This window comes from Schistocerca nitens, chromosome 2 (genome assembly GCF_023898315.1).
Source record: "Schistocerca nitens isolate TAMUIC-IGC-003100 chromosome 2, iqSchNite1.1, whole genome shotgun sequence".
NCBI lineage: Eukaryota > Metazoa > Arthropoda > Insecta > Orthoptera > Acrididae > Schistocerca > Schistocerca nitens.
In genome coordinates, this window is record NC_064615.1 from 822,067,062 (window position 1) to 822,139,150 (window position 72,089).

Below are 72,089 nucleotides of genomic sequence, written 5' to 3' on the forward strand. Positions count from 1 at the left end.
ATTTCTTCAGTTTCCTGAGGGTAGCACAATACACTTGCGCCACCAGGGTGGACATCAAACAGAATAACCCTCAGAGTCCCGTGAGTTTACCGGTTGAGGAGGCAGCTTTGAACTTTATCTTTTTTGTTTCCAGTGGAAGTGATGACCCATACATCATAGCTTGTGACAACGCTCGACAAAAAATTTTAGCGACCATCCTCGTAACGCGCAAGCAATTCCGTACAAATGGTTCTCCGTTGCTCTTTCAGGCCTTCTGTTACGTGACAGGCTCACACTTTTCAGTACTCCAACTGGTAGCCCACCAAGTTAGCCGTGCGGTCTAACGCACTGCTTTCCGAGCGGGAAGGCGTGCCGGTCCCCGGCACGAATCCGCCCGGCTGATTAGTGTCGAGGTCCAGTGTGCCATCCAGTCAGTGAATGGTTTTTAAGGCGATTTTCCATCTGCCTCGGCGAATGCGGGTTGGTTCATCTTATTCCGCCTCAGTTTCACTATGTCGGCGATTGCTGCGCAAACCCTGTCTCCACGTACGCGTACACCATAATTACTCTACCACGCAAACATTTGGGCCTACACTCGCCTGGTGTGAGACTTTGTCGGGAGGTCCACTGGAGACCGAACCGCACTATAACCCTGGGTTCGCTGTGGGGTGGGTGGACTGCTGTAGCCTGTTGTGGTGTTGTGTACCACTGAGGGCTACGGCGGGGACAAAGCATCTCCATCGTTTCTAGATCCTCAGATCCATACAATACAATACCCTAACTGGTGGACGGGTGGGTCAGTATTACCAACAGACACGTCCTGCCAAGCAGCGAAGTCTTTTATTATGATCCGCCGATCTGTCGAATGAGAGTGTCCGCACGTTCCATCATGGAGGGAGTCGTATCTGCGTGCGGCCGGCAGGCACGCGGAAGATCGGAGGGGTTTCCGCGTTGCGCGACGCTGTTGCGATGGTGGCCAACCCACCGTGTTTTTTTCGTTGTGAGGTCTCCATAGACATTCTGCAGGCGCTTATGAATATCTACATTGCTCTGCTGTCCCACCGAAAGAAATGTATTCATAGCTGTTTGCTGGGAACGCATCTCCGTCACAAACGCTATTTTGAAAGCTACATATCGGAACTTGATGAAACTATATCAGCTGAAGTGTCAATATTCCACGATGTGTCACAACATATTTCGCATTTTTTTTTCAATAGAAATTAACCGAGAAAAAAGTAGGTTGCATTACTTACTGGACGCCCCTTGTATTTAATATGGTGGTGCCGGGTTGAGACGTGCATAGTTACATTCAGGAAATATCTTTATTATCAGTTAAGACAGCATTAATTCAGATCAGATCCACACCAAGAGGCGAGCCCTTAATGAAATAGCTCTGAGCACTATGGGACTTAACAGCTATGGTCATCAGTCCCCTAGAACTTAGAACTACTTAAACCTAACTAACCTAAGGACATCACACAACACCCAGTCATCACGAGGCGAACCCTTACTGAACATTTATAAATATTTTGCACAGGGCTGACTGAAAAGTAATGCCTCCAACTTCGTAACTCTACAACAGTTGGCAGCATTGGTATGCGGCAGGTACTGGCTTGTTCTGTTGCCTCTTCTCTACGGCTCCAGTTGGCGGGAAGCCTTAGCTTTGAACGGTTGTGTTGTTGCAGTGTTTGTGATCACCATGGACGCTATATTTGCTCTGCAACGCGCTCCCATGCTGGCCACAAGACCGGTAAGGACTTCTTGTGCTAAGGCGTGTCATTCCTCCAACAGCGCCGTTGACAACTGCTGTATGGTCATTAGCACATTTATGCATGCTGTAATGTGTCTTCCCAATGCGTCCCACACGCTCTTCATACGATTCGGGTGGAGGGGGAGGAGGAACGGGCAGGCTTGTCCATTCTCCGAATGTCCTCTCGTCCCAACTAGAGCCCCTCCACCTGCCCTGTCCCACGTTATCGCCACTGTGTCGTCCACAAAAATGAAATTAGGGCCAAATACACCTCCGAAAAGACGCTCATAGGAAAAGTGTACAGTGTCACAATAACGCGACCGCTGAACCGGTGAGTGAGTACGATCATTCTTGGAGGACCGCATCAAATCACTCAGAAGTCTGATGACTCAAAAAAACTCCCACGCATCATTATGCCTCTCCACACCATAATGTTCCTCGGTGAATTACGTTTCACACCTCTCGCCGTATGGTGGCATATACAGCATCGTCGAACATGATCGTGTTGGTAATTCAGATGCAATGCTGTGGTGTGGTAAGGGATAATATTGCACAGACGTACTTGCTCCATATGTGTGAACACGGTACACTGACCAGTCAACATTGTGACACTGCACTCCTTCCCCACATGCGTGCATTTGCCCTGATTTTGTTTTTATGGACAACAATGCGCGATCGCATCAAACAGCGCAGGTGAAGGGCACAATGACAGGTCATTCAGCAACTGGATTACTCCGCTCGTTACCCCCCTCCCCTAGTTAAATCCCATTGATAACGTATAGAATTCGTTGAGAAAACATCCACATGCTCAAACGACCATCCAGGACTGGTGAAGGAAAGGAACACCGTACAACAATAGCTCCATAGTAACCTTGGAATTGGAGCACATTATAGAGCATTCACTGCCGTCCATAGTGATCGCACTCTATGAAAAACCATGTCCTGCCTTTTGTAGTCCCCAGAGGACCATACTGAATCGCAGTGACTTCAGTGTAATTATTGTCTTTGAATAAAAGTGTAATTTCTGTTCGTCTCACTGGAAATATCTATCAGTTACTTTCCGCACCACATTGCTAATTTTTTTCTCTGTACGGTCCAAGTTTCATCGCGCTGCGTTACATTTCAGTGACGTACTATGAGATAGCTACCTTTGCCCTTCATTTTTACACAGTAGTATATTGCAAAAATGTCTCTGAGAACTATGGGACTTAACATCTGAGGTCATCAGTCGCCTAGAACTTGGAACTACTTAAATCTAACTAACCTAAGGACATCGCATACATCCGTGCCCGAGGCAGGATTCGAACCTGCGACCGTAGCTGTCGCGGGGTTCCAGATTGAAGCGCCTAGAACCGCTCGGCCACACCGGCCGGCGGTAGTGTACTGCGATAATGGCTGGAAATACGACCGCTACCAGATCACACAATGATTCATGTTGTCGCTTAAGTAACGCTAAGCGTTATGTTACTGCTGACCATGTTTTTTAGCAGATTTTCGTTTTCTATAGCTTTGATTTACATCGCGTAAAATCAATAAATATTGCGTGTTACTTTTCTCCCATTTACCGAGTAGTGACTACTGTTCCAATAACCTGTTAAGGTTGAACAGTTTAAGCAGAGTTTGTCACTCGTTCCAACGCTGTCATATTGATTCAGTGTGCTTCTTGTTTTCCTTAATATGTCTCTTTCTTTGGGTCTGTGTACCCTCGTACTTGTGTAGGTTTGTAATCTTCCTTCCTGTCCTTAATTTGATCATTATCACAGATATTTAGCAAGAGGTCAAGGTCAAATTACTATCCCTGCTAGTACGACATGAATGTAGTGCTTAGGTCACGGTCAAGACAGAAAGTAAAAAGGGAAGCGCTCATTATAGCGAACATAGTGAGACATTTACATACTTAGCGAGTTCGAGTACCGGTCAAACAACCTCTATCATTCGGACTCTGTAGTGCGGTTAAAGCCATTGCCCGAAAAATATCCCTGAATAAACCTGCATCTGGATAGAACAGTTGCGTGCACCGAGTCGCCATTCGTACGCCTGCTGACGGCCTGTGGCTCGTCGAGAGAGCAACCTATCGCCACCGACCCGTGAACTTGGCCCCTTTCGCAGTGGGTTAAACTGGAGTGAGCTGTGTATTTTTAGCAGGCGCGTGGTATACGGGGCCTGCCGACGGTCTGACCTTTGGCAACCGAGGGGCGACATGTGAACCGTCTCCACTGTCTAAACCACACAAAACAAGCGACAGCCGCGGCGAAAATAAACACAGGTCGAGATTCATCTCGAGGCGAACAGCGTCTCTTACACAACTCCCAACAAACCTCTGAAAAACGTTTTGCGCCATCTGCACATCTAAGTACGTGTGGCGTCTCCGATTTAACTGGAAAAGCCGGCCAGGGTGGCCGAGCGGTTCTAGGCGCTACAGTCTGGAACGGCGCGACCGCTACGGTCGCAGGTTCGAATCCTGCCTCGGGCATGGATGTGTTTGATGTCCTTAGGTTAGTTGGGTTTAAGTAGTTCTAAGTTCTAGGGGACTGATGACCTCAGACGTTAAGTCCCATAGTACTCAGAGCCATTTTTAACTGGAAAAGGTAACGTCAGAATGAATGTTATGCAATAAAAAATAACTTTGAACTAAAACACAACAATAACGAAAATAGAGGCTGCCAGTGAAATTAAAATCTTCTAATGGTTTATAAAAACTACTCAGCCGTATCGTTACAGATTTATTGTGTTACACATGGCTTCATTCTTTATACATCTTCATGTTGCCGAGCTCTGCTAAAGCCATGACACAAATAGTCTGGTTGTCGTAAGTTATGTTACGGATCCAATCCAAAAACACTGACCATGAACAGCGTGCCTTGTCTGCTTGCCGTACTTACTCTATGTGGTCAGCAGAATGTTTATCATCAGTGGTTTTGGATTTCATCTTCACAATTACCTACGACAACCAGACCATTTATGTCATGACATTAGCACAACTCGGCAACTTGAAGATGTTCTACGAACGAAATCGGTCGAAACACAACAGATTTGTAATAATACAGCTGAAGTGGTTTTTACTAATAACTAGGTGTTAGTGGACACACGTTGCTGTGGCTCTGTCTGGTTAAATGGAGAAGAAAGCAAAGAGAAAGAAGACATTTTTAATATGTATGGGAATTGAATATAAGTCCTAATCTTCTTCTCTCCCCCTTTCTCTCTCCAGCTTCTCCTTTTCGGTTTCCATTCCCGTTTCCTCCTACCGCTTTGTCCGGCTCCTCCACCCTCCCCCCTTCTCTGACGCTGAGCCTTGTTCATTGTTATTGCAAATACGGATTCTGTAGTATTCTCATCAGAACCCAGTAAGCCATAAATACAACTTTCCTGCTTACTATAAATGTCTGACAATCCTATATTACCCATAAGGCCAAAACTGAGCCAATGAAATGAATTGCTGCGATTAAGGAGGATCTTAAAGCAGCCGGTATAACTCAGGCAGACCTTACAGATAGGAAAACATTCAGACAAAAGATAATTGATGGGAAAGTTGGTTAGAGGGGAAATTAGGAAACAGACTGGAACACCGTGGTCTGATGAAACAAGGAGACTTCATTCTGAAAAGATGAAAGAAATTTAGGCACAAAGGCAGGCCAACCACCAGTGACATTGATGGATTGTACCTCGCGTAGTCCTACTCGACCCATACATGAATAATAATAAATAGCATACATAAACTAAACTCCATTCGAACATGCCTCGGAGGGCCCACAGATATCGCCCGACCGCCTGGTTATCCTCGGCCGATAGGTGTCATTGCATGCGTATATTGAGGGTCATGTGGTCAGCACACAGCTCTCCCTGTCGTTGTCAGCTTTCTCGACCGGAGCCGCCACTTCTCAGTCAAGTAGCTCCTCAAGTGGCCAACAGCGCTCGGCAGACCCGGATGGTCACCCATACAAGTGCTAGCCAAGCCCGGCAGCACTTAACTTCGGTGAGCTGACGGGAACCGGTATTGCCACTGCGGCAAGGCAATTGGTGTTTTACATACATATTTATATATTATATGTATTAAAAATATATTGCTTATGTCTGTCCGAAAGTTGTGAAAAATTTGAAGTAAATCAGTCAAGAACTATTCGAGATTTTCGGTAATAACGTTACCCGATTATGTACTACATATGTTAAAAATATGTATATAAAAACAAGTGCGTAGTCGAATGCAACGCTGTGCCAAAATTTCGAAGCAATCGGTGAAGAACTTTTGGAGGTTTAAGAGTCTGACCAAAGGAATATTTACATTTTTGTGTAAGTGTCAACTGTGGTTCTCAACATGATCAAGCTTAATTACGTACTGTTTGGCACAAACCCAACATTCTATTCACGTCCTAGTCGAGTTGTCGGTCGACGCCTCTTCTCCTGAGGCCATTCAGTGTGTGAGAAGGTTTTCTGCGACGAGGCTCTGTGGGTCTGAACTGGTTTTAAACATGCTCAGTCGAATTTATGTCAGCAGATACCGAAGGCTATTCCATTCGCGTGTTTCTTGCCTTCAGTCAGAGTCGCCCAGTATCCAGTTGGGGCAGCCACTCAAAAGAGAACATGATCCAACTGTTTCAGCGTCCGTTGTAAGCGTTCTTTTGCCAACCTTTCTTGAGAACGAAGCTTGTTCGTAATGGTTGTTAAGAGGCCGTTTGGTCGTGTGGTGATGGCTGCGTACTGTCATGGTAAACTCAGATTTCACAGTTCAGTTCTATTGCGTGGTGCTGGCAGTACCTAACTGACAGAATTTGGTCATGTATTTATTACAGTTACAGGTAACCGAAGTTTATATACCAGGTTACCAATTTAGATCCGTAAGGATCATCTCCAGACCTCAATACATACAATTTTGCTTCTGATTCCTCAATGAGGTGCCACTAACAAGCAGCCTGGAATTTATTTCCTCCCTAATACACAGCACCCACAGTGATTCCAGAATCGTTGAATCCATTGTGATGAACGGACACGGCCAATTTAGTAGAATCAAGATGGAAGAGAGACCATTCGCGGAATACAATGAAAGCGACTAAAATGGTGGTTTGAGCTTCAGCGACAACTAATTACGCTTGGGCATCATAAGAAAATGTAACTATACAGTCACCACTGGCAGCGAATACTATAGTCACACGCATGGAAAACGGCGTCATGGAGGAAGGGTAAGAAGGGTTTGTTTGCAAATGTAGGGTGGCTTGTTTCGTCAGGTTATTAAAGTGATAAGGAAGAAACGCTTCGGGGTGCCCAAAAACACTGATTTCAGAGACACCGTCCCAATGATCTTGACTTCTTATTTGCACGCTTTTGCTTGTTCGAATTCGGCGTTACAGAAGCTTCGATGTAGTCGCAAATAGCAACGGTGGAAATGTGGTGAAAAATGCTTCAAATTGTTGAGAAGGGGTGAGATGCTAAAAATATTTTATTCTAGCAGAACAGCTATATGTCCTGAAACGATAGTTTGGAAAATGAGGGGAACTTGGGATACCAAATACGTGTCTTCGGCAGAATTAGTAAGAATTTAGCTTAGCTGGCCCACAGCTTCAGACTTCACACAAAACCACCCAAAACTGATGCAGGGGGTACTATCCGAAATTCACGACCTTTAGTCGATTGAAAAAGTAGAAACGTTAATTCAACATTGGCTTTCGAAAAGGTGCGGACGGCATAACAGAACCGTGTAGAAGAGAGAATTGCGAGAAAATTATCCTGACCCTGAAACGGAGGTTGCAGCGTCAGACGAATCAAATCAACAGATTCCTCAGCTGAAGCAGGCTCAACCTGGAAGCTCTCGCCACGATGAACTCTGGCAGTTTTTGGTTAGACGGGAAGAAGAAGAAGAACTTGTTCCGGTTGCGACTATATCTCAAGTTAAGGAGCCAGAAAATCTGGTCACACCCGCAACGCAAAAGTGTCCACCAAACTTAATCTAACCGGTCAGAACTGACAACGTGGAAAAATGTGCAATATTTATGGAGCTAGTTGATTCTTTTCATCGACAAGACATATTTTTACTAGCAACTTTTACAGCAGTCAGCAGCTGGTGTTCTTGACCGCAGGTGACCACTACGAGGTAGATCGACCTTGTTTTGGGTCTCTGGATAGCGGCGGGGTACGTCATTCGGTCGGCAACATTATCCCCTACTGAGAGCCCTTCATGCCAAAGGGTGACAATGTACACACTTAAGACGCCTTCGAGGCATGTTGGCTGACTTCTCAAGTGTACTGAAAGTGTTAGTTTGCTTTTTACCTGCATTACACAGGTAGCTGTACGCAGGGATTTATTGCTGTAAAAAAAATATAAAAACGAGGTTTTCGACAAAAAAGCAAAGACAAAAGTAAGAATCCGAGGGTTCCGTACAAACTTAATCATGTATATAGACAGTTCATCCACCCGAGAATAGTGTGTCTCGACGATTTTTGCCTGTTATCGATATCGACACTGGCAAGATATCGATTCCAGGAACTTCAAGACTTTCGAGAATGTTTTAATTTTCAGTTTTTTTTTCACATTAGCTGTTGTCATTTTTCGTTTATTAATTCTGGGTATATTAACATGTTACGCTAACTGGCAATTTCAGATGCGTATACTTCGTCTGCTATCGCCCCTGTTGCGATTACTTGTAAGTTTAACGGAATTCTCCAGAAAAGAAAATGGTACAGCCGGCCATAGGAGTACTGTCGTTACGTAAATGTCTAATTATTCTGTGGAATGATTCAGCGGATATTTTATGGGATATCGGAACATTGTCACGAACAATGGAAGTGCAATCTTGCATGAGTTGCCAATATTACTTTCCTTTGAAACATTAAGGAAGCTGTACATGTCGTAGGCATAGACTGTATGTAGAATGAGCAATTCGTAAATGACCTCTGATGCTAGTGCCGCGTGGTGCGGTACTTGGGAGGCCTGGTGGCTGTCACCGCTTGATGACAACATGGAAAAGGCATTGTTTTCATTGTATCAGTGGAATTCAGTTCATCGTAGCACAGCCAATTAGCACGAAATATTTATAAACTATACACACAAACCTACCTATTGCCGAAAATCAAATCAAAATCCCTACAGTACTTCCCGAGAGTTTTGAAGGATTCAGAATTCAGTCTAAGTTTGTAATGGAAAATTTTTTGTAGAAATAATTTAAAACCCAAGATCGCTTAAATACTGTTTACTGGATAACCGGTTTCAATACACAGAAGGTGCCATCATCGGATCTGAACGTAGATTTAAAAAAAAATGGTTCAAAGGGCTCTGAGCACTATGGGACTCAACTGCTGAGGTCATTAGTCCCCTAGAACTTAGAACTAGTTAAACCTAACTAACCTAAGGACATCACAAACATCCATGCCCGAGGCAGGATTCGAACCTGCGACCGTAGCGGTCTTGCGGTTCCAGACTGCAGCGCCTTTAACCGCACGGCCACTTCGGCCGGCCGTAGATTAACATTTATAAACCATTTGGATACAACGATACACGAGGCAGACCAGCTGATGTAAAACCATTGCCCAAAAAAAAAAATAATAATAATAATAACTGCTCTCATGGTCATTCTTTTTCCCATAATATATATAAAACCGAAGTCACAAGATAAAACTATTTGGTACATGACCGCTGCTCGACTGACAACGGTCGGCATCACACTGCATAGGGCACCCGAACTTAGAAAATGGCTTGGACTTGCTACCCTTATGGGAACTGTAAAAAAAGCAAGGATCGATGATTGTTGGTCAAAGCATCCATTGATAGACACACCGATATTTCGCAAAACGATGTCCCGCAACCGATTCAGACAAAAATTGTCATTTTTACGTTTTTCCAACAACAGCAATAAACCAGATAATGCCGACCGGCTTTTCAAAGTGCAATTCGTAATTGATTATTTTTCCGAAAAGCTTAAAGAAACTTTTAATCTAAGTCAAAATATCTGAGTTGATGAAGTAATGCTACCGTGGAGTGGACGGTTAAATTTTTAAGTTTACAATCCATCGAAAGTTACTAAATATGACATACTCATTCAGTTGCTGTGTGATTCGAGTACGGGATATATTTCCTCATTCAAGATACATTCCGACGCTGGACAGCCTTTAGCAAAAACAGTGATGAAACTATTGATACCTTCTTATGGAAAGTTGATTCACCTCTACATGGAAAATTATTATACCAGTGTAGAACTTGCAGAGAAGTTACTTGAAAAGAAAATTCGAGTTTGTGGAACGATATGGCAAAATAGAGGATTTCCGGAAAAGTTAAAGTGCACAAAAGTCAAAGTGTTTGAAGCTTGTCGTCAACAGAAAGGTGAAGTACTCGCACAAGTATGGAGAGCATCGAAAACTAAAGCAACACAAATGATCTCTACAATACATAATGCCACTTTGACTGACACTCAAAGAAAAGTTGAAAAATCAATTACACAATTTAAAAAACCTCAAAGGTGGATTAGACTACAACAAAAAAAATGGTTAAAATGGCTCTGAGCACTATGGGACTCAACTTCTGAGGTCATTAGTCACCTAGAACTTAGAACTAGTTAAACCTAACTAACCTAAGGACCTCACATACATCCACGGCCGAGGCAGGATTCGAACCTGCGACCGCAGCGGTCTCGCGGTTCCAGACTGCAGCGCCCAGAACCGCAGGCCACTTCGGCCGGCAGACTACAACAGATACATGAGAGGAGTTGTTCGGGCAGACAAATATTTGAGTTATTACCCTATATACAGAAAAACTATAAAATGGTCAAAAGAGGGTTGCGTGTACCTCTTTCATTGCGCATTATTATTATTTAATGCATTCCGTACTCGTCAGTATTTCAATACAGAATACAAGAGTCTCCCATTTCACGATTTTTATATTCCGAGTGTGTTTTATTGATAAAAGAGCATGTACTTGCTTCTGAACAAAACTTGGAGGTTGCCACTACATCGCGTACGTCTCATCATGACAGACTTTCCGCTCACATAAAGCAACACCAACTAGTACTTATTTCCAAAACGAATAAACGAAAATGAAGAAACTGCCATTTATGTTCCATAAACAAACTTAATGTGAAAGTCTTGTAGTGTTGCGTTACATCTTGGAGACTGTTTTGCTGCATGTCATATGAAAGAGAAACACTAAGTACCAAAGACAATGCAAATAAACAAATATATGAAACACACAAATTTTGTATTTATTTACGTAAGTATATCTTCGAAATTTCATGAAAGTGGGGGAACAGGGTTGAGAGCTTATAAGAACTAACGATGAAATTAGTAAAACTTAACAATTTATTATCTCCTGATAATGTCAAGAACGGCCGGCGACAAGCCAAGTAATCCGAATTAGCGCTGCCGGCCTCAAGCGGATAAATTTGTACGATACGGCAAAGTGTTAACATTGATATGGAGCTTAATCTTGTTTGATTTACATGAAAATTAATGAGTCTTTACTAGGCGCTGTATTTGTAATTCAGTGTTACGAAATATAGTGAAGAATTGTTTCCAAGCGTGCTACCGAGGACGTCGCACTATTATACACGTTTGTATAGAGAGGCAATTGAAATCCACAAACATCAATACAATTTTAATCGTAAAGAAGAAGGATTAAAATTGGATAAGATATGGCGGTCGACGTTTCATCAATCACGTGACAATCGATTGCCTGCAATCGAGAGAACAGGCGATAGCCAGAGATAGCTGCACATCGACGCCACGTGACGTGTGGTGGCGCCTCCTACGATATCCATATAAGTGGCGGCCCCAGCTCCTAGCAGCCTCCAAATCCTTGAATGCCATGCTCTCCGCCTCGCCTATCGCATCCGTCTCCCCTCCCCCACGCGGATCCTGTATGCTCTCATCCCCTTCCCCCACCTCCTCCTTTTCCTTGAAAGGATACGTATCCTGTACACCTCCCGTAAACTCGACCCCCCTCACCCGCTCGTCACCTAGATCCTCTCCCACCCCCGCCCGCTGCCGCGCCTGTATTCCCACGTCCCGCCCGGTCTCCATCTGTCCACCCTCCTTACCCTCTCCCAAGGTGGCTTCCGCCAGCTCCCCCTCCCTGATGATGCCCTCCTCCCCTCCATCTACCCCTCCTACCAACTTTGATTCTCCCGCCCTCCTCCTGTGCCTGCTCCTCTGGGCACCCTCCCTCCCTTCTCTCCCTTTTTCCCTCCCTCCTCCTTTTCTCTCCCCTCCTCCCCCGGGCCTCCCCTCCCCTGTCCCTCTCCTCCTGCCCCCGTCTCCTCCGCCCTTGGCATCCTTTTTCTCCCCTCTCCCCCACCTCACCCCTGTTCCCCTCTTGGCAGGTCCCCGGACTCGCACACGCTAAGTGGACGTTCGCGCGCCGGAGATCACCGCCATCAGTGTTTCGTGTGTGCCGTCATGTTTAGTGTTCTGTGTTCACCGTCGCACTCCCTCGTTCACCAGTGCCATCGTCATCTTCAGTGTTTGTGCGTCGTCTCATCTGTTAGCAGTGTGGATTCTCGACGAGTGTGAACGGCTCCGTGTGTGTCTCTCTGTGTCTCCTGTTTTATTGCCCACCTTTTGTAACTTTTATGTTTTCTCCTGTTTCTACTGCTTGTATATTCTATGGCTGAAGAGCAGCATAGTGTGCTGCTGACAGCCTGCCTGTTGTACAGGCTTTAAAATAACAATAAAGTAAAAAAAAGTAAAAAAACTCCTAGCAGCCAGTCGTTGACTCACCTCGGAAGATGTTCTCAGTAGTTGAGAACGAAACGTCAGGGAGAAGAAGTTCTACAGATCGACCACGGCAACTTAGCCCGGAAGTGTTTACTGATGAAGACGCCGGCCGTGAAAGCCTACATGGAATGAAGAATTGTTTGTTCAGAAATTTCTTTACGTGAGAAGAACATTTGAGTGACTGGATGATGATTTAATTTTGAATTATTTACATTAAAGTTAAATTTGAAACATGAGGTGTTACAGAGAGTACAGTCAAATACAGTTCAGGGTCCCAAGAAGACTGTAAATAACTATCTCGGACCCAAGCAAGAACTGTTTACTGAGCTTTAGAGCCCTGATGTGCGAGGCTGGGACAGCTAATAGTTAAACCCAACCCACTCAGACCTTAAATAAAACGGCCACAAGGTGCGCTACCAAACGAGACTTCCCAGTACGCCCCAAATACCGGATCAAAACACATAGCCATATTTTTTTCTTTCGAAGGTGTTGGTTTCTCCCTACTGTAAGAAAGCCTCTCCTTAATTTAACATAAAAGAGTTGAATTCGTGATAAAATGAAGCTCTGAGCACGACCAGATGGCGTAGCGCCTCCGAAAAACAGCGTTCCGGATTCGACTCCAAGTCTAGCATAGATTTTCTACGTCGTACCTACGATGGACTTACTCAAAAGGTTGTTCTGTGAATGATTTTAGCGTCAATCACTAACCACAGGACTCCGTGATATCTCGACTGGCGAAATATGCGATTTTTATTCACTTAATGATATAGTTAATCATAGTTTTGCTCAATGAACTGTTTATCACCCGATTTTCATCTTCGACACTTCTTTAACCAGCGATATTTGTTTCATCAGGACATTTATTTCAAAAAATGGCTCCAAGCACCATGGGACTTAACATCGGAGGTCATCAGTCCCCTAGACTTGAAACTACTTGAACCTAACTAATCTAAGGACATCACACACATCTATGCTCGAGGCAGGATTCGAACCTGCGACCGTAGCAGCAGCGTGGTTCCGGACTGAAGCGCCTAGAACCGCTAGGGCAGACGTTTATTTCATTTTTTTCTGTAAATATGCTTTCTCATTATAAAGTAATACAGTATACAATTAACATATCACGATACAACCTGGTGCGTAGGAGACTGTTCTACATACCTTACTCCCTATGCTTGACAAAGCTATATCACGCGTGCTTGAAATGTATAAATTTATAGACAGATAGGCTTAGACAAGAAACTAGTTACTGACACAAACAGCTTTTATTCGATGAACTGAGGGCAGTTGCACTATTTCTCAAATCATCATGAGTGAAGAGTGTGAAAGGTTTTGGTTTTACCATCCCATTGACAGGGGTGTAAAACAGAGAAGAAACTTTCTCTAATTGTCAAATACAGAAGGTGAAGAAATATGTCCTACTTAAAGGAAACCTGTAGGGATGTGTCATGAGCTCGAGACACCCTTGGTCGCTCAGTAAGCGATTGTACCTAATACGTGTACGTCTCCACGCGCTGCTGCTATACCGGAAGGAAGCCGGCCCGCGAGAAGGCCGCGAGTGGCAGAGGACAGCCATACACAGGGTGTTACAAAAAGGTACGGCCAAACTTTCAGGAAACATTACTCACACACAAACAAAGAAAATATGTTATGTGGACATGTGTCCGGAAACCCTTACTTTCCATGTTAGAGCTCATTTTATTACTTCTCTTCAAATCACATTAATCATGGAATGGAAACACACAGCAACAGAACGTACCAGCGTGACTTCAAGCACTTTGTTACAGGAAATGTTCAAAATGTCCTCCGTTAGCGAGGATACACGCATCCACCCTCCGTCTCATGGAATCCCTGACGCGCTGATGCAGCCCTGGAGAATGGCGTATTGTATCACAGCCGTCCACCATATGAGCACGAAGAGTCTCTACATTTGGTACCGGGGTTGCGTAGACAAGATCTTTCAAATGCCCCCATAAATGAAAGTCAAGAGGGTTGAGGTCAGGAGAGCGAGGAGGCCATGGAATTGGTCCGCCTCTACCAATCCATCGGTCACCGAATCTGTTGTTGAGAAGCGTACGAATACTTCGACTGAAATGTGCAGGAGCTCCATCGTGCATGAACCACATGTTGTGTCGTACTTGTAAAGGCACATGTTCTAGTAGCGCAGGTAGAGTATCCCGTATGAAATCATGATAACGTGCTCCATTGAGCGTAGGTGGAAGAACCTGGGGCCCAATCAAGACATCAACAATGCCTGCCCAAACGTTCACAGAAAATCTGTATTGATGACGTGATTGTACAATTGCGTGCGGATTCTCGTCAGCCCACACATGTTGATAGTGAAAATTTACAATTTGATCACGTTGGAATGAAGCCTCATCCGTAAAGACAACTTTTGCACTGAAATGAGGATTGACACATTGTTGGATGAACCATTCGCAGAAGTGTACCCATGGAGGCCAATCAGCTGCTGATAGTCCTGCACACGCTGTACATGGTACGGAAACAACTGGTTCTCCCGTAGCACTCTCCATACAGTGACGTGGTCAACGTTACCTTGTACAGCAGCAACTTCTCTGACGCTGATATTAGGGTTCTCGTCAACTGCACGAAGAATTGCCTCGTCCATTGCAAGTGTGCTCGTCGTTCTAGGTCTTCCCCAGTGACGAGTCAAAGGCTGGAATGTTCCGTGCTCCCTAAGACGCCGATCAATTGCTTCAAACGTCTTCCTGTCGGGACACCTTCGTTCTGGAAATCTGTCTCGATACAAACGTACCGCGCCACGGCTATTGCCCCGTGCTAATCCATACATCAAATTGGCATCTGCCAACCCCGCATTTGTAAACATTGCACTGAGTGCAAAACCACGTTCGTGATGAACACTAACCTGTTGATGCTACGTACTGATGTGCTTGATGCTAGTACTGTAGAGCAATGAGTCGCATGTCAACACAAGCACCGAAGTCAACATTACCTTCCTTCAATTGGGCCAACTGGCTGTGAATCGAGGAAGCAGAGTACATACTGACGAAACTAAAATGAGCTATAGCATGGAAATTAAGCGTTTACGGACACATGTCCACATAACATCTTTTCTTTATTTGTCTGTGAGGAATGTTTCCTGAAAGTTTGGCCGTACCTTTTTGTAACACCCTGTAGAAGATTGTTCCGCAAGCAGGAGTCACTTACTGGCAGCGGCGCGGACAGTTGGCGGTCCGGCTTTACCGAGGACATGTGAGAGCTCTGTTGGGCTGAACGTAGCTGGTCGACGGTGGCCTGACGTGTAGAGAGGAACTGGCGCCGTCACAGTTGTTTTTTACTGTCAGTTACCGTAGTGTAGGAGAAAGCGAGCCTGCTCGGGGAACTTCTGCACGTCTGTATTGTGGACTATACAGTGAAGCGTTTAGCTATGGACATAAACTTTTCTTTGCTGACGTGTGACCCACTGAACCCTGAATCCTTTAAGGGTTTACTATCTTTTGGTTCAAAAAATCGATTTTTTAAACTGCATTTTTTGATCCATAATAGTGTTTATAATCCACCCCTGAAACGGTTTATCCGAATACGGAACGGAAATGTTTGTTATTCGCGGTTGAACAAAAATATGCACCTGCCTGAAATCGGCCTTTTCCACGCACCAGTTTTTTTCTTTCGGAGGACGAGTTATTGTACCGGTGCTTGGGAGGAAACACACAAAACTGAAGTGAAAGTTTGAACGCGTGTGTTTGGAAGTTAGCCCCCAAGCATTTGCATTCTGATGCGGGGACAGTGGAGACTGCGTCTTTCCTGCCAGTGAGCAGCTTCAACGAAGGGTATTCAGCAATTCTGAAGATCATGATAACGATGGACGTCACCCAGGGACTCTATTCGACGCAGTTCGCCAAGCATTCGGACGACCACTGGATTCAAGCGGCCGAAAACCGCTTGCCATCGGCCGTACGAGCGGCTCTGTAGCAGTGCAGGATGGCCCAGATGGAGCACAACGCCCTCTGTGAGGAAGAGGGAGGACTAGTTTAGGACCCGGAATTGCAGATTGAACGTACGCTGCATAATATTGCATTTATATGTAGTCAAAACTTCAAACGCGTTTTTCTCGATATGACCTTTTTTTTTTTTATCGCGCGGTGTGGTAACTTCAAATATACTGAACCGATTGGCATGATTCTTTGTTCCCGACGAAGCTAAATTATCTAGGTGTTGTACTAGTTTTATTCCTATCCATTAACTACAAATATTTTTATTTGGCCGACGAAGTCGAACAATCGATGAAAAATAACTTTTTTTTTCAAATAGCAGCCGTTTTGTTTCCTATGGTCCAAGTAACTTAAGCGAGGTACAACTCATAAAGCATCTTATACAGTTTGCTAACGTCAACTCAGTTTTGATTTCAGACGAGCCGGCTGACCTGCGACATACCGCGCGTGGGGCTCTACATAGAAATTTTGTTTCGTTCCAACGGCACGTCCGCCTTTGCTCTTCGACATTTCCGGTTGAAAAAATTTCAGTTTGTGGAGAAAAGATCAATAAACATTTTGACCAAATCTGACATATTTAAAACACATCCCGAGAAAAAATTCGAAGAACATGCTTTTTTCGGGCCAAAGATAGTAAACCTCCCCTTAAGGTCTAGCTGGTATTGTCAGTCGTTCTTCCGATTTTTTGTTTGTGAGCAAAGGTGCTAGTCTGTATTTTTCTACCAGGCTGTATTCAGCCGATATTTCTGGACACGTACTCGCGATTTGCAGCGAAAGTGGATTATAATTTGGCTTTGTTGCTGTCTACACGCCACGTTTCTGGGTGGCGTGGCTGCATTGTTGGGCACGCAAGACCACGCTTTCTGTCAAGTCTGATTATATGCTATCAGTCTGGCGTGTTATTTTCCAACAATCGCCAGCTTTCTTTAATTCATTGCTGTTATTTTCATTTGATTAGAAAATTGTTTAACGCACTGTAAGCTACTTATACTCAGTGCTTACCAGCATTATTCTGTTCACTGGCGTTTGTATTTTATTACAAAGGTGTTTCACACTTTCAGTGTTTGCTAAACTTGTTTTATTCCTTAGTGCTTGTATGTTATTAGAATAGTGTTTAATTCTGCTTATGTTTGTGTGTTTTGCGGAAGAGATTAGCCATTATTAAATGCCCTTTTTATCGAATCTAGGGCCACACACACAGAGGGACCTCACTGTATGCTTCACTTGACGTGTCGCATTTTGTACGTTCCTCATATATGTGTGGAAATATCTATTTTGATAAGAGAGCTGCCCGGCTGATTCTAGTAAATTCGCATTACTTGTCGTTATCTGTTCTCCGAACCAGCCGTCTGTGAAATAATTACCTTTTCATTTGTTAAGTTGCAATTTCTGTCCATGGGGCTTAGTGGATTCTGACTGTGTATTTGGTCAGCTACAGCCGCTGTTTCCCTTCCCGAAACATCTGAAATTAAGCGTTTGCCTTTCTTTAATGCCTTATACTTCCACTGTACATTATTTAAAGCAATTGGTTTCTTCTAAATCCCACCTGAGGAAAGCCAAGCAACACGGTCTACAGGCAGTCTTTAGTATAAGTTCAACCTGAAGTTTATGTCTATTACTGCGTCATAACGCTCACTCTGTCTGTAAGCCTGATAACATGCCTCCCGTGGAGCGTGCCCAAATGTCATGTAAATCTTAAAACACTTTTATCAAATTTAAAGTTTGTTTGCGTGGCCGCCGGCCGTTAATTGACTTACATGAAATGTACTCGAATTTGCGAATATAGACGACCATCAGCTGTATGATGGAGTGACGACAATGAAAATTTGTGCCGGACCAGGACTCCAATTCCGATTTCCTGCTTATCGCGAGCTGTCACATTACAATTAGGCCATCCAAGACTGACCCACGACCAGATCCAAACTTCCATATGTCATCAACCAATCTGTACTCATACATCCATTACGTATATTCCCGTAGAGAGGAGAGATTTTACTTGAAAGTCACTTGCCCGGTGTCGACGAATAAATACGATATTGCAATGCCTGTGTTATTCTGAATTACGATGGAATGTATACAAGTACCTTACCATTCTCGAAACAGGTCCCTACTGCTTCAGGGAATGCATGTCAAAGATGCTCAAATGCGTTTCAAATCTTATGTGACTTGACTACTAAGGCCATCAGTCCCCAAGTTTACACACTACTTAACCTAAATTATCCTAAGGACAAACACACACACACCCATGCCCGTGGGAGGACTCGAACCTCCGCCGGGACCAGCCGGACAGTCCATGACTGCAGCGCCTTAGACCGCAAGGCTAATCCCGCGCGAATGCATGTCGAGCTATTTATAGAAACCACCGAACACCTGGCCGGGAGTAAATCGAAAGTAATGCTCCCGAATGCAGTGCATTGTCCTAACACTACAATATCTCGTTCCTTGAAGCCTTTCAGCATGTAGACATTGTTTACCGACAGACGTAGGAAGAAGCAGTTTCTATAGCGCAGCAGTGTAGGCAAAAAATCTGACAGAGAGGACGGCACGACATTCGTAGAGAATTCGCGAACACAGGTTCACGAATCTTTTATTTAACATCGGCGGCTTAACTTCCCTACAAAACTGGCAGCGTCAGTGCAGCACTTGAGATTCATTTATTTTGGTCTTTATTCCAGGGCGTCACGCTTGTACTGCAAGCCAGTTCCGAGTAATGCGAGGTTCGCGGAGCGGCGGTTCTTTCCGTCGAAGAACAGAAGAAAGAGTTTCAGTCTTCTGTAGAAAGCCACAAAAACCATCTCATTAAAAAAGGTAAAGAATTCTGAAGCATCGTAACAAACGAGATTCAACGTAACAAAGTAATATCTCGACACTCCGTCAGTAGAAAGGTAGAGTTCTGCAGACGATAAAAATTTCGTCTCCACTATTTAGCCGACGTGGAACAAACGTGTACGCCGACATTCTAGTTTACGAACTAAACATTTCCACAGTGTGCTATCGACTGATGTCGCAATGTATTGTGATATAAGCACCAGGATATCAAACTGAGGTCGCTGGCTCTTCTGATTCAATTAAAGTGGATTAGGCTGTATGTTGGTCACAGATTTAACCCCTTCTCTCCTCCTGTTATTCAACAAAACAGTCATGGAACATTATTGTCACCAACAGTTACACTTAATATATTAAGATTCCTTCGTTTAAAAAAAGAAGCTGCAAAATTTACATGAACAATGAATTATAAACCAGCCTGGCGGCTGATCCTACATACGAGTTATTAACAATTACAGTTGCCATACAATCTTAATTACTCATGAATTTTTAACTTCAAAATACGTGAAGTTCAGTATGTAACAAGGATAAAAAGCTGAAACATGCTAAATGAAGGCGAAAGGTTAGATAACATGCAGACTTATTCTTCACCAAAGTTCACAGAGCAGCGATCTAGATAGTGCTTATTGACTTGAAAATGGAAAGACTTTTAGAGCTGGGAGAAAATACTATTTACTCCGAAACGTAGAAGACAGTAGCAGAAATATTGTTGCACTTATTGTATGGGTCTATCTGGATGATGCTAATATATTTCTTAACTCTAATGTTTCTAATTGAAGTCTTGAATTCAACAGCAATATTGACTATAATTTCTTCAAGGTTGTCGCACGCCATTAGCGTCAAAATTATACAGATACCTAATAGAGGATTTTAGAGTGTTAGCACAGATTATTCCAGCTAGATTGCAGCCCACTGGTATGGTGAGAAATAATGGGCAAACAGCTGATGTGCGTTCCGTCAAAACCGCCGGACCATGGGCCAAGCTTCTGCGGGGAGAGGATGACATGTTTCGCATACGCACAAAACGCAGCTGCAGCTGCCGGCAAGAGCATTAGTCTAGTCAAAACATGATACGACCTGGGAAAAACTGCTTCACAAGATACTGAAGTGGTATTCAACTCAATAAACATTACCCCTTAACATGTCCAAAATCAGACACAATCGGACCATAGGAAAGCACCTAGAAATCAAATTCAAAATGGCGGACATTTCTGGAAATTATTTTGTTTGTTAGTATGAAATTAAATATTTTAATGTGTTATTTTGATGGGCGTAATACGAACCGTATTCGGAAAGTAAGGTCCGATTAGGCGCGAAATAGAGACCACTGTCATAATCTGATGTAACTTTGCACAGATGTGTTGGGCAGTGTCTTTATTGCGCCTGTCGATATCTTCAGGTCGCTCTTTTCAGTTTAGAGTACAAAGTGGTCATGTAAAAATGCCTAAAACAACAGTGTCTCCCGCCAGGTATGTGGATCTGGTGAGATTTCCCCTGAAGCTATGCATCCCATATAACATAAAAGTCATGCGTTTCTTTCTTCAAGACAATTTTCAGCCGCATTCTGCAGGGGCAATGAAGACGCTCCTGCAGCGTTTTCGATGGGAAGTGTGATCACCCACAATACAGCCCTTACTTGGCTCCCTCCGCTGTTCATCTCTGCTCACATGAGCCGCTGGCTACCAAGAGAACATTTTGGCGCAAACAACGAAAGGCAGGCCAGCGTAGAGAACTGGGCGAAAGCACAGGCGGCTGCTTTCTGTGACGAAGGGACTGGAAAGTTTGTACAACGCCACAACAAATGTCTAAGACGGAGAGGCGACTATCCAGAGAGGTAGCTGGAAGACGTGGCTAACTGTTGTGAAAAAAAAATTGATTTTCACTGTGGTTTTCATTTTGCGACAGGTCGGACCTTACTCTCCGAACAGCCCTCGTATGTAAATAACATTTTCTTGTTTGGTAAAATTTACTAAAAATGGGCGCTGCTGGTGAATACAGTAGAATTTGAAATAAGCTTAGAAGACGATCAAGAGGCAGTCAATCACAGGAGGGTGCTGATGGCATGAATGCGGCCAGTGAACTCTGTGAAAGCGATGTCTTCGTGAGTTCTGGAAACAGAGTGCATGTGCCATGCCGAAAAACACACAGTGGTGAGAAAAGCATTGCCATCTGAAATGAACAATTATCGACAAGAAATACATGCACTCGAAATTGAATGTCCGGTTAGCTGAAAGACCACTTCTCGCCCCAAATAACTCCTTGTTTTGTGAAACTATTGTGGATTTTTCTCTATTAAGGAAAGGTAAAAGGCTCAGTTAACCAAAGCAATACTCAAAAAGTGTGGTAATTTGTGCATAGCAAATGTTCTAGAAACTGAAGCTAGTGTCCAGTACGTTTGAGGTAGAGAATCCCGCCTCACCGTAAGCCTTGGAGGGCTGATGATAGACACTTGAACTTAGCAGATTCCTACGCAAAGTTCACATTTCAGAATTACGGCACAGCTACTGTTGTCTTAGATAGTTACAACAGGGCTCCTTCCATTAAGGACATGACTCGCATATGACGAATTGCCTCCGAACTAGCAAGACTGTAAATTTCCTTCATGGTATGAAGTTTTCCGGGTATAAAGAAAACTTCTCGGCAAACGAATAGGAATGAGCAACGTATTATTACGCTCATATCAGAAACCTTGACAAAAATGGGATGTCCTGTGCAACATGTTGACGGAGAAGCAGATTTTCATATTGTGCATTCTACAGCATCATCATCCCAAAAAGAAATATGCAAAAAACAGCATACCGAACATAATAAACATAAATTAACGTACAGTCTTGTTGATTCTTTTACTGTATCATGCTAAAAACAGTGGTTCTAAACCGCACTTCCAGACTGACATCCCTGTACGATACTCTTATAATCAAACACTTGTTGGGTAGTGGTATTTGTAACAACATTTTCTGTTTACAAGCTTTTACTGGTCAACGTCCAGAATCTTTGGGACTGGAAAAACGCAGCACTGCAAAAACTAATGAATGGTAAACAACTCCACGTGGCTGCAAATGTATTGTCCTCAGATAGAAATTACCGATTTGAATTGAATCTTCAAGACATAAGGGTCTGCTACTACAAAATGATGAAGATAGGAGATGAAATACAACCACTTCGTCATCGAATGATAGTAGAAAAAGTTGCAGCAGTTATATCACTTGTCGCACAAAGTTGGCCACCTACAGTATCAGAAAAGAAATACCATAGCTTTCGGACATATTAGCCAATCAGAATTCGGAAATCAAAAGAAAAGCTTTTAGACTACTATTGAACGGATATGGTTTGATACAGAAAACTCTTATTGCTCTACAGTATCTGATAAGCCACCAGTGCCAACGTTGCTACTAAAACGATCACTTGTTATACAGTACTTCATGTTTTCAGATACATATTGCATATTTTTAGTGGCTGATTAGTCATGTGTGTAGCAAACAGAGTAACGACTGATCACGTGGACAGCTAACTCGAAGTTGGCTCAGTATTGAAAGTTTTATTATCACAAATCATGTCAGCAGACGCACGGGAATATGTACAGCTCTAACTCTGACAATATTATCGTTATTTATATTTTTTCTCTAAAAATTTCTTGGCTATCTAGTGAAACCTTATTATCAACATAAAATCTGGTATGTATTATGAAAACCCTTATTCCGACATGTCAATATTCAAACATTTTTCTCGAACTTCCTGCTATCGGACATGTCCGTATTTTGATAGAGAACAAAAATCAGAAATTAATTACTCTTCCTACAAATCATGAAAAATCAGTTCTCTTGTATCTGACAGCGATTTTTAAAATTTCCTCTAACATCTTTTAACAATTACACTGTAATGTTCCTGCACGCAATAGACAACTTACGTCGTCTTGCCGCTGCAACTGCATGAATATTCTGTACCCAGCGACAAACTAAAATAATTCAAAAGAAATACTGTGATCCATGCACAGTGCAATGCGTGGTCGTAACTACTGAGGCAACTACTCCCATTTTTCGTTTTCGTTTTGATCGAAATTAAATGATCTGGAGGGGTTTAGTCAACAAGTCTTAAACGGTGTAAAAAATGATAACAAAAACATTAAAATTGACGATTCACACACTGAAAAATTTCCAATCGGACCTTTCTTTTCTAGGAAAGTTCAAAAAGGAAAAATTTTAATTAATCCACAATGTCTTTAATCAATAATCACGTATCTCGTCACATAACAACATTTCTTTCAATGTATGCGTACACAAATCTGACAAAATGCCTCTAGAGCGCAAGCCAGCAACTTTCTAAAAAAAAAAAAAAAAAAAAAAAAAAAAAAAAAAACCTTTCAATACAGACTGTAGAACAGTCAGTCACCTTACAATTGGCTACCCTGTGTTGACCGGTCAGACGAAATGAGAGAGAGATGAGAGAGAGAGAGAGAGAGAGAGAGAGAAGAAAAAAAAACCTCATACGATCTTCTGGATTTTAGATTATGAATTTTATGTCACCTTTAGTAATGCGTTCTACTGTCATTTTATGTTGACATCTTTATTTATAATATCTGGATCGTCTAATTTACTCATACCGAGCATGCTTCTTCGCCCTCTGTTGACATTATCTCGGTGTAATAATAGTGACGTGGATGCACGTAAGGCGGTTTGTATTCAGTGATCATTACAGCAAGCAACATGTTATTCTGTGACAAGCTGAAGGGTATATATCCTCTATCACGGATGCACTTTTGTATCTTGTGTATTTTTTTCTTTTTTTTACAGTAATTACTGCATTTAGGCTTTTCATATCACAAATTCTTGCGATCACGCAGTTTTAATATGAAAATTCTAATTTATATTTTCTGTGATTGCTCTAAATCGGTAAAGGTGAGCGTCAGGATAGTTCCCTTAAAAAGACGAGACAGAAGTTTTCGCGCACTTGTAAGCCTATCCCAGTGTGAGTTTCTGTCGAGGACCTAGTCGTCTACAGAACGAGAAACCATCACGTTACTTTCACTGAAGGCTAAAATTACGGTTCCACCAGGACTGAAAATCTTCTGACAAAAAATCGTGTTAATATCCATTACAGCACGACTTTTAAGCCTTTTTTATGTGGTATCCAAACGGTAGAAGTATACATCGAATGTATTCAGGCGTGAAATAACATATAAATTGTACACCAATAACAATAAAAGTATGTGGCTAAAGAAAAAGATCAGACAACGCCAGTAAAAATTTAATATCATATAGATGCTTAACATCTTCATCTTTGCAGTGACCACTTTCTCATTTTGGCATCAACAGAAATCTCAATCATGGTGGAAGTTAGCTTGCACGTACATTGTTCATTGGTGGACTTGTGATTCAAGGAGCAGTATCGAATCGTAGTGCACATGTCCCAATCAGAGGTGTAAGTAAACGTCCGCAGCGGCAGTACATTTGTTTTGCGTTTGACGTAAGCTGTCTAAAGTCTCCCAGGAGGAATAGTCAGTTTTCAGCGATATGGCAGGAACGACCTTTCGAAGCAGAAAAATCTAATAAACACGCTCTCTAAAATACGTACCTTAAGAGCTATGAGCACCTCTTCACCTTCGATACTGTGAAACGAATCTCTTCTGCTTCAAGCTCTTTGCTTTCCATACTTTAACCAAAACAAGAAACGGAGTCCAGTAAACATGGACTCTAAAGCGTTTATCTTAAGAGCTATGAACACTTGCTCATCTCCGCCACTGTGAAAAACATCTCTTCTACTGAACAAGTGCTCATAGCTTTGAAGATATGCATTTTGTAGCTCAAGTTAACTAAACTTTTTTTCTACGAAAGATTGTTCCAGCTGTATCCCTGAATATTGATCACACTTGAGGGAGACACTGCATGTTCCTGATATTGCTAGTAAGCGAGTGCTAAAGTTTTTGTCGATAACAAAGTGAAGGGCAGAAATGATGTTCATCCACGTCTATATGCAACTTCCTGGCAGATTAAAACTGTGTGCCAGACCGAGACTCGAACTCGGGACCTTTGCCTTTCGCGGGCAAGTGCTCTACCATCTGAGCTACCCAAGCACGACTCACGCCCAGTCCTCACAGCTTTACTTCTGCCAGTACTTCGTCTCCTACCTTCCAAACTTTACAGAAGCTCTCCCGCGAACCTTGCAGATTTCGCACTCCTGGAAGAAAGGATATTGCGGAGACATGGCTTAGCCACAGCCTGGGGGATGTGTCCAGAATGAGATTTTCACTCTGCACCCCGCGAAAGGCAAAGGTCCCGAGTAGGCAAAGGTCCCGAGTTAGAGTCTCCGTCCGGCACACAGTTTGAATTTGCCAGGAAGTTTCATATCAGCGCACACTCCGCTGCAGAGTGAAAATCTCATTCGGGCACGTCTATATGCAATCAAGTTTTAATACCACTGCCTCAAATTTATTTTGTGGCAAAATATTGTTATGGCTTCCGTGACATTAGAGTTTACAAGCTTTTTACGGCTGAATGCGTTCGATGCCAATTTTTAGTGATTTTTACAATTGATTAAAAGCGGAAACAGGCCTGTAGATGTTGTTAGGCCAGCAAAATTTTTGTTATAATAGCCCCGCGAAACCATAATTTTAACGTTCAGTTAATTCTTAGAGGCTGTCGATCTCAATATAAGAAAACGTAGGTAACTAATAACACCTCTCCAGTCCCCCTCACCATCATTTCGTCCACTCTAGAAAACCCGCATTGTACCGCCAATCAAGCTTTCCAGATCATCTTGACTCAGACCGTCCCTACGCAGTTTTCTCACGTTACACAGACCGATTACAATACTTTTTTCCGGTGATTCTCACTATTATTACTATTGTAAAGGCAATAATTTCGCGAAGAATAGGCCAAGAACAGGCGAGAACAAGAGGCTAGTCGACAACGCAGCAGAGCAGCCGTTCTCTGGTCCCGCAGCAGGGAGAGGCAATGCTAAACCAGGTCTCCGATACATAAATCACCTGGCGTCGCTTGTATTCGAGAAATGCTATAGAGACTGGCCTGGTGTCTATACAGCGCGCGTGGAAGTGCCGGCGATGTATCATCGCCGATGACAGCTGCGTTGGGAGCAGACCGTAAAGTGAAATCCAGGCTATCGATCTGCTTGCAACACGCCGCATCCGCCCTCTTTTTAATACAAACATCCAGTGTGTGCCGCCTCAGACACCGCGATTTATTCGCAGGGACCTCACGATGCTTGCTGTGCAAGCTATTGTTCAGCTGTCGGCGCCGAGGGACGTTTCCAAACGAAGGCAACGTCGACTGAAAGTACGAATTATAAATTCAGTCGTGACAAACTATAGTTTGGTGAGCACTAAACATGCATTCGTGAGAAAGTGATTTAGAGGATCGTACCTAGCAGCGTATAGTAGCCCACTCCATTCTGTAAGAATCCAGCAGCTTAGGAAAGCCACGGTGATTCAGCATCTGTGCTCGCGGAAATTAATAGGAACTTGGTCAACGTGAACATATTTCGACCAACGACTTAAAAGGAGTGTTGTATAGAAATGAGTTCGGTTACTTGGGAGGCCACACAAGAATTCCTATATGCATGGAAAGTCCCTCCAACAATCCTGATATTATTGGAAAGTGCTAAACTAGAGAGCGGTCCGTTATCTTACTGACGCCAAAGGAGGTCTCCGGGGTGCTATTTGCTGACAAAGAGAAGTAAACAATCGGACAGTGGCTTCTAGTATCACTCGTCAGCGAGGAGCAGTAGCATTCTTGTTAAGAGGTACGTACACTGATGAGTCGAAGTATTAGGACCGCTCCAACAAAGACACTATAAGGTATAAGGGCGTTTGACGAGGGCCTCCCGTCGGATAGACCGCCCGCCTGGTGCAAATCTTTCGATTTGACGCCACTTCGGTGACCTCGAGCGGAGAAAATCTCCGACCTAGCCGGGTATCGAACCGGGCCCTTAGGATTAACAGTCTGTCGCGCTGACCACTCAGCTACCGGAGGCGGACACAAAGAGACTGAAGGTGACGTACATACACTGTGCAGTCACATTAATGTGAGCATCCGTCAAAAGGCTGAATAACCAATTTTTGTAGCGCAGACGTGAGATGTACAGGAAGACAATCAGTTAGGTTCCGGAAGGTACCAAAGACGATGTGGAACCTTGCCGATGCCAGTGAAATGGCCAGAGCACTACGTTTCTCGGTTGACGATTCATGGCGCGAACAGCCCGATCGAGATGATCCTGCAGATTCCCGAATAAGTTTAAATACGGACAGTTTGGTGGCCAGGTTAGTACGGTAAACTCATCCTCGTGCTCTTCGAACCACGCATGTACACTGCGAGCTGTGTGACAAGCTGCATTGTCCTGATGGTAGATGCCACCATGCCGAGGACAAACAAACTGCATGTAGCGGTGGACATCGCCCCCAACGATGTTGAACCACTGAGGAATGCCACCAAAACATTGCCCAGACCACAACCGCATGCAGGGTTTTAGCTTTCAGACGTTTCAGGCCATACACGCAAACGGCCGATGTCCGATGGAGCATAAAATGTGATTCATCCCAAAACATCACCTGTTTCCATTCAGTGGGCGTACAGTTGCGGTACTGGCTTGCAAATTCAAGGCTTCATCGCCAATGAGGAGCAGTCATCACAAGTGCACGATCAAGGCGCCTGCTGCGTAGGCCCATTTGCAGCTGCGTTCTCTGAATGGTCTTTGAGGAGACACTTGGTAGCGACTTGGTTCATCTGGGCGGTCACTTGCGCAACAGTTTCGCCTCTAATAGCCCGTACACATGTCGCAGCCATCCTTCACCGCTGTCGTCTAAGGCCAATGGTGCACCACAGTTGCATCGGCGCCGGGTTTAGTTGGCACCATTCTGCATGCACTGTATACTTTAACGACGGCGGCAAGCGAACATTTTATAAACTTAGCCGTTTCGGAAATGGTTCCACCTTTGGCACGGCGCCAGGGGGAATAACAACAGATAAATCGTTCCATTTTCACATTATGACAACGACTGCACTGTTTTTCTCCTACCACCGACATGCTTTATACTCCACTACTCCACTACTACTGCCATCTGTGAATGGTTACTGCACGTTGACGAACTTACGCGGTTGTCACATTAATGTCACCAGACCGTGTTTTAGTGGAGCATTATAGCAACGACACGGGCTGGGCACAGGCAGTGCTTTATAACTCCTGACGACGGTGGCGCAGATGGTACTCGAAACCCGAGTGTATTACTGGAAATGACACTGCTTTTAAACCGCGGAGAGTTGATTCAGGAAGGACTCCGACGACAGGGAGGGCGCCTGGGACAAGAATATCTGAAACGAAGTCCACACCTCACCACAGATCGTCGACGTCAGATGCTCGCCCGCTCAGCAGAGCAGTATGTAGGCGATTTGTGGCAAATACGACGAGATGCCCACTGTTGGTGCAGGCACAAGTGTTTTGCAGCACTCATTTCGGCGCAGTCAGTTGTTCTTCCGCACCGTAATTTACGCCAACAGGGTGACGTGTGCGTAGACATTTGGGGCCACATAGTTCTGGAGCTCTACAAAAGCTGGTGTATTGCTTTCCAGAGTTGGACGAACTACCTTTTAAGCAGGAAGTCACAATATTCTCTTCATCATTGTATAACTCAACATTAACCTCCAGCACACGAAAATACCCCTAGCAACAGCACGAAAGAAACCCTGTTGTTAACAAGGATGCACGTGGTTTTGATATTCTTTTACCATCGACTTGTATCAAAGCCAGACGAATATTTTACAAGCTTCGAGACGCCGACTTCGGCGTTAGTGCAATGGTTTCTGTGCGCTGAGTAGAGGAATTGTTCTGGAAGGTATAGCTGCTCACCAGTTGTAGTTATCCAGCAACGAATTAGTGATCTGCTGTAAGGAGGAGCATTCACGCCCCAAATTATTTGTTCGATGTATTCCGGTACCTTCTTTCCCTACAGTTTTTACCCTCTACAGCTCCCCTTAGTACCACGGAAGCTATTTCATAATTTCTTCACAGATGCCCTATCACGATAGGAGAGCGTTTTCCATTTTTCCTCTGCACACAGATTATGTGTAGAAACGCTTCACTCCTTATTTTATAAGTCCACCTAATTTTCAATATCCTTCTATGACAACAAACCTTAGACGCTTTCGTTTTCCTCTATTCCTGTTTTCCCACAGTCCATGTTTCACTGCCATATAGGGATGTGCTCCAATCGTAAATTCTCAGAAACTTCTTCCTGAAACTAAGGATAATGTTTGATATGACTAAACTTTTGTTGATGGGGAATATCCTCTTTGCCCTTGCTAGTCTGCTTTTATCTCTTGCTTACATCGTGCATCATGTGTTATTTTGCTTTCGAGGTAGCAGAATTCCTTAAATTGATCTACTTTGTGGTCACGAGTTTTGCTGTTACTTTTATCGTTAACCTCGTTTCTGCTCCTCCTCGTTGCTTTCATCTTTTTTCGGTTTACTATCAACCCATATTCTAAGCTATTTACACTCTTCATTCGATTTTATAGGTCCTGTTGTTATTCTTTATTTTTAGTGAAGATAACAGCGAGTCGTTTCATTAACCATGGATTTTAATCCCACTCTTGAACCTTTGTCCTTCGATGTAGAGAGAACGGGAGAAAGCTCTCTTTTTAATCCAAACACTTCGCTCTTGATCTTACATTCTTATTCTTCCCTTCTGTTTCTTATTCGTAATGTATATTATTCGTCTTTTCATATAACTGACACCTATTTTTAGGAGAATTTCGTCAATTCATCGTTGTCCGTAATCGAATGCTTTACCTAGATCGACAAACGCTATGAAAGAGTCTCTATTTTTCTCAAGTATGGCATTCGTTACCAAAAACGGCGTCAGAGCTGCTCCTCTGGTGGCTTTACCTATCCTCAATCCAAACTGATCGTAATTTTAACAACTCCTCGAGTTCCTTTTTCCAATCTTCTGTACATTATTATTGTCACTAACTTGGATGCATGAATCTTTAAGCTAATTGTGCAATAGTTTTAGCATTTATCTCCCCTTGCTATCTTCGGGATTATGTGGATGGCATGTTCCCCAAAGTCTGATGGTAAGTCTCCAGTCTCACAGATTCTACACACAAACATGAATAGTCACTTCCGAAAGAATGTTATCTTTGCCCTCTGTCGTATTTGACCGCAGGTCTTCGAAAGATGTTTTAGCCTCTAATACTGGGTCTTGTCTCTTCCATGTAGACTGCTATTTCATCCTCAGTCATTTCATCAGATAAATCCTCCCCCAAGTACAAGCGTACAACGTACTATCTCCGCTTATTTGCTCTTTCCTCTACGATTAACCGTGGAATTTCTCTTGATCTATTATTTTTGACGGTTCTGTTCATTTTTCCATGTGGTGAATTAGTCATTCGGACGACTTCGTCCTTTCGACTTTTTCGCATTTTTCCTGCAACCATTAGACATTAGCTTCCCTGGACTTTTTATTTATTTCATTCCTATGTGACTTATATCGCTGTGTGACTATCATTTCCTGAACATTTTTGTGTTTCTTTCTTTCGTCAATCAGTTGAAGTATGCTAGGTCTCTTCCAAGTTATTTTCTTTGTACCTACATTTTTCTCTGCAACTTACGTGCTTGACCTTTTCAGATATGTGAATCTCTCTGCAGCTGTACCCACAGCCTTAAAAACATCAAACGCAGCTCATCATTCCTCATTATTTCAGTGTTCCACTTCCTGTCACATTGGTTCTACCGGTCGATTCGCTTGAACTTCAGTATACTCTTCATCATTATTAAGTTGTTATCCGAGTCCATATCTGCTACTGTGTAGGCCTTATACTGCAATATCTCGCTTCGGACTCTCTGTGTGTCCTTGATGTAATGAAGCTGTATTCTCTTCGTATCTGCGGGACTTTTCCAAGTATAACTCCTCCTCCTGAGTTTTTTGAATCGTGTATTCAGCTACTAGTTAAGTTTCTTGCTGTACTGCTTTAGCCATACTCCTCTGTCATTCCTACAACAAACTCTGTATTTTCCAACAAATCTGTCTTCTGTGACTTCCCTTACTAAAACTCTCCAATCCTCGAAGATTATTAGACTAGCATCTCTCTTTATATCAGAATTGCCTGTTCAACGTCGTTGTAGATTTCCTCAATCTTTTCATCTTGTCATGTCGGAATGTACACATGAACCATTGTTTTTAGCGTGAGATTGGTTGGTTCATTGATTTGGGGGAAGGGACCAAACAGTTAGGTCATCGGTCCCATAGAAATAGGGAAGCCGGCCGTGTGGCCGAGCTGTTGTAGGCGCTACAATCTGGAACCGCGCGACCGCTACGGTCGCTGGTTCGAATCCTGCCTCGGGCATGGATGTGTGTGATGTCCTTAGGTTAGTTAGGTTTAATTAGTTCTGTTCTAGGGGACTGGTGACCTTAGAAGTTAAGTCCCATAGTGCTCAGAGCAATTTGAAACAGCGCAGGATGAGGAAGGAGGTCGGCCGTACCCTTTTAACGGAACCATCCCGGCATTTGCCTGAAGAGATTTAGGGAAAACACGGAAAACCTAAATCAGGATGGCTGGACGCGGGTTTGAACCGTCGTCCTCCCGAATGCGAGTCAAATGTGCTAACCACTGCCCCACCTCGCTCGGTGTCGTCGGTTTGCTGTGGACTCCGATGAGAACAATTCTGTCACTTAACTGTTGGTAGCAGCTCACTCTATGATCTACCTTCCATCATCTACTGCTGGTGATAATTACCCTACAATCATCTGCCCACAAATCCTTATCTTCATTCCATTCCACTTCACTCACCACCACTATATCGAGTTTCATTTTAAAATTTCTAGCTTACCCGCCATATTCAAGCTCCTGACATTCCACGCTCTGACTCGTAGAATTGAACTCATGCGTTGGTTATTCCATCTTTTTCTCATAGTCATGCCCTCCTAGAGATCTTAATGGAAGATTAATCCAGAATCTTTTGCCAGTGGAGAGATCATCTTGACACTTTCCAATTACTGGGCAAATACTCTGTGGATACCCATTATGTATCTTTAATGCAATGGTTTCCACTGCCTTTTGCATCCTCATGCCGTTGGTCAACCGTGATTCTTCCGCGTTTTAGGGACAGTTTCCATCCCGAAAGAGCCAGAGGTTGCTCTTAAACTCCAACCGCTCCTCAAATTTCTTTAACAAAGCCATTGACAGGGCAACGATATCTCCTTATACCGTAAGTCTTCGGCCACCATTTCTGAAAATTTTTATTTAAAATTTAAGAAGTGACTGTGTTGAAACCCTGGGCCCAAGAATCTCTGATTACTAGCCAAAGATGCTATCATTTGGTCACAGGCGCTTTCCCTAAGACTAGTTTTATGGGGTGGTTGCGCTTTAAATCGCTTCTTGTTATTGAACGGTTTTTAAAATTCCCCCTGATTTGTCGACAATAGAGTAATCGAGCAGTAGCGGGTTTCTCTACCTGTGCACAGTATCTTAAGCTTATTCGTGCTGAGATTAAAGTACCTGTCCCTGTAAAAAACGGAGTGTTCTAAGTACAGCACAAGCATAATAAAAATGACGGGCTGTGACAGAATTTTAGCTTTCTGTCAGTTAAAACACCAGATTACGAACTGCAAGTTTACATGACTGAGATGGAACTGGAGAGCGAGAGGGAACTGGAGAGCGAGAGGGACTAGAAAAAGCTGCACATCGTGACAATGGAACGCACCACAGGGATGAGCCTCAGGTAGGACGAAAAAGGGTTTCCTGAAAGACTGACAGCAATCCCCTTCCCAGTCTCTACACCTTGGGGAGGGGTGCAGCACAGCCCATGAGAATCCTCAGTTAGGCCTGAGCGCGCCAGCTTTGATTATGACTACGAATGGTGTAGTGTAGCAATAAAAATTACTAAATCTGTGACGCAGCAACGGCGTAAAGTAATGAGGTAATATGTGTTCCGGTTTCAGGATGAGGATACGCAGGTTGGTATCCCACCACAATCTGGAACGCCTGCAGACATGTCTTCGCCGATCATCAGGACTCAGTTCGAAGCGGAACTATTCTACACTGGTAAATGAGAGCCCAGGCCGAAGATGTGTCTGAATACGGCGCGGACAACGGTGAGATTCGAACCAGGAGTGATAGTCTGGGTTGCGTTCATTTTCATAGCAGGACCACTTTGGCTGTCATGCGCGGCACCCTTACAGCACTGCTATAAGTCGACGATATTCTACGCCCCGTTTTGTAGTCCTTCATGGCAACCCATCCTGGGTACGTTTCAGCAAGATAATGGCCTCTCTCGCACGGACGAAGTTTCTGCTACTTGTTTTCGAGCTCGCCAAACCCTACCTTGGCCAGAAGGGTCTCCGGATCTGTCCCCAATTGAACATTACGGGCAGGGCCCTCCAACTGGCTCCGGATTTTGACGGTCGAATGCTCCAGTTGGACACAACTTGGCACGGTATCCCTCAGGTGCATATCCAACAGCTCTCTCAATAAATGCCAAGCCAAATAACTGTTTGAATATGGGACAGATGTGGACAAACACGTTATTCGCTTGGTACATTTATGAAGCTCTTTCTCTTGAATAAATCATCCACGTTTTCTGAAATTGTAATAATTGCTTCGTCTGTGCATGTACATAATTTCCCTATTTCCGTTCCATTCGGATAGTTCCACCGGAGTGCGCCGTTTTCTCTCTCTTTTTGTTAGAGTACCAGAGAACTAAACGGCAACATGCAGACTATTTTTCCCGTTGTTAATATTTAATCATTTTTCTCCTGGGTCTCTCTCTCTCTCTCTCTCTCTCTCTCTCTCTCCCCCCTCCCTTACGCGCGGGCTTGTGTGTGTCTGTGTGTGTGTGTGTGTGAGCGCGTTTCCGCAAGACGTTGGGGAGGAAGAGGGGACTATGAACAATATGCACATTTGGTAAAGCAACAGAATAGACTATACAACAATTTAAATCAACGTTATAAATACAGTATTGGAGAGTAGCCTGAAAAAGCATTACATATGAAAGGTAATTCACAAATGGAGTAAATGATATAGCTCACAATCGTAACATTACGGGAACTGTATGCCAGCATGAAGAATTACATCTACACCACGTGAGGTGCCTATGTGACAAAACAAGACTAAATGGACGAATAGAATGGAACATACAGTGCGTGAATAAAGGAAAAAATGTTCAGCTTAACTGTTCAGGACTGTCATGTCTGCATTTTTTTAACTTAAAATAACAATCGACAACATAAAAATGACTGTCACCTAGCTCAGAACAGTCAGTGGGAGGAGCCGCCACTGCCAGTCTTCCCTTCACAGGAATGGTCTTCTAGGTGGTTTGGCGTCCCCTCTTTGTATACATCAAAATTTTGAAAAGTCACAAACATACGTTTGCTGTGAAGCCTGCCCTTATAGGATGGACTCAAGAACGAATGAGAACGAACACAACAAACGCAAAAACAAAGTAATAGGAAGAAAAATTCAACGATAAGGAATAAAATCAAAAGCCGTTAAATCTGGGCACAAGAAAGCAGCCGTCAAATATCAGGAGAGATGCAGGTTGACTCGAAAAGCCTGGACAGTAGTTAAGGGGATCGCGATACGATAACCAGAGATAGTATGTTACAACATGCCGCCAATAGGCATGCTACCCTCCATACGGTTGCCAAAGGTTCCCCTGCTCTGTCGTGAGTAATAGCAACGGCAGCGGCGGCGGCAGCGGCCTGAACGGTGGGTTGCCTGCCCGCAGGCGCTGCGTGACGGACGCTGGCAGGTGGAACCGCGAGACGCGAGAGCAGCAGACACTGTAATTACCGTCGCCCACGACTCGCCGCCTGGCTGTAAATAAGCCACGGGCAAGGCTGCGCAGCCACCTCCACGCATGCTCCGTACGTCGCCGCGCCTTCCAGTGGCGTAGCTCCGTGCAGAAGTGCCCACTGACACATTTCCGGGCTGCGTCATCTTAACGGGTACTTCTTACTGCCACAGAATTTCTTAGCATTTGAAGTCAGTTGCCTACAAATAGCAAATAAAGCCATCATATACACTAAGAGGTGATTTCTCCCTTCATTGTTCAGCATTTGATATTACTGGCCAACGCAAAGTGATTACCCGGTTGTTGCATGAGCTAACTAGATCACGTGACGGAGTACAGTCACGTTCCAATGCACGGTAGCACGCGTTGTTACCTTGCAGCGCGAACGTCTTTAAGTGATCGTGGAAAGTAAAAGGAGCGCGCTAAATGATTCCGCTCGAGGGAATTACTGCAGCATATCGCGACTCCGATGCGGCCATATAAGCACCGACCTGTAGCCAAGGAACTAGTGTTGCATTCGTATCATTTCGAAGTACATGCGGTTACGTGAACTGTGCCAATGTTATTACCAAACGCGTCCAAATAAGACCAAAGTGCTGCCATCCTTTTCTTGGCAGCCGATGGATAAACATTGGTCGAGATAGATCGGAGAATGAGGCATGTGTATGGGGCAGCATGTCTGTTGAAAACCACCATTATGGAATGGTGCGACAAGTTCCGTGCTGATCGCGAATAGACACAAGATGCCGGTCGATCAGGGAGGCTAGAAGTTACTCCGTCTCGAAAGGGAGACACTTTAGCACTAGCCCTATACTCCTGATCTCTCCTAATGCGGTTATCACGCTTTCTGTCCCTTAAAAAAATTCCTTGAAGACTCGACGATCCCTGTCGGACATGAGGATGTGCAGTAGGCAGTTACGAACTTCTTCACGCAGCAGGAAACGGTGTCTTAATAAACGGATATCTTCAACCTGGTGCGTTGGTGGGATGATTGCCTCAATGCTCACGGCGATTTTGTTTGATTTGCATACCGATTCTGGACTGTACGACCTTCGTATGGGAACTTTTTGATCGCCCCTTATACCTTCGAAGGAAGGTGCAACAACTTTATGTTACGAACATAAATTTTAATATTTGAATACCGAAGCTCGATTTAAATATTAAAATCAAAAGAAATATTTAAATGCGAGTTTGGCTCTGAAGTATTTCTTCAAATATCACAATCTGCAGATAGCCCCCTGTTCAGAATGTCTGCCATCAATTTTAGAGACAGTGAGAACGAGGAAGGGATGATGGCGCCAACAGAGAAAGCGACGGAAAGTCCAAGCAACTGGTAACAAGCAAACGTAGTTATAAGAGGGAGACGAAGCGGAAAAGACCAGTTAGGATTCATTCATGTATTTGCCTCAAAACAGATTAAGAAAAGTGCACACAATATTTCATTGACGATATCGATAAATGTTATTGTAGCCGGCCGCGGTGGCCGGGCGGTTCTAGGCGTTTCAGTCCGAAACCGCGCGACTGCTACGGTCGCAGGTTCGAATCCTGCCTCGGGCATGGATGTGTGTGATGTCCTTAGGTTAGTTAGGTTAAGTAGTTCTAAGTTCTAAGGGACCTCAGATGTTAAGTCCATAGTGCTCAGAGCCATTTGATCCATTTGAACCAAATGTGATTGTAATTAGGCAGCAATATCTGCAATAATGTAAACAATATAAGTAAATATAGTTGCAGAAACTTCACAGCTTTTGTCACAGAGAACTGGTATTCTAGGACAGCAATCAAAAGAACTGTTTCATTTATGGGATTTTACTTTAAAAGGTGCCAGAATGAACAAGTCGTCATGTGCAAATGTGCGAGAATTAGACTGAATTAGATGATGCTCCTGAATTAAAGCGGCCAATAGTCCATCCGTGGATTCATAGACACTACACTATGAATAAATGTTGCCAAATTGACATAATTGTCAAGTAACAGTGACGGTCAACTTGTCATAGTTGTGAATGCTGAATTACGTTTCTTGTCCACGGCTTCTCTATAGCTTTGAAAGGATAACGTCGGACTGTCATGTAGAAATGGAGATAGAAAATTAAAACGCGTAGAGACAAGAAAAACCGAACTTTTTGCATTAATTAAGGGGCACGGACCCTCTCGTGTTTCTTCCACTGACAAATATTTGCAGAGAAATGCTTCCCTTCCTACTCCTGCCTTATCAACAAGACCTAGCGGTTCTAGGCGCTCAGTTCGGAACCGCGCGGCTGCTACGGTCGCAGGTTCGAATCCTGCCTCGGGCATGGATGTGTGTGATGTCCTTAGGTTAGTTAGGTTTAAGTAGTTCAAAGTTCTAGGGGACTGATGACCTAAGATGTTAAATTCCATAGTGCTCAGAGCCATTTGAACCATCAACAAGACCTAAATCCAATAGAACTAGTCTGAAATCTTGCAAAGAAAAAGATCCGTAGTTGTAATACATCAAGCATCTCGCTCTCTCGCAGAGTACAAATAACGGCTGGCGGTTTTGCCGTTAATAAATAAACGTCATATGTGATCTACCTTAGTGCGAACCTTGCGATGTAAAGCGCTATGTCGCACACATGTGCATCAGTTTCGCAGTTTTTATATCCAAGCAGCTTTTCATTTGGCACCACAAGGGTGAGGGGATTCTCTTTCGGACGTTTTCACCAGCAAAAAAGTTAAGGTGGTAACCAGGAATTGAAACCGACATATCCATGGTACTAGACAAAATTGCTAATCAGCACATCACTTGGCTATTTGCTTTTACTTTTGTGACACGATAGTGGCCCTTTTTATTATACCCTATTGCCTAACTAATTAATTATGATGAGATATGGGGTGTCCCTGCAATAACACATTACAGTGAGTCGTTGGAAGTGAGGTGCTACGTTGATCAAATCGTAATAGGAAGGTCAGCACACCTGCAAGTTCCTTAATTCACCATTAAGACGCTGGCTTACCTCGTCTGTTACACAGCTGCCTCGATATCCCATCTGGTCTTCTTCTCCGACAGTCATGGATCCAAACATGTATACAATCGAGGTGACTGATGGAATGGCAAGTGGGGGAACTCTGAACGCTACTTCAGCGAAAGTCTCGAAATAAGAGGATACCACCTTCATTTTAATAAAACTGAAATGAAACACTTTTTAGAACCAGTCTAACGGCAACACGTGAACCTAAGTCGTAGAGTCTAATCTTCACTTATCGAGCACCATTGCAAGCTCATGAGTTAATACCCACGACTTTAATGATCGAAGTCACACACTCGCGCTTTCAGATATATACGTTCTCGGTGGCACTTTTAATCACTTTACGTGAAAACTTATTCTGTCCATTGCACATACATCTTTCCTTTCCAGAAACTAGTCCAACAGAGTAAGTTAAGAAAAAAAAATTACTTGACATCAAAAGAAGCTAGGCAAACTCAAATGGGAAATTTAAATAAACCGCGACACAATTGCTTGTTGCGCTATACTCTTTAAATTTCCGCATTTTTTGTAAATATTAAGCAAGACTCCTCCACGCCCACACATTCATGGTGACCATTCAAAATGATCTAGTCACCTCTGCTTTCGTTAGTATCCAAAAAGTATTCCACCTAAAATGCAGCGATTTATTTTCGCCTGTCTTGTTAACCAGTAGTAACTTTCAGAGAAGCGTAATGAGTGGCGAATTTTGAGTAAAACCTACACATTTCTATGGTTGCCATGTCAAAATTTGCATCTTTTGCCAGAACGCAGCGGAGTTTACACTGCCTCACCTCATTCAAATGTGCAGACGCAATTGTGAGAGAATTCTGAATCAGTGGTTCAGTAAGTTTATTAAGTAAGGACGTGAGGAAAAGTAGAATCATTAGCTTATGAGAAAGCACATCCTCGGTACAAAGTAAGTTTAATGTCTTCACATATGTTGTTCCAAAACCCATATGACCTCTCGTTACACTGTTGTTTCCAAAACCCAGAACATATCTCGTTTCACCAGCTATCAGTAGCCCTAAAAAATCACATTCCTTTACCTAAAGTGTCTGTAGTTATTGAATGACACGAAAGGTAATGAAGTGTTACAAAATAACGATATCGTAAAATACTCTTCCCTTTGCGTACTGTCATTTCTGAAAATCTCGTTTCAGGATCTGAAACCGTTTATGAAATACGAGGAATGTTGTGGATATTTCACACTGGCTTTATCGCTGGCGCGGCGCGATTGTAAATGAGTGCGCTACGTTAGATCAGTTTTCTAGAGACTGGTGACAGGTGACTTCCACCGAAGACTAAAGAAGAATTCAGTGTGTTAGCTAAATTTCATACGCAACAGGATATTATGTAATATGCACTAAACGCAAAATCATAGCGACCTCTCTTTTTTATTGCACACTTCTCTGAATCTCACGCAGTGTCGTACTTTCACGTAAATATCACAATAACTATGGCCATTAACGAAACGATGTGTACATCATCATGAAGCTGACATATAAAGCTATAAGTACAGCAAAAATCGATTTTTTTACCGAATAGTTTCTGTAAATGGCTCTCCCTACAGCTAGATGCACCTTTTTTGTTTGCTATTTCACCTCCAACGCCCAATATAGGTATGGAGTGGGCTGTCAGCCATACAATACTCCGCTCTTCAGCCGAGAACAGTCTTTAAGATACAAGAAAGATGGTAGAAATAATATGAGGACTGTTTCCATTTTAACTTAAAAGATTAATGGAAGACAACTAAAAGGACGAAAAATACAATTGCATTGTGGTGATATTCTTCTATGAAAAAAGCACTGGAGCACTGCACTTTAACATCTGAAGGGCCTGCACTAGAAGAGGAGTATTGTGGAGGGAGAGAATATATTTCATACAGATTCAGGGGTGTTAGGTGGGGAAGCTATGGAGATGATAAGTAGGAGATGAAGCGGATGGTGAGAATACAGGGGAGGGAAAAGGAGAGAGGAGCCTTCATGAGGGATGGGATTGATGGGAAAGGGTTTTAGTTGGTATATGGGGTCTCATTGTCTGGGAGAGGGAGTTGCCTGAATTCGCGTTAAGGTAGGATGTGGAGTATGTCTGGCTGTAGGGATGGACGGATGTATTTGTGAAGGTGCGGCAGCATACCAGGGTTGGTGATCAGAGGCGAGACAGTGGCGTTATTAGAATCTAACTTGCAGTTAGTAAAGGAGATGTGGAGATGTTCGTCGTTAGTGAGGAGAGGTGGGGAATTTGATATGATGGTAGAGGATCTATGTGGGGGAAAGTAATCGGATGTGGGAAGCGTGACGGTGTGATTGTAGTTCGAGGATGTAGAAGGACTTATAGAATTTTGGTGGGGTGCAGTTCCATGCAACATTTGCAAAGCAGAGGACTTGTATATGGGAAGATGCCGTTTCAAATCACCATCCGCCATTCATATTTGGCTTTTCGGTGTTTTTTCAGAATCGCTTAAGGCTAAAGTGCGGTGCACGTAAAGATAACAATGCTGCTTTCCGATCACTCTCCTACGAACTTGAGGTTCCAAGCTACGTTGATGTCGTGTTCCTTTACTTTCTGAAAGCATTACGTTTAATGAATGTAATTCGAGCTTACCAAATATAGAAACTAGATTTTTGATTGGATTCTGGACTTCCTTGCAGACAGCACTGAACAAGACGTTCATAACGTAAAAATATCTACTGATTTCGGGGTATCCTAAAGAAGTGTTACTCTTTAGAAAACGTATGAAGTCCAATGGATAATGCCAGAAGGACCTTGTTGCTCTTCGTGGACGGTGCTGTTGTCTGTTGGAAGTTTGCAGTACCAGAACAGTAGCGAAATATAGAACGACTTACTTAGTGTCGGTGCAGGTCGACATATTTTTTGTACGTTTCTAGCATTATTTAAGAGTTTTAATGTTAAAGATCAGATGAAGTAGTATCCGTTTTTCACCATCTACGACGAAGTGAAATGAAAGTGATATATTCTTACACTTGAGAAGTGAGGGCTCTCAGGCTAAAGAAGACAGTAACAGTCATTACAATGGCGTCCGCTGTTACGTAAATGGTATAAGCACAAAAAAGTTAGAAAAGTAACAATATTAAAATTCGTAGCATGTTATGTCAGGGGCTTTAAAAACGGAAAGGGAAGATTATAAAACGCACTTTGAAGCAGCTGTAATACAGTCAAATTATCTACAAAGCCATAACGAGCTGAAATTATTGGTTTGATCAGAGAACACCTCTGCCAATGTCGTCCTGTATCTCTCTCTTCAGGGTAGGCAACTAAAGCTGTTCACCTCGTATGTTGTCCGGCCGTTTAATATATCATTATTCTGCGGTCACCCATATAACGAGCAACAATATCTTAACCACCTCATTACTAATTACTGCGACAGTGCCAAGTCAAAACTGTATGCCCAAGCGGGACTCGAACCCGGTTCTGTCGTTCAGTGTAACTACCAATTGCGCCTTCTCAGCACGCGTTGCGGACCAGTTCACAGCTTCAGCCCGCCACTGATTCCTCTACGTAATTTCGCGATTCCTTTCCCATGATGCAGAGCGACCAAAACTTCTGGGAGACGGGATTTACCACAGTGCAATATATAATGTAGCTACAATCTAGTTCAGTTTTGTTGTACAGGATGTTTCAAAAATACTTTCACAAACTAAGGGAACCGGTTCTTTAGAACAAAACCATGAAAAAGTCAATATAAACATATGTCCGAAAGTTCCTCGTCTTCGAGTTGTTAATGAAAGTTGACGTTCGACGGTTTTCAAGGTATAATGCAACAACTATACTTATCTATGCACCAGTTTGTCTGACTCTATCCTAGATTACGTTGTGTTGCCAAGGACACTTGTTTAGATTCGTCATTAGTCTGGTTTCAATGTGTTCCTTATGTACATATACCAAAGGTAGAGCGGTAACTGAAAGCGCTCCGTTCAAATATGACAAGATATTCATTTCGTGAGCAGGTAGACATCTTTATGCACGGTCACTCGAATTGTAATGAAAAAGTGGCTGCACGGCTGTATCATATGGCGTATCCAGACCTCAGACAGCTGAGTTATCCAACATTTGCTGCTGAGTATCGTCGCGTTGCCGATACGAGACCATTACAGACTATTGATCGAGGAAGACTTAGTTTTCCTTCAGCAACTGACCAGGAAGAGAAAGTTCTGCGGGTTTTTGGAGAAGAGACAGGTATCAACGCAAGAAAATTGGCCCTGGCATGTGGTACTTCGGCAATTCCAGCATGGGGGATACTTCATGAGCAACTCATGTGTCCGAATAATAATCATTATGTGCAGGGCGTTCCATCTGTCGATCACCCATCACAGGAGGACTTTTGCCCATAATTTGTTGTACAAACTGCGTATCCGCTGTTCGTTTCTCCAGTTTTGTTCACAGACGAGGCAAATTTAGAAGAGGTACCGATCGCAATCCTCTTGCTACGGTACAAGCGTTAGTTTAATGTATGAGCCGGAATTGAAGGTGACAGTCTGTTAGGGTCACCACATTCTCCAAGCATATCTTACAGGTGCTATCTACAGGGACTTTATTCAGAACACCTTCCACGGCCTACTAAAAAATGCGCCCCTGCAAATAAGATGAAACATGTGGTTTGTGCATAATGGATCTCAGCACATTTCAGTCTCATTGTTCGAGGTGCACTGGTTGGTATCTACCATGACACATGGATAGGTACAGGAATACCAGCTGCGTGGCCTGAACTTTCCGGCTACCTCACTCCTTTGGATTATTATCTCTAGGGGCACGTTGAACAACTGGTCTCTGCAGCAGCAGAAGCTCCACGTCTACGTGGTACGGAAGTTTTCGAAACTGTTCGAAATTGTTCGAAACCGTCATGAAGTATCTGAAAGGGTGCGACAATCTGTGATTCGACGAGTACTTGCATGTTTAGAAGCAAGAAGACATTTCGAGCAATTATTATGTGTTTAGTTGTTGATCAGGTAAACAGAAAGCTTCCAGTAACAACGAAAAAAAGGAGGATTTTCGAACTTACCTTTATATGGAATTTTTTCATGTTCTGAATTAAGGAACCTATCCCTAGAGTTTGTAAAAGTAATTTTACAACACCCCGTACATTGCGACAGCAGCCCACCAAGCCGTAAATAAGCCACACATCGGAATACCATATGCGATGAACACGAGTAATACAGTTTTCTTGAGTAATCAGTCTTCTGACTGGTTTGATGCGGCCTACCAAGAATTCCTCTCCTGTGCCAACCTCTTCGTCTCAGATTAGTACTTTCAACATACATCCTCAATTATTTGCTGGCTATATTCCAATCTCTGACTTTCTCTACCGTTTTTACTCTCTACAGCTCTATTATCATGAAAAATTATTCTGTGGTGTCCTTCTCCTTGTCAGTGTTTTCCACATACTTCTTTCCTCGCTGATTCTGCTTAGGATCTTCTCGCTCCTCATCTTATCAGTCCGCCTAACTTACTTCCTACATTCTTCTGCAGCACCACATCTCAAATGCTTCGATTCTCTTCTTTTCTGGTTTTCATCACAGTCCATATTTCACTACTATAATGCTGCGCTCCAAACGTACATTTTCTGAAATTTATACCCGAAATTAAGGCCTATGATTGATGTTGTTAGACTTTTATTGATCGGAAATTCCCTGTTTGCCAGTATTGGTCTGCTTTCTATGTCCGTGCTCCGTCCGTCACGCAATATTTTGCCGCCTAGATAGAAGAATTCCGCAACTTTTTCTATAATGTGGTCCCCAAACTGTATTGTAAGTTTCTCATTGTACTTGCTTCTGTCACTTCTTATTAATTACGTCTTTCTTGGATTTATTCTCAATCCACGTTCTGTATTCAATAGATTCAACTGAAGAAAAAGTCTGTAAATAAGCCCGTGAACTTATTGTGGCACTTTATTTGTGAAGATCCACCTTGATCACACAAATCATACAATCTAGTATTACCGGTTTCGGCTACTGCTATCTTCAGATCATAAAATCTATACAGATAGGTACGTAGTAAGCGCTACCAACTACATACCTACATGTATATATTTTGGTGTTAATACCTACAACAAAATATTTTGTGATCTGAAGATGATAGTAGCCATGACCGGAAATAGTGGATTGTAAAATTTGTGTGCTAAAAATAAAGGCTCATTAGACTGTTCATTCCAAACAACAAATTCTGTAACTCTTTTTCACTTTCAGTGAGGATAGCAATGTCATCAGCGAATTTTATCATCGATATCCTTTCAGCTTGAATTTTATTTCCACTGTTGAATGTTGGTTTTATTTCCGTCGTTGCTTGTTCGATGTATAAATAGAATAGTAGAGGCGAAAGATTACATCCCTGCCTTCTACTGTTTTTAATCCAAGCACTTCGTTCTTGGTCATCTATTATTATATCGTCCTGTTGGCTATTTTAGATACTGTGTACGATCCGTCTTTTCCTGTAGCTTACTATTATTTTCCCAGAATGTCGAAGATTTTGCACCATTTGGCATTGTCAAAGCATTTGATATTGAATTGTAATATGGTTCTTACGAAAGGGAACGTATGAAGCACCTAAACTTCAGCAATAACAAAAGGAAGACACTACGTTTATCTGTTCTTAGGTTTCCTAAGGACTCTGAAGGATAGGAAACATCATATTACAGGCCTGTTTAGTTACATGTAATCTGCAGGCAGTTAGTGAAGATTACCGTCTTATTTAGGAGCACGAAATGCGTAGTAAGTAGTAGGTGACTTGAATGTACTTCCTACACCTACACAAAAACGTGAAGCTTCCTTCGCCACACTTCGAGCCAAACCATTTTATCAAAGCCATTATAATTGCCGTTGAAGAGACAACTGACACACAGACATTATAGTAAAAGCTAAAACTAATAAAACTAACACAGAAATAACCAATTATACAAACCACTGCTAAATCAGGGTCAAAAGAAATACAATGTTCATACATCTTCTGAAGATGAAGGAATTGGATTAAACTGCTCATAATTCTGAAAATCGAGTGAAGTTTAAGAATGTCCAAGTCAATAGACCTCATGCAAAATTGTTACATGACTAGGAATGTGGCTATTCCAATAAAAACAAGCAGTCACATAAATACCATAGAAATTATGTGAAGAAAAACAAGCTAATCTTTCAAAAATTTTGTATTCAGGTTGTTAAAAACAGAACAAGGTTCTACTGATGGGAAAATGTGGGGCAAAACGGATCAATAAAATAAATTCTAAAGTATTTCTTCATGAATGCATAATCGATTACTGATTTAGTTTAAGTGTTTTGGTTCTCTTTTATTTTCTCTTGATAATTAATGATGCTTCGGATGAAAAAAACTATATTGTAAATTACTAAGGAAAACAAAAGAAAAAAAACTATTCTTTGCTGCTAGTATCACTCCAAGTGTCAAACGGTAACCACTTTCACAGCAGTTTTTTAAAAGATGCGACCTTATAACCGTTTATAGAATCATTTATTATGTTAAGATCACGTAACAATTACAATATTCTCATCATCGGTTTCAGCAGTCTATTGCCATATTCAGATCTGATTAATACACGAACAGATCCTTCATGATACGTAAAAATTGAAGTTATGTTCTCCCAACATTGTGAACTGGTACGTACCATGTCAGAGAGAGAGAGAGAGAGAGAGAGAGAGAACACCTGTTTTTTTTTTCTATGTGACTGCATGATGGCACTATAGAAAGGGAACATGGAATAACAAAAACATATTTCAATAGAAACTGAATATCAAGACACGGTAAAGTAATAATTAATTACATCACGGTAGCGAAACCAGAATGCCTCTACACAAAATAATGCATATACTGAATTATAAATTACCATAGCAGAAATATTTGAAAGATTAATCATTAGTAAAGCCTAAATGAGCAAATAAGCCTGGAAATTTAGAAGCAGCGACTAAAGATGTCATAATACAGAAAAAATAACAGAAACAATGCGACATATTTTTAGGCATTTGTGCACGGTGAATGACAATAGGTTGACAAAAATATCCCTGGGAAAACAAATTAGTAAGAAGGTTGATCTGAGAATTTAAAAAAGGTTTCAAAATACACATCAGAAAACCAGAGGAAAAAGCAAAAAGACATAATTTTAGAAAAAAGTGTAAAATGTTTAAAGTGTCCAAGGCCGCAGTACTAAGCAGACGAGTGTGGTCTGAAGAAAGAAAGCCAAGCGAGATTAGCCGAGCGGTCTCGGGTGCTGCAGTCATGGACTGTGTGGCTGGTTCCGGCGGAGGTTCGAGTCCTCTCTCGGGCATGTGTGTGTGTGTGTGTGTGTGTGTGTGTGTGTGTGTGTGTGTGTGTTGTACTTAGGATAATTCAGGTTAAGTAGTGTGTAAGCTTAGGGACTGATGATCGTAGCAGTTAAGTCCCATAATATTTCACACACATTTTCTGAAGAAAGAAAACACAGAGATGGTGGAAGTTGAAAGAATATTGGAGGAACAGAAAAAAACGAAATATCTGCAGCACAGAGAGAGTAAGAGAGAGAGAGAGAGAGAGAGAGAGAGATTACAATTGTGTAGAAAATATGGTTTTAATTCGTGAATAAACGTTAATGGAACTTTTCAGTGCGGCAATTAACAGTGAATAATGTAACGAGGCTGCCTGAAAGCATAATGTGTGCCGGCTGACATCAATAACTCGTGCTGTTTATATTATGTATGTGCCAACCGTGCCCTTGTGTTGACGGCAGCTGTACGTTACTGGAAAAGCCGCTCTGGCTCTGTTCGACATGCATAACCTGCGGCTAAAGGTTATGTGGGCTAACCTATGGTCATGCACATAATATCATGTCCCAAACGTACCATGCTTGAGCGAGCAGTCTAGAAAATATTTTATAATTTTCTGATAGTTGAAGCTACAAAGCATGGTTTCTTTCGACCTGAGTATTAATTTTTAGGGGAATTAATTCGATTTGTGGTAAGAAGTCTTGAACCTTCGGCGCTGTACAAGTCTACGAATATTCGAAGCTGTTTCCTTCAGAACCTCAGTGTCCTGTAAGTACTTAAAAATAAGTTTCAACTGGGACTAATTGTTTAATTGTAGATTTCTGAATACTCTTGTTCAAATGTGTGTGAAATCTTAATGGGAGTTAACTGCTAAGGTCATCAGTCCCTAAGCTTACATACTACTTAACCTAAATTATCCTAAGGACAAACACATACGCCCATGCCCGAGGGAGGACTCGAACCTCCGCCGGGACCAGCTGCACAGTCCATGACTGCAGCGCCCAAGACCGCTCGGCTAATCCCGCGCGGCCTGAATACTCTGTTACATATCTACATAAAGTCAGCATAAAAACTTCCATAGATACTTCGGTTCTGTATAAAAACTAGAAATTTAAGACGCTGTAATGCCTATTTCTTACGCAAAAAAAATCAAACTTTCTTGCACAAAGAGAGGTAAAACAAAAATATTCAGAAGGAGACAGCTTTCCTTTGGCTTTGAAGGTTTTGCATGTACTAATTATTATGCTAATATCGAAATGGTACTTATTAGTTCACTTTAGCTCCATAGTGTGTCTCTAGGAAGCCCGAAAAGGATACAGTACTTGCACAGGTGTCCTTCCCTGGAGGACAGTTGTGTATCTTTCACCTGTCATTGAACTGTAGTATACTGAGTTTTTTAACATATTTCATTTAAGAAACAAAAATTGTGGCTGTAGAATTAACACCTCTTGCTGTTTGTCAGCACAATTATTATCGTTCTAGTAAGATTCGCAGCCATAATGCCGAGACGTCTCTTTATTCAGGCTCTCACATAATCAATGACAGAAGCAGGAAGGGGTCCTTGACACTAACGAGAAAGCCTATTGAAATGTATGCCCTAAGACTGTTACATTTCTGCAAACAGTCCTGTCGGAGGAACACCCGCAGCTGAGCATTATATCAGATGTTCAATATACCGCCACAGTTGTAAGCTTCTTTTATTTAGAACGCGATCGGTTTCGGGTTCTTATACGCCCGTCCTCAGGTGTTACAACTTCTTGCTGTGACTCCGAACGCCGCGCTGGACGAGTATGGGACGCGTACTCTTACACCGCAGCGCTCGGGGTCACAGAAAGAAGTTGTAACACCTGATGACGGGAGTATAAGAACCCGAAACCGATCGTGTTCTAAATAAAAGAAGCTTACAACTGTGGCGGTACATTCAACCTCTGGTGTAACACTTCCGAGTGTTAATAATAGACATACTTACAGGATATACGTTGTTTCAAAATCTATAGATTCGCATTCACTGTCATGGTCTTGCTACCTCGTCGCACATATAATTGAAAAGATACATGAATCACATTTGTCTGCTCACGCAATGAATCATTCTGAAGAAATGTCTTTAATGTTGTCTGTTAACATTCATTACTCTTGATATTAATTATTTTTCATTAAATGCGGGGTTTTGAAGATTTGAGTTGCTTTTGCGAGTTAACAGAACTTAAAGTTTTCTGTTAAATCGACTAAGTCGATGTGATATTGTAAGAGGGCAGATACACAATAGTAGCAGTCATACATTCCTGTGATGTACATCATTAAATGCTAAATTTTCCTGATTATTACGACGTAAGTCTTATTGACTTGTGTGGATGTATAACAAACAGACTGGCTAAAATATTCTGAAGTTAAGCCTCATTACAAGATGGGGGCTAAAGAGATGCCGTCCCTTTTTCCGGCTTTTTCAAAAATATTGGTAAAGGTTGTTTTCAAGTGTCTCCTTAAGCATCTGACTGCAAATAATATAGTGTCGTAATCACAGTTTGGGTTCCGTAAGGGATCTGATATACACAAAGCTATTTACACGTACAGTGAGAATGTAGTTAATTCATAAGATAATTAATTAGGTGTAGAGTTCTTCAAAGTTCCATAGTGGGTCCACTGTTTTTTCTTATGAACATTAATGACCTCTCCTTTGTTACAGAGCTAGATGCTAGGTTTGTTTTGTTTGTAGATGATACAAACATTGTATAAGTAGCAAGTCAAGTAAGGATTTAAAATTGGCTGCTAATCAAATTTTCACTGACATTAATAAATAGTTTAAAACAAATTCATTGTCATCAATCTTTGAAAATACCCAATACATGTTGTTCAGAAACTGCAAGAGATTTTCTTCCAGCATGTGTATAATATAAGCAAGACATTGAGATCGAAGACGTTAACAGTGTCAAATTTCTGGGATTACAACTCTAATAAATTCAGTTGGGTAGGGCATACCACAGAATTACTGAACACCTAAATAAGTCTCTATATGCAGTAAGAATGATGTCAGATGTAGGGGATATAAATACTAAAACACACGTACTTTGCTCACTTTCACTCTATTATGTCATATGGGATCATATTCTCGGGTAACAAGTCAAGCCGAGCGAAAGTTTTTAGCGTGCAAAAGCGTGTAGTAAGAATCATTTGTGGTGTAAATTCAAGAACATCATGTGGAAAACTGTTCAATGAACTTTGTATTCTAACCACTGCTGCTCAGTATATTTATTCTTTAAGGAATTTTGTTGCTAGTAATATATCTGTATTTCCAACCAATAGCTCAATACATAGTATCAGTACTAGGAAAAAGGACAATCCACACAAAAACCTAAACTCACTTACCTTGGCCCAAAAAGTGGTCCAGAGTTCAGCAACACACATTTTCAATAAATTGCCAGTAACTGTTAAAAACTAGGTTTCAGATAAAGCATAGTTTAAAAAGAGTTTATACGAGATTTTGATAAGAAACTCCTTCTACTCTATAGATGAATATTATCTCAACAAGGACTTTTAGATCGTCTTAAACAAAAATGTCAGTTAGATTTCAGTTTTGGCAGCACTTGGTCACAACAGTCAAGATTAGGTATTTTGTGTGTGATAAATTTATTAAAAGTGCATAACTATGTTTCATTCTGATAGTGTATTAATTCTGTAAGATTCGGCTGAAGGCCATACACTCTACATAGACAAAATTAATACACAGCTGAATGCCTGGTACAGTACTTGTGACAAAAGAAAATCACAAAGAACAGAACAGTGGTGCTCAGAAGTGTTCCAAGCGTTGGCCTGGGGAGGTAACTCTAACAACAGTTTAGGTGAGACAGGCAGCCAAGGGTAACACTAAATAATCGGGTGGGAGCACAACCTAGGGACGGCTGAAGAACCAGCTAACAACCTAATCAATTCCTTCCCACCCGACCAATGACACGACAACCAAAACTATCACTGAGGACGAGAAACACAGCAGGATTATGTCTTAATATTTGGCGTCTAAACACAGTCAAGGCACAATAACCACTCAAAGAAAAAGGGAGAACAACATCAAGCTGTCGAACTGCTCCTCGTGCCAGCCACCAACAACATGGCCAGGAAAAGACACTTAGGAAAACTACGCCAACGACCAGGGCAGGTAACCAGAATGTTAATGGCCACAAGGCAGAAGATAAACATCATACAGGAAGACGGCTGCAAAATTTTGCCAACTCCAGCACACCAACATATTGCTGCTTACAGGAACAGTACAACAGGTTCACTGATTACTCAACTCTAGTATGCATGTTCGGTGGGCGACGAACTTTGCAGCTCTCGCAGCTAATGCCACACAACTCTGACCATGGGTGCACACCGCCAGCGGACCCGGTCTCACCTCACGCCGCGGAGACTTCCTCGCTGCTCCGTCGCAGCAACCGACCGACTGCCCCACACACACCATGACACGGAAATATAACGGCCTCACCAAACAAGGTGCAACAGTACTAGTATCGATAAACGCTGCTGCTGCTGCTGCTGCCACTGACGGAGGCACGTGAGCAACCCGCTCAGATAATAACTGAGGGAGCAATAAGACGCCACTGGAAGGTGACAAAATGCCAAAAAGAGACTAATGGCATCAGCGCCAGCCGACCACGGCTCAGGTAGTGTCCTTCGACCAATGACCAGTGTTCGATTTTACACCAGTCTGCTTCCAGCACTCTAAGAATAAAGCTGTACCACGAAAGTGAAGAAAGTAAAATGTTAATACGTAAAGCTAATGGCACTAATTTACTTGGTCTGAGAGGAAGTTGTATATTTAGATGCCTCAGGCCATAGTTCATTATATTAAATTAACATTAACACGTTACCCTTTAGTCCTTCTTCCGAAAGAGAACATTAAGAACGTTAGCGATTAAGTTCAAGTTCAGAAGAGAGGGATCGGGAAGCAGCAGTGTTATATTTAGGTGCATAACACTTCAGCCTTAAGTGATTTTGGAAAAGCATCGAAAATCTAAATATGGACGGTGATCTGAACCGCCGTCCTCCCGCATACCAGTCCAGTGTCCGGTATTGACGAGCTCGTAAGAAGACAGAGGCGAGGAGTCGTGTATAGGAAAGCGAATGGCGTCATTTTGACATGTTTCTACACTCCTGGAAATGGAAAAAAGAACACATTGACACCGGTGTGTCAGACCCACCATACTTGCTCCGGACACTGCGAGAGGGCTGTACAAGCAATGATCACACGCACGGCACAGCGGACACTCCAGGAACCGCGGTGTTGGCCGTCGAATGGCGCTAGCTGCGCAGCATTTGTGCACCGCCGCCGTCAGTGTCAGCCAGTTTGCCGTGGCATACGGAGCTCCATCGCAGTCTTTAACACTGGTAGCATGCCGCGACAGCGTGGACGTGAACCGTATGTGCAGTTGACGGACTTTGAGCGAGGGCGTATAGTGGGCATGCGGGAGGCCGGGTGGACGTACCGCCGAATTGCTCAACACGTGGGGCGTGAGGTCTCCACAGTACATCGATGTTGTCGCCAGTGGTCGGCGGAAGGTGCACATGCCCGTCGACCTGGGACCGGACCGCAGCGACGCACGGATGCACGCCAAGACCGTAGGATCCTACGCAGTGCCGTAGGGGACCGCACCGCCACTTCCCAGCAAATTAGGGACACTGTTGCTCCTGGGGTATCGGCGAGGACCATTCGCAACCGTCTCCATGAAGCTGGGCTATGGTCCCGCACACCATTAGGCCGTCTTCCGCTCACGCCCCAACATCGTGCAGCCCGCCTCCAGTGGTGTCGCGACAGGCGTGAATGGAGGGACGAATGGAGACGTGTCGTCTTCAGCGATGAGAGTCGCTTCCGCCTTGGTGCCAATGATGGTCGTATGCGTGTTTGGCGCCGTGCAGGTGAGCGCCACAATCAGGACTGCATACGACCGAGGCACACAGGGCCAACACCCGGCATCATGGTGTGGGGAGCGATCTCCTACACTGGCCGTACACCACTGGTGATCGTCGAGGGGACACTGAATAGTGCACGGTACATCCAAACCGTCATCGAACCCATCGTTCTACCATTCCTAGACCGGCAAGGGAACTTGCTGTTCCAACAGGACAATGCACGTCCGCACGTATCCCGTGCCACCCAACGTGCTCTAGAAGGTGTAAGTCAACTACCCTGGCCAGCAAGATCTCCGGATCTGTCCCCCATTGAGCATGTTTGGGACTGGATGAAGCGTCGTCTCACGCGGTCTGCACGTCCAGCACGAACGCTGGTCCAACTGAGGCGCCAGGTGGAAATGGCATGGCAAGCCGTTCCACAGGACTACATCCAGCATCTCTACGATCGTCTCCATGGGAGAATAGCAGCCTGCATTGCTGCGAAAGGTGGATATACACTGTACTAGTGCCGACATTGTGCATGCTCTGTTGCCTGTGTCTATGTGCCTGTGGTTCTGTCAGTGTGATCATGTGATGTATCTGACCCCAGGAATGTGTCAATAAAGTTTCCCCTTCCTGGGACAATGAATTCACGGTGTTCTTATTTCAATTTCCAGGAGTGTATGTAGGAAGCGCTTTGGAGCGCTCATACAACATTTGGCATTGCTTTTTATGTTAGTTTGATTGTGGTGAAGGTACTGGGTGGTTATAGCTAAGTACAGCAACTGAAACCTTATGATCTGCAGAAAAGTCTCTATGCTGTTCATTTTTGGAACACAGCCTACGACCAGCTTAGAGACAGCAGTGATGACACTTTCTGGAGGACATGACCATTATTTTGCAGGACAATGCTCAAGCACTTACAGTGCAAAAAATTGTTACTGATTTGTTTGACTGATGGGGTTGCTAAGTGCTATACCACCTACTGCACTCCCCTGACTTAAGCCCTCGTAAGGTCAACTCGATTTCTAAACTGAAGGAAACACTTCACAACATTCGCTTCAGAAATGCTACAAATTCGTCGGGCAATAGACCGCGCCGCTCGAACTGTCAACACAAGTGGCACTGCTAAGAGTATCCTACGACTTCCACATCGCTGGCAACGGGTTATACACAATGCCAGTGACTACTTTGAAGGTCAATAAAATTTTGAAACACGTATCTATTTTGTACGAGCTGTAAATAAATAGTTGCCACTATTAAAGTTCCAACCCTCCTAGAAACATTTCTATACGTCTTTCTTGCACAGTGCCAGATTTGCACCTGGTGTCCAAAATTTGAATTAATCTTTTTCTAGCGTTAACCAGTTCCTGATTACACATTAGAATATCTATGAAGTTTCGCTGACCTACGATAATTGCAGTCCCCAGAGGACCCCCGTGAGTGGCTGCACTTTAATAATAACCACCCGGTATTTAGCCGACACTGCTGTATTCATGTGGCGTAAACGAACTGCCTCCCTTTTGTAGCCATGAACCTAGTTGAGGTGGTGTGATTTATCTGCGTCAACGAAGCAGATCGAGGTACGTCTGTGTAGAGTGACTATCTCTGCGTCAACGAAGTAGATCGAGGTACGTCTGTGTAGAGTGACTATCTAGATTTTCGTGAAGAAGGGCACCAGCTTTTTGTAAGTTGCAGGGCTGGCATCCCGACCGGACGAATTTCAGTGCTTGCCGCAAGAAATGTAGAAGTCCGATAGCCGGCTGTAATACTCGTAAACCGCCATCGCTAGTTCCTCACGTGAATGCTGCAGCGAACAGCTCTCTTTACGGCAGAGATGAAAACAGCAGCACTGCCAACCATCCATCAATCTGATATTATATGTTTCTGGTGTGTAGAGCTGTCGTAGTACCGGATTCCGGATTGTCCACATTACGTTATTGCATAGTCTTGATTTCGCGTTTGGTCCCTTTTCTAAAACTGTTTGTCTGTCATCCATTTGTCTGTCTCGTCTTAAAATCGTGAACGGCTCTCTAGGACACTTGTCATATGTTCTTTCCGTTGACCTTTGGGCTGCTCGAGTCTTCGCCGGCTTCCTTCTTGAGTTCTTCCCACTTCTCAGGGGCACAGCATGACGGTCAACGGTCTGGACTGTTGACTGCATGACCATGCTGTTGTTGCGCAGCAACTAATTTAATTGACACGGCTGAATAAAATAAAGACACCGACCCGGCTAATTCAATAACCTCGTGGAAGTGGGTCAGATGGGGGCCAGAAAGGCACTTACGTTAGGAGCGACCTACTAATGCAACAAATACTGTCTCCGACGTGTCGAGGTGACTACCACCTACCATGGTGAACAGAGGGACCAGAGGCTTAATGTCATCAACACAGCAGAAAGATGAGCCGCTTTGGCGAGGGTGACTTGATTGCTACACAAGCAAATAGTGACTCTGATGTGGCTCACGTGATAGGCACCATGCGTTAGCAAAACGCAGATGGGCCAAGCCCTTACAAATACTCCTCATTTCTAGACAAAGTTATTGCAGTGTGCCAGCCAACAGCTCTGCGAATCTACGTGGACCAACTAGCTACCAGTTCCAGACTGCCACTGATAGCTGAAGCCATGACGTTTATAAAGGCACATTTGCATGCCAAGCGTGAGTTTCCGCGGAAACGCGAAATATTAATTAAATAAATAATCAGTGACTAATAAATAAAGCCTATGGCACACAACTGCAGCGCTGTGTCGCTGATAAAGACAAAAGAATAATTACGTTACTCTTATGTCTGTTTTAAGAGAAGGGAGAGCTCAGGTAGAAGTGGTGCGAGAAGCACGTATTTTATTTTATTGTCTGGCACACCGCCATATTTTCATGTTATAGAAGAATACTGCGAGTTGCAACCACACTAGGCACTCGATTCTGTAATGAATTTATATTTATAAAAGTAAGTAGGATTATGAACTGTAGGCTATTTCATTGAATATATCTGATTTAACTAACTGTGTAACTTTTTATGTTTAGTAGACAATCACCTCTGTACGACGTATTGGCATGGCTGGCAAATCATTGTAATATTGAGATTAGATCATGAGTCCGTACCTACCGCAGCAGTCTTTGGAAACGATTTAATTACGAAGTCCGATTATTTCAGTTTTCTTTCACGGTCAACTACGAGTTACATTGCCTTTTCCAAATGGCCATTGTCAAGCGTCTGATACCGAATAATTAAACGTCCACGTTCCAGATAAGCAAATACCAATTACAACCAATCATCATACATACAGAATAATTAATCATTAATATTTTATTCCATTTTATTTTTATTTATTTTATACGTTCTTGCTGAAGTCCAATGTAGTACTCTTAGCACCCTTTAACAAGTGGACTGCGGACCTCATGGCCTGGTGCGCTACAGATCGAGCCCAGGGCCATGCACCCGTCCAGCTGCTATCGTTTGTCCGGGTAAACTCTTCCTGGGTGGGTGGACACTGTTGCTTGCTGTGAGCCTTCTCATCCAAGCTGGATCCACGGAATGATTAAATGCTCCACGGCACGCCCCGTTCTGTGCAGCCAAGCAGTTTTTTGGAATTGTGGGCTAGGAATGCCGGTTATCGCTGAAACAGACAATTTTCGGCTACATCGGTTTTATCTACACCAGTTGAACCTGAGTGTAAAACCGCTCCAAATAAAGGTTTTCTGAAATAATCGATTTCCTTTTGTTCCTATTACCTCCTTTAATAAATGCAGAAATTGAACGAAGATTGAAAAAAAAAAAATTCAGTTTCACAATGTAGAGAATCAAAATATTAAATTAAATAGAAAAAAGAAAGCAGCCCATCTCCCGTGCGCTTCTTTTCTTGAAAAGTTAGAAGAGGTTGAATACAACAACAAATCACTAGTATTCTCTTATTTATCATACATTTTTTGAAACTCTGCTCGAAAGTAAAATTGTAATCGGACATCATACAACTATTTGAGCGTTACGAATAACCATTCATAAAAGATGAAAACTGCTGTTGTAGAACTCTGTTCTTCAAATTAATTTGGCCGTTTTCAAGGGCTACAAGCGGGAAAAGGCATATTATGTAAACACAAGCAGCTGATCAGCTACTTTCTATTTTTCCTGTATAATATGAGTGAGTTGTTTTCAGTTTATTACTGTGTAAGCTTTCTATAAAAATAATTATCTGTATGTGAGACAACTGAGTACATTGATTTAGAAAACTTTCTCCTCATGTACCGTGTACCGTATGCTACTGCTGAGCAAAACTGTCTTGTTTGGCCGTGTGTTGTGCATGTGAACTGTGTCGTGGAATAAAACTTTACCTTCATGAAATGCGAGACTCGAAATAAAGAAAGTGAATCTAAATTCTAAACGAGACTCACTGCGTGTTCAATGAAAACTATAAAACTCAGTACCTAAGTCCATTATGAACGTTGCGTAAATGAAGTTCAATGTTTCATCTGGAATGTCCATAAGAATAAATTGCTACTCTACTAAGAGAAAAACTAATGTTTGAAATTATATACAGTGTTCATTGAAAATTAATGTCCTTGCTAGCTTGACACCTGAAGATCCTGGTTACACACTGTTTGCGCAAGAATGTACGATGGGGTCTGCCGTCAAATAAAAATGACTTACCTCTTGCTCAGTACTCTGTTTTTGTGTCTGGAATACTTACGTTCTCGAAAGCAAATATAAATCAGCTGGTGCACCAGCTAAATATAAATAAACTACTCTATCATTTTGTTTGTTTGTCAGAAACAATCTGTGAGTTCGTGCGGCATAAGAAGCAATGCACACACACGATAAAATTTACAATTTACTATGACTCATGGTTGGTTGATTTGGGGAGAGGACCAAACAGCTGACTTATGGAGGTGGGTTTTACTCTCAAGACAATCGCTCAGAAATCAAACCCTGATTATTGAGAAAAAGACAACACAAAAAAAGACTTACCGGTGCAATTACAAAAAAGCTACATACATACCTTTAAAATTCCTCCAAAATCTTCTCCATCAGTATAAAGAACAAGAAAGTATAATAAATGATTTTTCATCTCCATAATAAAGTATTCCACATAATTTATCTCAGATTCACAAATAACAAAAAACTCAACTGCTCGCTACTACGCCTCAAATAAAAATGCCCAGCGAGGCAGCCCCAGTTGAAACCAAACACAGTGTCAAAGATCTTGTTCAGTGCTCCTACTGGTCTCTCATTCATCTTTGTCCTAGTACAGTAAACGTGAATTATTTATAATAGCAGAAAACATATGAGAACGTTACAGCTGTTACCATAATTCCTACGTCTTCTATTATTAATAGAAATGGCAGGCAAATCTTTAATCTTTTAAAGCAAATGAAGCATTATAATAATTGCTATGTCACTTCTCAAAAATATTTCTAGACGAAAGTTAGCGCCATTCTGCAATATAACGGATGTCCGGCAAGGATAGCGATAAACTACCGTATAGACGAGGTGGCGGCAAGTCCTGCACACTGCAAGTATACGTGTACCGTAAGCCACGACACACGGCAACAGGGACATTACTGTCTCAGCAGTGCTGTACCAATTCTTATGCCAAGTGCATGTTGCTCATTTATGTCGACATTGTTATTAAAATGGCACAGCTCGATTTTCCCATTTTTCGGTAATAACGCAATATTTCCAGCTAACTTAAGTATTACGAATAAAAATTACTCGTTTTGAAAAATGGTGTACTGAAAAACGAAAAATTTTAGCACTGCTGCTATGGCTAATTAACTCTGTTAGTAATAAAAAATAAAAAGAACACTTGTTATAACCGATAGCAAACAAATACCGAAAAATGCCGCTTATGCAAAACTAAAATACCGGTACCGATTTTAGTCTTTTGCTTTTTCCCATCCCCTATTGTGAGCAGCCTCTGACTGCTGTGTTAAGCACCCTTGCTGGGTCGCTGCCGTCATCACTCCGGAAGCCGTCCGACGCTACAAGCCACCAGGCCGTCTTCTCATCGGTAGCCTACAACTTATGAAAAGGGGACGTTGGCTGCTCCTGGCATCATCATGACTGTTATAGTCTACTGCGTTAATGAATGTTTTAACAATGATGTTTTCATGACGATACATCGGGCGACTACTAGCATCCACTCACCACTTCACAGCTACCCCGCCCAGGGTGGTGAAGTACTGGCCTCCAGATATCTGCCAACACGGTTTCATTAGCCATCCCAGAGGCTACCAACCCACAGTTCTACAAAAATACTGGAAGCGATGGGAAACTAGAGCCGTCATATTGCGTGAGGATATGCGGCTCTAGTGTATGGCTTAATAAGAATGGGATCCTTTTTCGTAAAACATTTCGGTTAATGAAGAGCGGTGCCAGGAAGAAGAGGAGCACTGTTCGGCTGGTTATAGCAACGCGCAATGCGCATGCGCGTCCGTTACAGTGGCGCGATCAAGTTGAAATTCATGTCAGTTGTGAGTGCCGCTTTAGGCGTGACGGTCGTGTATGTGTTGCTGGTTCGCGTGGCTGCGTCGTGAGTAATTCAGTTTTAAATTTGAAGCTGAAACCGATCCAAGTGGAGGAGGAGGAGATTAGTGTTTAACGTCCCGTCGACAACGAGGTCATTAGAGACGGAGCGCAAGCTCGGGTGAGGGAAGGATGGGGAAGGGAAATCGGCCGTGCCCTTTCAAAGGAACCATCCCGGCATTTGCCTGAAGCGATTTAGGGAAATCACGAAACCGATCCAAGTCGGATTACATGTAGTGACCGGCATTCGGATATCAAAATGCAACTGCTACGTCGAAAGAACTCGACGGAAATGTACAACGCTTTGAGAGACGAGTGTGGGATTTGTGTAGTGGATCGTAGTACAGTATCACGTTGTCTGCTCGGCTCCGTGAAGGTCGGGTAAACACTGCGGACAACCCAAAAAGTGGAAGGACACCAATAGCGATAGAGTACACCTCTCAGGTTAGCGTTACCGACATTTTGAAAGAAGATCGACGAAAAACATGTGCGCAAAATAGCATATGTCGCCAGAATGTCTCTGACTTCGGTTTACAGAACCATAACTGAGAAGATGAAGATGAGAAAAGCTGTTGCCCCATGCCTTCCGCATCATCTGAGTGAAGAGCGGAAAGCAGGTCGCAAAAGAATTGCAGAGGAATTGCTTCAACGTTATCGAACAGAAGGAGAATAGGTTTTGAAATAGATTGTTGCACTCGAATACGAGATTCTGAGACAGAACTAAAGTCTCAGTCATCACAATGGAAAATTCGCGACTCTCCACGCCCGAATAAATTCCGCCGCCAACAATCAAAGGTGACACCGATGATGATGATGATCTCTGCATATTACATGAATGGACTCACAGCTACAAATTGAGTGGCCAAGGGGACGTGTGTTACAGTCGCATACTACAACTGTTTCTGCGAAACGTTTTGCGCCCGAAAATTCGTTCAAAAATGTTCAAATGTGTGTGAAATCTCATGGGACTTAACTGCTAAGGTCATCAGTCCCTAAGCTTACACACTACTTGCCCTAAATTAGTCCAAGCACAAACACACACACCCTTGCGCGAGGGAGGACTCGAACCTCCGCCGGGATCAGCAGCACAGTCCATGGCTTCAGCGCCCAAGACCGCTCGACTAATCCCGCGCGGCGAAAAATTCGTCAAAGCATGCTTCACAAGCTTGCAGCTGGTGTCTTCATTTTGCACGGCAATGTAAGGACACACAGTGCTCTGCCAGTGAGAGAAACATTCGACAAAATGAATGGGAAACACTTCCTCATTCACCATAGTCCTGATATGGGCTCACCAGAGCCGCGCAGGATTAGCCGAGCGGTCTCTGGCGCTGCAGCCATGGACTGTGCGGCTGATCCGGGCGGAGGTTCGAGTCCTCCCTCGGGCGTGTGTGTGTGTGTGTGTGTGTGTGTGTGTGTGTGTGTGTGTGTGTGTGTGTGTGTGTGTGTGTGTGTGTGTGTGCGCGTGTGTTTGTCCTTAGGATAATTTAGGTTAAGTAGTGTGTAATCTTAGGGACTGATGACCCTAGCAGGTAAGTCCCATGCGATTTAACACACATTTGAACATTTGAGCTCAGCAGACTTCGTTTAGCAAATAGAGGGAACAACTCCGAGGAAAACATGTTGATACAATTGATAAAGCTTCCAGTGATGTGACCCAAGTGATCAGAAAGGTCAACAGCGAAGTTGTCGAAATGTTGGGAAGGTGTCGTAAGCAAAAATGGAGATGGTATTGAAAGCCTGTAAAAGTATTTTGTAAACTAAATTATTTTCTTCAATTATATCTTACAACGTACAGAAGCCTTGAAACGACTCTCGTAAAAAATCAGGATAGATGTAATGATGAATAAGAAAATAGAAATTCAGGAGGGAGGAGGATATTAGTGTTTAACGTCCCGTCGACAACGAGGTCATTAGAGACGGAGCCCAAGCTCGGTGAGGGAAGGATGGGGAAGGAAATCGGCCGTGCCCTTTCAAAGGAACCATCCCGGCATTTGCCTGAAGCGATTTAGGGAAATCACGGAAAACCTAAATCAGGATGGCCGGAGACGGGATTGAACCGTCGTCCTGTCGAATGCGAGTCCAGTGTGCTAACCACTGCGCCACCTCGCTCGATGAAATTCATGTAACCTGCAATAGACTGTACGGTGAACAGGCGGAACACCTTTTATCAATAACCCTGCCACCACACTGGCCTGCAGCAAAACTATTTTATATCTCTGGGATGTCTTTCTAAACCATAAAGTCCTCAATCAGTAAATTTCAGACACCTGTAGGCAAATTATGTGCTATGACTCAGTACACCTGCAGGCGTCTCCTATCCGCAGAGCAAAATCCTGCGAAGAACACAGGTTCGCTCCGAACTTACGACCAATATCCTACGCCGAATAGGGCAGCCGCGGAGTTAGCTGCACCTTCAGCTTTATTTTATTACCTTCACGGTCATAAAAGCGTCCACATCACAGCGGCGTGACAACATAATCCGGCGTTACGGCGCACGACTTTCTCAGCCGCCAGGACAGTCCTTGATGACATTTAGTGAACCAGTGAGTGGGCGATGGAGGCACCCGCGAACAAGTTGCGACGGGGTCAGCCTGCTGTTAAAGCAGTCCATTACGACCGTGCGGCTGCTCTGACCAATGCTGAGCTAATTTAGAATCAGTTTCACTTCCTCCATAAGTGGCACGTTACTTACAGTACTCACACAATTGCATTCGCACTATTGGATGAGACGGATCGAGAATAATTTGGTCCCGGCTTTCTTTGATTATGAAGCCAGCTTCTAGACTTATGAAATTAGAAATTATACTTATAAAATTATACTTGTATCATGACTGGAAATATGTGTAGCCTGTTAACGCAGTGACGTGTGGCAAGAACGAGAAGAAAACAGCAGGCCTTAACCTATAATCCGTACACTAACAACTCTTGCAGAATGCAAGCAATACCTAAAATAGAACTAACCAACATATATCAGATGCTGGATCAGCTCACAGATTACTAAGAAACATATGCAGCGCCTACATAATCCCTACTCGATGAAATGTTACAGTGATCTAATCTCTAATATTCGTAGAATATAAAAGTTTGTTATCTGCCAAAAAGAAAAAAAGGCTGTTTCGACCCACATGATCATCAGATTTGTCCACGGAAGATAAAAAAGAATAGTGGACCATGCGTGTCGTGAATACTCTACATCTACAAGAAACGGCATTTTAAAATTATTATAAATACTATGTTACCATAGGCCTAGTTATATTGTGCTAGTACTGTTTTTATTATACTATTAACTCAAGCTATATTTATTTATGAAGAAATGTAGTATCTGTGTCAATGTGTTTCTAAAACGCAATACTAAATACCTAGCGACCAAACCTCCTCAGTTGCTTGCAACACAGTTGGAATTACTTAAGTTGGCTGTGACCTTACACTACGTGTCATGTGTGTTTCTCACACAATTTTGTTTGTTTTACATCTGCTTACGGTGCGTATCTTGGCTACAAGTATTTTATGTTTCATGCGCTAGTTTAGACGAGCCTTAGCTGCTTCTTGGTTCATTTGGAATTGTTACATATCATGAAAAAGCTGTTAATGGATCAGTGTCATCTGAAGATGGCAATCATTTGGTGAAGTTAATTTGGGCGTTTTAATTATTAAATGACCTTGACGTAATACGTTATTATACAATCAACGTTACCTAAGGTCAGACCAGACACCGGGCATCGGCAGGTTCAACGGAATACACAACTGAGACCAAATTATAAGCGTAGGCTACCGCGGCCGTTGTCTTCTTCAATAAAATTCTTCAGGGTATCAGACCGCATCGTCATAATTTAAAATGCGCCAACGTTTCGGCCAGCGTTGCAGCTAGCCTTCATCAGGGCCTTACGTACGGCCCTGATGAAGGCTAGCTGCAACGCTGGCCGAAACGTTGGCGCATTTTAAATTATGACGATGCGGTCTGATACCCTGAAGAATTTTATTGATGAGACCAAATTATTTACCGATATCAGTTTCATAGCTACAAAATTCTCTCTTTTTAATAAATGACATTTGTAGAGGAATAACCGAAGTCTGCGAAGAAAAGGCAAAATGTTTGACATTTACGGTCGATAATACTAAAAAACACTGGTCATAAACTGTGGTGCAACATAACGAATTTTGACCTTTTCGGTGCAGAGTCATACAGATTCTGCCCGCTGCCTTGACTGTTGCTTCCTTTCTGGTTCTCCGTGGTCCATTCTTGATGCATCAATGGTAAAAGGTCGGTGCTCTACATCAACTGGAGCCTTTGTAAAACGGTACAAGTAAAAGGAAATCCCGCCTTTGATCGGTCTTCGACAAATTTGCCACAAAATAGTGTCACGGAATGTGGGGACTGTGTGACATCAAATTGCAAACTTTACAATATTCAAATGTGGAACAGTTTTAAGAACAAGAAAGAATGGCTTGCACTGCGACAGCTAAACACAGAGTTATATATACGGCGTTCGTATATCCCCGTTACAAGCCCATAGGACTCGTAGAAGGGAGTGAGTACATGAAATTTTGAGTAGGGACCCAAGTCCGGAAACGTATCATTTCAGATGCTAACAAGAGTTTCTGCCACTGCACTAGAGTTTGAAGAGGGACTAGGTGATGGAGGGTATGGACCAGAACGTGCTTCGAAGATACAATGTCTCTAACAATGTTGATGGTCGCCACATCGAGCCGCTGTTCTAATGCATCAGTACTGTTCTTGTACGTGTGGTATACTGGGTTATTTTTATCTTGGAATATTGTAAACACGTAACGTTAACTGTTATACAAACAAAGATGCCTAAGTGATGCTTCGTTATGTTTCCTTTCAAATTGTTTCCTAATAATTGTACTGTGTCAAGCCAAATTCAAATCCTAAAGCAGTGCTGAGTTAAACACCTGAATTGATACTTCGTACAATGGAAAACGTACGTTTCTGGACATGGTTTCCTATTCGAAATATTATGTATTCACTCCCCTCTAGAATTTTCGAGCACCGTATACTGATGAGCCAAAACATTGCGACCGCCGCATAATTGATTATCAGTCCGTCATTCGAACGAAATACATATCTGATTCTGCGTGCCATGGATCCAACATTATTTGATAGGTTTGATAGGTGAAGGTATGTTGCTTCAGATGTCTATGCACAGCTCATGTAAATTGCGCACGCGGTGATGGCGCCTGATAGCGACACAGATGGTTCCATAGGATTAAAAAAAATGGCTCTGAGCACTATGGGACTTAACATCTGAGATCATCAGTCCCCTATAACTTAGAACTACTTAAACCGAATTAACCTAAGGACATCACACATATCCATGCCCAGGACAGGATTCGAACCTGCGACCGTAGCGGTCGCGCTGTTCCAGACTAAAGCGCCTAGAACCGCTCGGCCACCAACGGCCCGTTCCATAGGATTTACATCAGGCGAATTTGGTTGCAATGACATCAACGTGATTTCAATATAATGAAACTTCCTGGCAGATTAAAACTGTGTGCCGGACCGAGACTCGAACTCGGGACCTTTGCCTTTCGCGGGCAAGTGCTCTACCAACTGAGCTACCCAAGAACGACTCACGCCCCGTCCTCACAGCTTTACTTCCGCCAGTACCTTGTCTCCTACCTTCCAAACTTTACAGAAGGTAGAGCACTTGCCCGCAAAAGGCAAAGGTCCCGAGTTCGAGTCTCGGTCCAGCACACAGTTTTAATCTGCCAGGAAGTTTCATATCAGCGCACACTCCGCTGTAGAGTGAAAATCTCATTCTGGAAACATCCCCCAGGCTGTGGCTAAGCCATGTCTCCGCAATATCCTTTCTTTCAGGAGTGCTAGTTCTGCAAGGTTCGCAGGAGAGCTTCTGTAAATTTTGGAAGGTAGGAGACGAGGTACTGGCGGAAGTAAAGCTGTGAGGACGGGGCGTGAGTCGTGCTTGGGTAGCTCAGTTGGTAGAGCACTTGCCCGCGAAAGGCAAAGGTCCCGAGTTCGAGTCTCGGTCCGGCACACAGTTTTAATCTGCCAGGAAGTTTCATATCAGCGCACACTCCGCTGTAGAGTGAAAATCTCATTCTGGAAACATCCCCCAGGCTGTGGCTAAGCCATGTCTCCGCAATATCCTTTCTTTCAGGAGTGCTAGTTCTGTAAGGTTCGCAGGAGAGCTTCTGTAAATTTTGGAACGTAGGAGACGAGGTACTGGCGGAAGTAAAGTTGTGAGGACGGGGCGTGAGTCGTGCTTGGGTAGCTCAGTTGGTAGAGCACTTGCCCGCGAAAGGCAAAGGTCCCGAGTTCGAGTCTCGGTCCGGCACACAGTTTTAATCTGCCAGGAAGTTTCATATCAGCGCACACTCCGCTGCAGAGTGAAAATCTCATTCTGGAAACATCCCCCAGGCTGTGGCTAAGCCATGTCTCCGCAATATCCTTTCTTTCAGGAGTGCTAGTTCTGTAAGGTTCGCAGGAGAGCTTCTGTAAATTTTGGAAGGTAGGAGACGAGGTACTGGCGGAAGTAAAGCTGTGAGGACGGGGCGTGAGTCGTGCTTGGGTAGCTCAGTTGGTAGAGCACTTGCCCGCGAAAGGCAAAGGTCCCGAGTTCGAGTCTCGGTCCGGCACACAGTTTTAATCTGCCAGGAAGTTTCATATCAGCGCACACTCCGTTGCAGAGTGAAAATCTCATTCCAGTTCACTATAATGCTCCTCAAACCACTGTATAACTGTGCTGTCTCCTAGACGGGGACACTTTCACTGCTGAAAGATGACATCGCTGTCGGGGAAGACATCAAGCATGAAGGATTCATGTAGTTCGCAGCTTTCAGCGTGTCTTCGATTATTACCACATGCCCCACGAAAGCGCAGGAGAATGTCTACCACAGCATGATACTGCTCCCACCAACTAGCGTCAGTGGCGCGCTGCACGTGTCGAGGCACCGTTCGCCTTGATGACAGCGTTTGTGGAGACGACCATCGACGCAGTGTACAAAAATGTGATTTGCCCGAAAAGCGGACGCGTTGCCACTGATCGCCGGTCGAATTCTGATGGTCCCATGCCCACTGCAGTTGCAATTGACGATGTCTTTGGGTAACATGTGAACATGTAGGAGTGGTCTACTGTAGAGGAGGAGGAGGAGATTAGTGTTTAACGTCCCGTCGACAACGAGGTCGTTAGAGACGGAGCGCAAGCTCGGGTTAGAGAAGGATGGGGAAGGAAATCGGCCGTGCCCTTTGAAAGGAACCATCCCGGCATTTGCCTGAAAGGATTTAGGGAAATCACGGAAAACCTAAATCAGGATGGCCGGAGACGGGATTGAACCGTCGTCCTCCCGAATGCGAGTCCAGTGTGCTAACCACTGCGCCACCTCGCTCGGTGTCTACTGTAGAGCTAGATGTTCAACAACGTACGATGAACGGTCTGCTCAGAAACAATTGTGTGTGCACCAGCATTCTGCTCTTCCAGCAGATATGCCACGACTCACGATCTATCCTACTTGACAGAGCAGACAAGCTACCGAACATCCTGACATCGCTGACATCCAACCATTCAGCTTCTAGTGGTAGATTCACTGTCCTACCTCTTTCCGTAGATTCTCACGACAGTAACACGTGAACATTCGATCGGCTTCGCAGTTTTCGAGGTACTCGTTCAGAGGATCTGCTTAATAATAATGTTCCCTACGTCAAAGTCGCTTATCTCAATGGCTTTCCCCATTCCATTTTCGCTATGGAGACACTCCGTCCGTGTCTGCTCTGCTTACATACTTGTGTTATCGCGTCATGTTACTGCGTCGCGTGCCCGCAACGCAGCCTGGCGGCATCTGTCATCGCGATGGGCACTGGTTAAAAACATTTTGGCTTATCAGTATATATTGCTGCCGCGGTCTCTCGCATCTCAGTCCCAGTTTCTATCGTTTGCGGTGGTTTCAGTTACCTCTCGCCGCCATTGCTTCTGCTTTGTCACCCTCCAGCATCTCTAAGGTCTACCACGTCTTCTTATTGGATGTTGTGTCCACTGCCATTTTCGTTTTTGCCATCGTGTGTTTGCCACACGATGTAAGCTACCATACCATAGTAAGTGTTTAGTTTCCAAGCAAACTAGAATTGTCCATTCCACCTTCACGATGTCTCCAATTCTCTGATTCCTAACACGATCAAGCATCGAAAATCCAAAACTCCGACTCCAAACCTCCATCTCGACAGCGAACAGGCACTCTTTTCTACGTTTGGATTAGTTCCCAAAACTCTACGCCATTCGACAAGCGCCATGTCCCATAATACCTTCAACTATGGAATGATGTGGGCTATGTTTTCATCTACACTTTATGATGTTATTCCAGAGGATACCATTTAGTTGTTTTAAGGCTCCCTTGCCCTGGACATTTTTAATGTTTTTATCATCCATACTTCTTTCTATCGACGATAGTGTCACTCCCAACTATTTAAAGTTACGTAAGTTATCATCCACTCTTCATTGAAGGCGAAAGGATGTCAACGATAATATGTGCTGATGACATTGATATCCTCAGTGAAAGTGAAGAAGAATTACAAGATCTGCTGAACGTAATCAAAAGTTTAATTAGTACAGAATATGGATTGAGAGCAAATCGAAGAAACACGAAAGTAATGAGACGTAGCAGAAATGAAAACAGCGAGAAACGTAACATCAGGATTGCTGATCACGAAATAACCGAAGTTAAGGAATTCTCTACCAGTTGTTGTGGTCTTCAGTCCTGAGATTGGTTTGATGCAGCTCTCCATGCTACTCTATCCTGTGCAAGCTTTTTCATCTCCCAGTACCTACTGCAACCTACATCCTTCTGAATCTGCTTAGTATATTCATCTCTTGGTCTACCTCTACGATTTTTACCCTCCACGCTGCCCTCCAATACTAAATTTGTGATCCCTTGATGCCTCAAAACATGTCCTACCAACCGATGTCTTCTTCTAGTCAAGTTGTGCCACAAACTTCTCTTCTCCCCAATCCTGTTCAATACTTCCTCATTAGTTATCTGATCTGCCAATCTAATCTTCAGCATTCTTCTGTAGCACCACATTTCGAAAGCTTCTATTCTCTACTTGTCCAAACTAGTTATCGTACATGTTTCACTTCCATACATGGCCACACTCCATACAAATACTTTCAGAAACGACTTCCTGACAAATCTATACTCGATGTTAACAAGTTTCTCTTCTTCAGAAACGCTTTCCTTGTCATTGCCAGTCTACATTTTATATCCTCTCTACTTCGACCATCATCAGTTATTTTGCTCCCCAAATAGCAAAATTCCTTTACTACTTTAAGTGTCTCATTTCCTAATCTAATACCCTCAACATCACCCGACTTAATTCGACTACATTCCATTATCCTCGTTTTGCTTTTGTTGATGTTCATCTTATATCCTCCCTTCAAGACACCATCCATTCCGTTCAACTGCTCTTCCAAGTCCTTTGCTGTCTCTGACAGAATTACAATGTCATCGGCGAACCTCAAAGTTTTTATTTCTTCTCCATGGATTTTAATACCTACTCCAAATTTTTCTTTTGTTTCCTTTACTGCTTGCTCAATATACAGATTGAATAACATCGGGGAGAGGCTACAGCCCTGCCTTACTCCCTTCCCAACCACTGCTTTCCTTTCATGCCCCTCGACTCTTATAACTGCCATCTGGTTTCTGTACAAATTGTAAATAGCCTTTCGCTCCCTGTATTTTACCCCTGCCACCTTTAGAATTTGAAAAAGAGTATTCCAGTCAACATTGTCAAAAGCTTTCTCTAAGTCTACAAATGCTAAAAACGTAGGTTTGCCTTTCCTTAATCTAGCTTCTAAGATAAGTCGTAGGGTCAGTATTGCTTCACAGGTTCCAACATTTCTACGGAATCCAAACTGATCTTCCACGAGGTCGGCTTCTACCAGTTTTTCCATTCGTCTGTAAAGAATTCGCGTTGGTATTTTGCAGCCGTGACTTATTAAACTGATAGTTCGGTAATTTTCACATCTGTCAACACCTGCTTTCTTTGGGATTGGAATTATTATATTCTTCTTGAAGTTTGAGGGAATTTCGCCTGTCTCATACATCTTGCTCACCAGATGATAGAGTTTTGTCAGGACTGGCTCTCCCAAGGCTGTCAGTAGTTCTAATGGAATGCTGTCTACTCCCGGGGCCTCGTTTCGACTTTGGTCTTTCAGTGCTCTGTCAAACTCTTCACGCAGTATCATATCTCCCATTTCATCTTCATCTACCTCCTCTTCCATTTCCATAATATTGTCCTCAAGTGCATCGCCCTTGTATAAACCCTCTACATCCTTACATTTGTCCTCTAGCCATCCCTGCTAAGCCAATTTGCACTTTCTGTCGATCTCATTTTTGAGACATTCGTATTCCTTTTTGCCTGCTTCATTTACTGCATTTTTATATTTTCTCCTTTCATCAATTAAATTCAATATTTCTTCAGTTACCCAAGGAGTTCTACTAGCCCTTGTCTTTTTACCTACTTGATCCTCTGCTGCCTTCACTACTTCATCCCTCAAAGTTACCCATTCTTCTTCTACTGTATTTCTTTCCCCCATTCCTGTCAATTGTTCCGTTATGCCCTCCGTGAAACACTGTACAACCTGTGGTTCTTTCAGTTTATCCAGGTCCCATCTCCTTAAATTCCCACCTTTTTGCAGTTTCTTCAGTTTTAATCTACAGTTCATAACCAATAGATTGTGGTCAGAGTCCACATCTGCCACTGGAAATGTCTTACAATTTAAAACCTGGTTCCTAAATCTCTGTCTTACCATTATATAATCTATCTGATACCTATTAGTATCCCCAGGGTTCTTCCATGTATACAACCTTCTTTCATGAGTCTTGAACCAAGTGTTAGCTATGATTAAGTTGTGCTCTGTGCAAAATTCTACCAAGCAACTTCGTCTTTCATTTCTTAGCCCCAATCCATATTCACTTACTACGTTTCCGTCTCTCCCTTTTCCTACTACCGAATTCTAGTCACCCATCACTATTAAATTTTCGTCTCCCTTCACTATCTGAATAATTTATTTGATTTCATCATCAATTTCTTTAATTTCTTCGTCATCTGCAGAGCTAGTTGGCATATAAACTTGTACTACTGTAGTACGCGTGGGCTTCGTGTCTATCTTGGCCACAATAATGCGTTCACTATGCTGTTTGTAGTAGCTTACCCGCACTCCTATTTTCCTATTCATTATTAAAGCTACTCCCGCATTACCCCTATTTGATTTTGTATTTATGATCCTGTATTCGCCTGACCAAAAGTCTTGTTCCTCCTGCCACCGAACTTCACTAATTCCCACTATATCTAACTTTAACCTATCCATTTCCCTTTTTAAATTTTCTAACCTACCTGCCCTATTAAGGGATCTGACATTCCACGCTCCGATCCGTAGAACGCCAGTTTTCTTTCTCCTGATAACGACGTCCTCTTGAGTAGTCCCCGCCCGGAGATCCGAATGGTGGACTATTTTACCTCCGGAATATTTTACCCAAGAGGACGCCATCATCATTTAACCATACAGTACAGCTGCATGCCCTCGGAAAAAATTACGGCTGTAGTTTCCCCTTGCTTTCCGCCGTTCGCAGTAACAGCTAAGCAAGGCCGTTTTGGTTAGTGTTACAAGGCCAGATCAGTCAATCACCAGACTGTTGCCCCCTGCAACTACTGAATAGGCTGCTGCCCCTCTTCAGGAACCACGCGTTTGTCTGGCCTCTCAACAGATACCCCTCCGTTGTGGTTGCACCTATCTGTATCGCTGAGGCACTCAAAGCTTAGGACTATAAATACAGAGATACTGAATGAAAAGTGTCTGGCTGTCAAAGACCAGCAACGTGCAAAGCCCTCATGTACTATCATAGTAATGTACTGTCAAATGAGCTTTCATGAAACGCAAAGAAATTCTAGTCGTAAGGCTGTTAGTGGCACCAAACGTAAGTGTCCAGTCCTTAGCAAACAAGAGGAAATTAAACTGAAGATAGCAAAGCAAAAGATGAAATGAAATGTTTAACTCATTTTAAAATGTTTCTTTACAAAGGAAAACCCAGGAGAGTTGTCCTAATGTAATCCTTGTACCACTGAAAAGATGAGTGAACTGTTAGTGTCAAAGGTATTGAGAAACAGCTGAAATGCTTAAAAATGAATGAAGTTCCAGGGCCCAGGTACATCCCTATCAGAATCTATACTGAATTTGTGGCCCCTATTCTAACTGTAATCGACCGTAGATCCCTCGAACAAAAAACAGCACCCAGTAGTTGGAAGTAAGCACAAGTCACACCCGTCTACAAGACGGGTAGTAGAAGGGATTCATGAATCTGCCATCCATTATCCTTACCACTGGTTTGTTGTAGAATCTTAGAACAAATTCTGAGCTCAAACATGAATGAAACTGAAGATAGCAAAGCAAAATATGAAATTAAATGTTTAACTCATTTTAAAATGTTCCTTTACAAAGGAAAACCCAAGAGAGTTGTCCTAATGTAATCCTTGTACCTAGGCAGCAAAATTACCCATGACTGACGGGGCAAAGAAGACATTAAAAGCAGAACAGCACTGGCAAAAAGGGCATTCCTCGCCGAGAGAAGTCTATTATTATCAAACATATTCCTTAATGTGGGGAAGAAATTTCTGAGAATGTACGTTTGGAGCACAGCATTGTATGGTACTGAAACGTGGGCTGTGGGAAAACCATAAAAGATCATAATCGAAGCATTTGATGTGTGGTGCTATAGAAGAATGTCGAGAATTAGGTGAGCTGGTTAGGTAAGGAACAAGGAGCTTCTCCGGAAAATTGGTAAGAAAAGGAAAGTATGGAAAACACTGACAAGAAGAAGAGATATAATGGTTAGACATCTGTTAAGACATCAGAAAATAACTTCCATGGTTCTAGAGGGATATATAGAGGTAAAAACTGTGGAGGAACACAGGGACTGGAACACATCGAGAAAATAATTGAGGATGTAGGCCGCAAGTGCTACTCTAAGAAGAGGAGGTTGGCACAAAAGTGGAATTCGTGGTCAGTCGCACCAAACCAGTCACAAGGCTGATGACAAAAAAATTTATCGAAACGATTCGATCAGCTACAATAGAATTAATTATGGTGACAGTTCTTCTTAATGGTAATATTCGCTCTTCAATGCAACACAGTTTCCCTACCAATTGTGACTTGGCGGACAGAGGACTAGCACATAGACGTCTCCATTTTGGCTGCTCAGGAAACGTTTCATCTCGCAAGTCACATCGTTAGCTTTCTGGAAATACGTGCCACAGAACGGCTTCTTCATCCGAGGAAAAAGAAGAACTCCCCGGACGCCTTGTCAGAAGAATGCTAGGAGAGTTGGTGAAGGGGGAGGGTGAGGCAACAGTTGATATCCCAAAAGAAGATGCATTTATGGCTGTGTCTTGTACTGTGCTGAA